At 39.0% G+C, this 60,948-nt stretch overlaps 1 protein-coding gene and 1 long non-coding RNA gene across 3 annotated transcripts; one reads left to right on the forward strand and one right to left on the reverse strand.

The window, feature by feature from the left end:
* Positions 1-18,995: 18,995 nt before the first annotated feature.
* Positions 18,996-38,302, reverse strand: LOC133512601 (uncharacterized). Of its 2 annotated transcripts, none has more exons than XR_009798220.1 (3): positions 38,243-38,302; positions 35,024-35,159; positions 18,996-19,124 (listed from the first exon to the last, which is right to left on the reverse strand). It is a non-coding gene; the product is annotated as an uncharacterized LOC133512601 (long non-coding RNA). The 2 variants fall into 2 exon arrangements; XR_009798219.1 differs by lacking the exon at positions 18,996-19,124 and adding an exon at positions 28,000-28,444.
* A 5,368-nt stretch (positions 38,303-43,670) lies between these two features.
* Positions 43,671-60,389, forward strand: LOC133512526 (tomoregulin-2-like). The gene is made up of 3 exons (XM_061842259.1): positions 43,671-44,102; positions 58,510-58,619; positions 60,312-60,389. Exons 1-3 carry the CDS (start codon positions 43,922-43,924, stop codon positions 60,387-60,389), a joined length of 369 nt encoding a protein of 122 aa, XP_061698243.1. The 5' UTR covers positions 43,671-43,921.
* Positions 60,390-60,948: the final 559 nt, after the last annotated feature.

Below are 60,948 nucleotides of genomic sequence, written 5' to 3' on the forward strand. Positions count from 1 at the left end.
AGACTTTCATCCAGCGTCTATCTAAGCCATGGGCGGAGAAACGTAGTGTGAAACTGCTTATCATGAAAATGAGAAATTTGGGACTTCTTGCTAAAAGACACATTTTCAGATTGAAAAGATTGACTTACTTGTGGGAAAGTATTCCTGATAACTGAATAGTCTAAAAGTAAATATTAGTATTTCCCGTTTCCGTGCCATAAATTCTTCTGCTCATTGGAAAATTTCAAATTAGCGGGTGTCAAAGAGAGTCCTCAATAAGAACATCAAACAATAATTTAACAAGCCACGGTAGTTTCTTTCACACAATTTCAAATGCAGCATCATTGCCTGGACTGTATAATGAGAAGGGGAATTGGGGGGTTGGGGGGGGGGACTGCAGTGAAATGATTGGGAAAAATTTTAGCTGCAGAGCAGTGGAGATTGGGACCGGCGGGAAATTCCTGGCAGGTAACAGTCCAAGGATGCTGATTTGAGGCAAGATCGTAAGGTGCGCTGAGACATTCGGGGCCGAGGATGCAACAGGATTCATATCAGAATAAAAGTACATAGCTTGTCTTCAAGAGGAGATCAGTCTTGGTTTTAGCATCAAATGCTCCAATAATGCACAAACTGTCCATAAAATCTACCATTCAAATTTTTGTGGTCATTTGAAAAATCTCTTTTTACTTTCCAATAGGGGTCATTAAGTACAGACATTGTTTATGTGGTAAAAAAAAAAAAAAAGAAAAGTGAAAAAACAAAATAGGTACATCTTAGTGATGATGTGGAGTAAACTTTTGAATGGCCGTGTACTGTAAGTACTGTACACATTCATATTTATTCACATAAAAAGTATAATGATGCTGTCGTGTGGAATCCTAGCAAAATGAATTATTTTCAGGAAATTAAAAATAACAAATTAAAAAAAAACATCTTGCTTTCATTACCAAACAGCATCCATTAAAACTGATTGCATTATACCTTTTACATCCAACACTTTAAATTGGTTACTAATGCATAAAAATACGAGCAGGTGTGGGGAAAACAAAAAGTATCTCATGATTTGGGGGAAAAAAAGATGAATTTGAGCACATTTGGACGATTAGGATTCCTCCGGACAGTGACAACATATTTTTGTTTATTTATGTTTAATACAACATCCTGACTTCATTGAAATTAGGTTTTCACATGTGGTTTATTGCTTTGATCAGCAAACATCATCTGTAGATTTAACTTCTGAAATGTGTCATGGCTGTGGGGGGCCAGCATCACATCACATTTCACACCTTTCTATGCCTATTGGTGTTTTTTTTTTTTAATCATTTGTGGTTGCTGTTTTCCATGAGTATACAATGCTCTTTTTTTTCTTTCCAGTAAAACTTTTTACTTTTGCATAAATCACCAACGAAACATTACTGTTATCACCAACGTTCCAATAATTGAATTAAATAAATTGTCAGATAATATAGAGCATATTGTACACTTTATATTACTCATTGCAGTAATTATCTGCAAAAAAGGCTCTACTGTTAATTAAATCCTGGCAGTGACCTGCCCTTTTTTGCTCTTTTTTTTTTTGCTTTTATTAATGTTTAATGCTATGCAGCCACAGGAGACTAGCATTGGCTTTGTGGAGCTGAACCATGCAGCTCTGTATCAAAAGCCTCTTGCAACATTCTCAAGCATCATATTTCTGGTAATAGCATGTATTATTCACCACATTTCATCTTGTAGTTTTACTTCGAGACTTGTTTTTTTTTCTACACGTGAATGGTGTAAATTATTTTATCCAAAAGCACCATGGGGTGTACACAATAACTGAAGAATGAACTCTCGCAATTTAAAATGAAAACACGTGCAGTAAAAACTCTAACTTGTGCTAACAACCCACGCTAAACTTGTCTCCTCTCTGACCTACAAAGATCATAGTGGCTCATTTAAAATGTGTCATTTTGTCACACTTCCTCGATGTGATCACTACTTTCCCCATCCAGCAGGCATTTGGCACCTTGCGACATCTTCATGTGTACAAAAGAACACCAATTATTAATGCATTGAAAACCAAGAATGGGAAGGACTTATAACACTTGACGATTGACCCTCACGCACATACCAACTCGCTGCAACTGAAAAACTGCGACCCCTGCTGTTCCTATTGGAAACAATTTTTTTAATGTGCTCCATCATTTAATTCAGGTGTCCAGACTTTCTTACACCAAGAGTTACTTTCAAGTGCCCAGCCTCTCGCGATCAACTGGGGGGCGCTGACGTCTTTTCTTTATTTTTTAGAATGACCAATGATGAGATAGAATGACCAAGTCACAAAGATCTACCCACTACAAAAATGCAAAACACATTGTTTTTAAAGTATATTAGATATTAGATATATATTAGATTCTTTATGTGTAAATGTATGCCTTGCATAACCGCATGAGCCAATATTAGATAACATAATTAACTTTAAACCTTTTTTGTAACTATCTAAGTTCACGTTGATGATTACTAAACACAATGTGAATGAAAATGCACACCTGGGCTGTGTCACTCACGAAAGTGGATTCGTCTAACTGCACTGAGAAATACTCACATTCTCTGATGTCCTCCCACACATCAGCCATGGCTTCACAGCGCTGTGTAACTTTACAGTTGCAGAGATTTTATTGGAGATATGGAATATTTCCACCTTATTTTTAAAAGATCGGAACAATGTGTCAGCTATGCCTCTTTTACCATCCCTCCATCTTGGAAGGACTTCTTGTTATCAACGATGATGTGACGAACCCGGAAACGATGCTTCGGTGGCGGCTTTTACTGTTGAGTGAAAAAAGACTGCTGTGCGGCCAATTGGGATTTTAGTTCGTTCACTTTTCTCGTTCTCAGCTTGCTTTTCGGCGGAATGTCGGCGTCATATTTTCCATAAAAAGTTCGAAAATGCCGTTCCACATTTCACTCCACTGTCAGATAAGACAAACGCACTTCGAAAATGACATCGTAAAAAATAGGTCCGCCTCCCATTCTGTATAAAAGTGATATGTTTTTGTTTTCTTCTTTACGCCAGCCTCCATACTCATGTTTGATAAGATTTCTGAAGTGAGGGCTTAAAATAAGGGGGAACTCGCTGACTCGCGTGTTTTTCTGTATCAAGTGTTGTTTGCACATGCAGTTTAGGTGAGCTAAAGGTAAAAAAAGGCAGGTTTTTTTTTCGGCACGCTGTCGCGATTGACCCAAACTGCCAGTCGATCGCGATCGATGCATTGAGCAGCCCTGATTTAATTGAACCCAAAAAAACATCGCACAATTGCTAAAGTGAGAGTGTGCAGATTTCAAATATTTGCTATTTAGGAATATTCATATATTGCACTCCTGTTAAATTCCCACTGTAACCTAAAAAAAAATAAACAAAATGTGCATATTTGTAAATAACGATGATGGACAAACTGGGAATCAACACCATGCAAAAGCGAGGAACCAAACTGTGAGTCAGGCAGTGTGCCGCGCAGAGACGAGACAGATGGGCTGAGCTGGATCGCAGCCACGGAAGGGCCCTGTAGGTGAGGGAGTCGCACAAGTGTAGTGCAAGAGGAGGGCCTCCACTAATTGACTGCTGTAGAACAAATTCGTACGGCGAGCTGCTGAAGCTGGAGATGCTCACATCAGGGACGTGATGAGCAGAAGCAAAAGAATTGTATTCCTTCTCTTCTCTGTCAAGCATTACAGTAGTTTCAGAAATGTTCGGTCCGTTGCTCAAACTAAACAGTTTTCTGTCGCACTTGTTCTCTTTGGAGTTGTGGGGCAAGGTGCTATCGCAGCTGACATTTGGTGAGCGTGACACACACCTTGGACTGATGGCCGGCCAATCATAGGGCACATGCTGTATAGACAACTACTCACACTGAAGTTCACAGTTATAACTAATTTCCTGAAGAACTTGTCCTCATTAGTGTTGTGTTAGGGTTCAACCAGAGCCTATTGGAGCTGACTCATGGTGAGAGAAGCGAGGTCAGTAGTGATTGTCGTTATAGTCTAAAAATAGTGAATTTGTCACAGCTTGTAGAAACGAGTGCGAGTGTGACAATTTTCACCCAGTGTTAAAATTAACTGCACACTGAAATGTTAAAAAAAACGAAAGGTTTTGATTGACCCAGCAGGGGGTTGCCCTGAAGCACGGCTTTTTACTGTCTTCAAGGAATGCAGTGTTCTCAAGTAATCCAAATGTAGATTTAAACAAGACAAACATATCTTAAAATAAGCCTTCAAAAGCATCGACATAATTCTGCAAAGAATTTTATGACAACAAACTCTGAGCATCAGATTTTTTTTTCTCCCCAGATCCATTTCAAAGTACTCTAAATGTTGGTTTACAAGAACACCATCCATCCATTTTCTTAGCCACTTATCCTCACAAGGGTCGCAGGAGTGCTGGAGCCTATCCCAGCTATCAACGAGCAGGAGGCGGGGTACACCTTGAACTGGTTGCCAGCCAATCGCAGGGCACATGGAGACAGACAACAGTTGCACTCACAATCACACCGAGGGACAATTTAGAGTGTCCAATTAATGTTGCATGTTTTGGGGATGTGGGAGGAAACCAGAGTGCCCGGAGGAAACCCACGCAGGCACGGGGAGATGCAAACTCCACACAGGTGGGGCTGGCATCGAACCCGGGTCCTCAGAACTTTGAGGCCAACACTTTCCAGCTGATCCACCGTGCCGCCTTACAATAAAAAAAAAAAAAACATATAACTTAATTTTTCCCACTAGAAGTCCATGTAAAGTGACAATAATAGGCAAAATAATTTGAGAAGCGGGTTGTAAACGATTCTCTCAAATTTGAATGACTGGAAAAAAACAAGAGCTCAAAATCATGAAAAATTAAGGGGTTATCTGCTCTCTTAAATATTGGTTGGTCCCCTGAATAGACCTTGCCCCACTCAACCGTCAACTGTCAATCAAAATGCACTTCTGAGACCTGGAAAAATTGATGCTAGATTGTCTTGCATATTTCTTACACCTCCATATAGGTATGTACATGCTTGAGGCATGAAAGTATATCAGCTTAATGCTCGCAGTGGTTAGAATATATCCCATGGGGTAGCCGTTTGCCTTCTCCACATCGCAACAACGAGGCACTCCAAAAGCAGCCATGAGCGCACAATGCCCTGGTCATGTTGTCAGTCATATTGTACTTGTTTTCCTCTCTTCCACTTTCTCTGCATGACCTCCATTCACCCATAGCCGACAACAAGGTGTTTTAAAACAGCCATGTTAACCCAAACCCCCGGTCGCCATGTCTAGTAAGTCATTAGTTTTGTTTTGTTGTGTTTTTTTTTTTTTTTTTATCCCGCATTGTTTTCCCCTCTTCATGCTTCTGCCTTTCTGCTTTGTAATGTGGGAACTCACAGCCAACAATGAAGTGGCACCATAATTAATTACTTTATTTGAAGGTGAAATGCATTTTCAGTGCTATTTCTAGCTAGCTAGCCAACTGCACGTTGCAATTACATCAGATAAGCCCTGATACGAGCAAACTGGGGCCCGAGTGTCTTATTTGGTGTTGTTTTAGACGTGCCCCACCTAAAAAAAAAAAAAAAAAAAAAATCAAGGAAAAACAAAACATTCACTTTGGGGGATGTTAGTGACGCCAAGGTCACGAGAGACAGAACAAGCGTGATGTTCTCATGTTGTGGTTGTGGCTTTTTACGCTCCAACGGAGGGTGTGGAATCCTGCCACACAGCTCACATCTATCATTCTCACCTCCATCATCCTCCATGCTGTCGCCCAAAGGGGAGCCCCACTTCCAGCCTATTTTCGATGCAATTTTACGTGTCTGTCAACACACCCTTGGCTGAGATGCGTTCTACAGACTTGATGTAGACTGCATCCGCTCACAATGCCGCTTATCCTATTCAGGGTTGCAGTGTGTTGGAGCCTATCCCGGGTGACTTCGTATGAAAGGCGGACTACACCCTGAAATGGTCCCCAGTCACTCGCAGAGCACACAGATACAGACCACCATTTGCACTCGCATTCACCAGTCAGACTAATGCACCGCTAGACCATCAGTGACTCCTGTATATACCTCATTGTTATATTTAAAAATTAAATCATCAGATGACAGATTTCAACTAAAGTATTTATCCGATGTTTCTACCACCAGTAATGTTATGTACCTATTAGATAAAGGTTCTCGTAGACCTCTAGAGACCTCATATAGAAGGAAAAATGTTTGCAAGGATTCTGTCATTATCCTAATGCCAGTTAATCATAACTACCCGTGTGTAATCCTTATTTTCAAAAAGATATTTTGGGGGCCTATTCTCAAGGGGAAAAAATCCGATTTGCAACAACAAATGATTTTTTTTTTTCCAAGAGAAAATTGACTTTATAATGATAAAGAATTAGTTTTCCAAGTCAACATTTACAAAGGCAATTTCAATTTTTATTTCATCATCATTATATTATGCCTTTTATTTGGGAAAAGAAACAAGTAAAACATATTACGTAATGCTCGATATAAGATTTAAAGTACGTGATGAGTACGTGTATGTCCCAATCATATCAGAGCTTTTAGTGGGCCCAAAGATATGCAAGGAGGAGGACTTGGTTAATTGTTTGTTTTACTATTGTGGTGGTCCACATATGGAGGTATATCTGTTGTGAAATTACATCAGATAATCACTTATCTCAAATTATTTTGCGACCCCAATGCTATATGGTCTGTGGACCGACAGAGGTTTGGGAACCCTAGTTTGAGAACCGTTGTCTTGGAAGCTTTACAAAAAAAATAAAGACGATACTAAAGCACAAACGCTAAAACATTATATTACTGTCTATTCTGTAACACCCATACAGGATGTCTCTTATAGACAGTTCAGACAATTTCTATTCAGTACAGTTGACCGTAGCTCTCTTATAATATATATTCTTATGTATTTGTTTCTTTTGTAAACCTTTTTAGAAAAAAGATTCTTTGCACTTACAAATTGTATGTTTCTGTCTATTATAACATCATATCACCTGTGCTCTTGTATGAGGACAAGTAAGTCACCTTGCTCCTGTTCCTCACTCTCATATAATGCAGGATATATAAAGAAAGACAGTACAGCAGCACAAAAACAGAGAAACAAGCCATTTGTGTCAAGGTAGAAGACAGCTCTTTGTTCGTGTTTCTATATGTGAACCTATTTAAGAAAAATAGTTGGACACTTCTTAGCCAGCGCTAACCTGGTTGGATTCCAAATTAATCCTTGCATGCACATTTTCATTAAACTGCATCTCTTGTTCCTCACAAAGTACAAGTCATGTCTCTTCACGACTAAGAGTTGACATCTTTCTCGTGCTAACTAAGAATGTTCACAGGCCATTTTGAGCTGCAGTTATCCCAAATTGAAACTTTGAAATGATCATCAAATTTTGATTTAATCTCGTGGTAAAAGCAAATAAGGGACAGAATCAGGTCACTTGATGTGTAGCGGTACACTCGGTTGACTTTGGTGCGGGCAACGTGGGTTCAGTTCCAACTCAGTGACATTGTGAATGTGAGTGCAAATGGTTACTCGCGTGTACTGTACAGTATACTGTATGTGCCCTGAGAATGACTGGCGACCAGTTCAGACCTTTACCCAAATCAGCTGGGATCGATTCCAGCGACTCCTGAGACTAATCAGGACAAGTGGTGTTGAAAATGGATGGATGGAACAGAATCATATTTATTGGCCTCGTCCAGTAAGTTAAAACACAAAACGATTTTGTCTGAGGTAGTTTGGGCTACTCTAGTATTACAAGAAGCAAGCTACTTTAAACAGACATAAACCCATAGGAACAATTTGTTTTTACACCTTCCACAGAATCAGAATCAGCTTTAATGGGCAAGTGTGTAAAAACACTTACACAATTTTTCTCCAGCAGTCGGTGCTGCGCTGGTACGACATTCAGAACATAGAACAAGGAACAATATAGCAACAAATACAAAGAACAAGAAACATTTCTGTTTATAGGAACTACTCCTTATAAGACGAGCAAGGTGTAATTCCCTGGTCATATTGGTGTAATAAGGGGGATATGGGATAGGTGCTGTGTGCTCAAGTGATACCAGAAGAGTGTCTCCACCCCTAGAATGCTGATTGACAATGAACCGAGAACTGCACCGAAGTGCAGAACCGTACTTATTTTGACATAACTCGGCAAATGTTAGTCTTAAGCATACGAGGGCAGTGCAGCTGTATTTAAAAAAACACAGCAAAGATTCCTATTGAACTACACAGGCTGTTCCCATGAATCCCATTTCACTTCGGTCCATGCTCCTATAATGCGTCTCGGTGAAAAACCACAGACATATCAGGAGTAATTAAATGGATATTAGCAATAGAAATTGATTACATTTCCCCCCCGAGACAAGGGTTATCGTCTCTACAACTGATCAATAGGCAATTTATTTAAAAAAAAAAAAGTTCCAGCAGAGAAGATGGAAAGTGGGGAGCTAAGTAGTTCAGTAGATGTAAATTCGAACGAGAAAAGAATGAGAAGGTGGAAATTTGGTGGGGATTTTCTCAGAGCCTGAGCCTGGAGCGCTCCGAAAGGAGGGCAACAATAATGTATTGGCTCCCTGAGAAACAAGCCGCCTTGAAAGCTTGCGTAAAAAGGCCCGTCAGATGAGAGAGTGGAGGGCTGATCATAACCACATATCCACACCTGAGCCTCCCCCGAGCCTGATATGTTCGGTGTGGGTAGATGTATTGACACATGCAATCGCACAAATCTTAAATATAAGCAAGGAACAGTTCACAAATGATCTTGCCGCGTTGTTCCTTATCATTACCGTGAGCACCAATGGCATTGCCTTGAAGTGGACATAGTTAGGAAAACACACATCTGAATTCCCCAAACTAATGCCCTCAAAACCTAAAAATAGGTTGGGCCATTGTGATCAGCAAATCAAGCATTTTCTGGAACTATTTCTGATTTATTTCACATCTCTCTGGGGATAATTTGACCCACTCTTCCTTGCAGAATTGTTTGAATTCAGCAAAATTTGAAGGTTTCTGAGCATGCATTTTAATTGGATTCAAGTCTGGACATTGACTAGGCCACTTCAAACCCTTCATCCCTTTTTCTTTTTTTTTTTTTTTTAAAGCCATACAGAAATGTACTTGCTGCTGTGTTTTCGGATTGTTGTCCTGCTTCAGAAACCAAGTTCAGTCCAGGGTGAAGTCACAAACTGATGGCTGAACATTTTTTATTCAGGTATTTCAGTTAAAGAGTAGAATTTATGGTTTCATCAATCACAGCAAGTTCAAGGAGCAAAACAGCCCATGACCGTCACATGACCGCCGCCATGTTTGAGACGGGGACCATTAATTTTTCACTGAACTGAAATATGTCCTTAAAGGCCCTGTAAAATAAATCATGAAATATGTTTCCAAATACATTTTACGTTTGAAGATAAGTGCTTAAATGTGCATGCACTGATAATTATGCACTGTAGTACTCAATTGCGGATTGTTAAACTGTTTTTCACCATTTCAGTTTTGGTGATTTTTTTTTTTCCTTCCTTTTTTTGTAGTTAAAAACATGCTATGTGGTCTTGGAGTCCTGCCCTAGGGTTAGGGTGAGTCGGCCCTTCCCACTTTAAAAAAAGTCAGCGGCAGTTATGGCCAGTTAGCTAGGAAGGTATTATGTCATGTCATTATCCAAGCCGCTTATCCTCACAAGGGTTGCGGGAAAGCTGGAGCCTATCCCAGCTGGCTTCGGGCGAAAGGTGGACTACACCCTGAACTGGTCGCCAGTCAGTCGGAGGGCTAGGTAGGTATTATATATCTTGAAATTGTATCTTCTTTTATGGCTACATTGTCTTTTCACAAACCGCTGGAAATATTGGTGAACTTAATTTTTCCATATGACGGGGGCTTATCTGTGATTTTGATGATAAAACTGTAGCGTAGCATCCACCTCGTCACTCCAAAGTGTCAAAGAGGTCTTGGAATGAACGGAAAAAGACGCCATAGACATACACCGTTTTATTGGTACGCCCACACTGGCTCCTGTTGCTGCATATTTATTTCACCTTTCATCATTTCCTTCACCCACTTTTCAGCTGATGTGAATTAAACTTTAATGATGCAAAAACCTCCAGCCTGACAAGATACTGTATGCAGTCACACATCCGCATACGCACACAAACATATTCACTATCTTTTCCAGAGTGGAAACATTTTCTGAAGTCTGTTTTCCTGAAAAGCAAATATATCAACAGAAAATTAGAACGAGAGGCCATTTTGAAACTCGTGGTTGATAATAGTGCGATGTTATTTCACAGATATCCACAGTCAATTCCTTATGACCTCAGCAGATATTGTCTTAAATAATGAGTGTGTGTATTTTTTTTTAAAAAGTTATATTTTAACTTTACATTGTGCCATGTACTACACACGAAATGTTAAAAGGAAACATTATGTAACTATCGCTTATATTTGGCAGCTGGAATGCAATCATTTTTTTGTCTCCAATGTACTAATCAAGTGCATTTTTTAGTAGGTATGCACAGAAGAGTGTCTCGCCCAGCTTGTCTGTGGAATCCATATTTGCGAACCACCATTATGACCAACAGACCCTTGTGGATGGTGGCTTGGCATTTGGAATTTAAGATCAGCAAAACTTTTGAGAAGAAGATAAAGATTAGGTGGTGAATCTTGGAATCGTGTCGATTATGGAGGAGAGAAATTTAAAATAACCTTTATGTTTAACTTCAAACAGGGTAGCTCACACCATATTTGTTCATTGGATATCTATCTGTAAATAAATTCTTTTGCCATCAAAAGCCCTTTCTCTGTCTTGTTTTTGTTGTTTTGTATTTGTCACAAAAGCTGAACATATTAGTGTCAAAGTCACTACTTCATTAAACGCTATTTTAATCTGCTTTTTGGTCAGAAACTGGTGCTTCTGGTGAAATGTGTTGCACTTTTGAGTCTAGCATAAGTTGCCCCACCCCCAACATACTGGATAAGAACTGAACGCCTTATTCACAGCAGTTGTGATCCAGTGCAAATTGGACGTGCTAGCTTCACCAAAAAAATTTATCTTGTTGTGGCTGCTTTCAAGTGACTGATTGTTGGCTGAGAGTGCAGACACATCAGAGAGCAAGACAGAAGAGCACGGGAACCAGAAAAAAGTCCGACATGGCAGTCAGTGTATGGACCGCGGCTTCACGCTGGCATGTCCTCTTTTAAAACGCCTTACTGTCGGCATTGATTATGATCATTGATTATGCGCACGTCCCTGAGAGAAGGTGAATATGCTAGAGAGGAAAAAACAAATCAGACATGACAGCCAACGTGTGGACTGCGGCTTTGTCGCGTCATTTCCACAATACAGCACGTGGACAACCCAAGCATAAAAAAGATGCTCACCGTTGAGGCATCCATTTTCCAGGGTGCATTTGATTGACATTTGACAGTTGAGCAGGGTTGTTAACGACACTCCACAGGGTTGTTAATAACTCTTCCCTCTGTGGTGTGTTAACTATTATACCATATACTGCGGTATTGTTCAGTGGTGCTGCATGGTGGACGGCTGATTACCACATTTGACTCACAGTTCCGAGGACCAACATTCAAATCCTGCCCCGCCTGTGTAGGGTTTGCATGTTCTCCCCATGCCTGTGTACTCTGTACTCTGGTTCCCTCCCAAAAACATGCATGTTGGATTAATTGAAAACTCTAAATTTCCTTTACATGTGAATGGTTGTTTACATGTTCCCTGTGATTGTCTGTCGACCAGTTCAGGACGTACTCTGCCTCTCCCTGAAGAAACCATGCCTGTGACTCTAGGAGGATAAGCGATATGGAAAATGGATGGATGGATATTTCTGTAACCCTTTTCTGGAATTGTAATTACTTAAAGGGTATTATAAATGCAAGAATAGAAGCCCATTTGAAGTTTTGAGCAAATTGAACAAAATAATTTGATCAATGAAAATGTACGGCTACTTTTAGTTCACCTTTTACCTGTATAATTCTCTTGGATTCGCCAATAAAGAAATATTTCCTTGGGTGGTTGAAAAGCTTGGGACTTTGGAACAAAGATTAAAAATCATAAAAATGTAGCCATGAAGAAAGTTTGTTATATTAGATTCAAAGGTTACCAGATTATAGCATTTAACGATCTTATAAAGTATTCCATGTAGCAACAAAAAAGAACTTCAATTTTTGCTCTTCTCTTGTGCCATTTTTATATACAGATGGGACTGCATCAGGGATCAGCCCTGAGCCCCATTCTGTTTGCAGTGGTGATGGATAGGCTGACAGATGAAGTTAGACTGGAATCCCCTTGGACCATGATGTTTGCAGATGACATTGTGATTTGCACTGAAAGCAGGGAGCAGGTGGATAAAGAGTTAGAAAGATGGAGGCATGCACTGGAAAGGGGAGGAATGAAGATTAGCCAAAGTAAAACATAATATATGTGCATATATGAGAGGAGTGGAAGGGAAGAATGAGGCTACAGGGAGATTTGATAGCGAGGTTGGAGGACTTAAAATACTTGGGCTCAACAATCCGGAGGATTGGTGAGTGTGGTATGGAAATGAAGAAATTGGTCCAAGCAGGTTGGAAAAGTTCGATGAAGGTGTCAAATGTCTGAATGGTGGCTTTTCATTGAATGAATGGCAACCTGGTGATAATATTAAAATGTGTTTTGCTCTTCTCAAAGAACTTGTTTAAAATTTATTTCATGGGAAAAACTAAGGTGAGTGATCCTTAAACCATTCATTCATCTAGCCATCCATTTTTTTTATACCACTTGTCCTCACTAGGATTGCATATTGGAGCCCATCCCTCTTGAATGTGCCCAAGAGACATGGTACATTCTGAACTGGTCGACAGCTCGCTGCAGGGCACATAAAAACATTCAAACTCACATTTAAACCACTATTCTCATTTTGTAACAAGTGCTTGTTGGAAAGAGATGTATAGGACTCGCTGTTGCGTTCAACATCTTGACATTAATTAGTCACGGATCTTGTGTTTTATCCATTCCATTCGATTTTTCAAACCACTTATCCTCACAAGGGTCATGGGAGTGCTGGACCTTATCCCAACTAACTTCGGGTGAGAGCTGGACTATATCCTGAACTGGTCGCCAGTCTTCAGGACAAAAAGGTAGGATGTGCTTTTATTGAAACATCACAAGGGACATAAAAGCCAGCAACCTCCTTGCAACATGCCTGTTCACAAATTCACATGTATACATTTTTCTGCGGAACCCATCCTCAAATATTTGCTGGCTGTTGTGAAGTAAGTATGTTGAAGTGAACCATCTCGATTGAGAGACGAGCTTTATTGATCAGTAAGGAGCTAAATTTAGCCCGTGTTGTACACAGAAGAAGTTAGAGAATCTTCATAGCATCTTGTTAATCTATGGAGTGGCTATGAAAAGCTCACTCTAATAATAAAAAAAAAATGTCTCATTATTGTTTGAAATTTACTATTTCTATGCTGTGTGAAAGGAACACGCGCATATCCACTTCCCTTATGTTTATTCAAAATCAAATAATCTGTCAACCATGAAATATGAGTTTGAACTCAAGTTTAAGTGTTTTGAGATCATTCTTTATGGTTTGTTTATGGTTTAAGCTAATAAAAACAGACAATTATATCACTTGTGTTTTTCCACTATTCACAGGAGGACGTTGTTCATATTACCTGAGAATAACTGAATTTTACTGTCTGGTATACTACACATGCTGCTGAAATGAGCCACTTTTGAGGGTATAGCCCTATCTCATGCAAGTTTTCAACTGTATACCTCACCCCATAAAAAGTATTGCGGAGCCTAAGGGTAGTCTCACTTTTAGTATCTTGATGTACGTACCGTATTGCACCTAGGCAAGTGGCTTCCTTAATTAATTTTGTTAGGGGGAATTAAGTACTATCCATCAACGTTTGGATACAGAGCACAGAGCATAAGTGAGGGAAAAAAAAGTTTTTGCCCATCCATAAAAAAATACAGTTGCACAGTAAAACTCTTCAGGCATTAAAGGGATATGGATTCTTCATTCTACTTGACCTTGACCCGATGTAGAATATTTTTTTTCATTTCAGGTGCTGCGAGAATCCAAAAGTTCACTGGGTACAATTTATTCAGAACTAAACATTGTCACAACTGTCACATCCTTGATGTCAAAACTGTACAGCATCTCAGATTCTCACAGTTAACTATGTGGCCTCATCATCGTGAAACATTAGGCGAAATCAACGCAATGACTAGAATGACTAAAGAGGATTTTAAATAATAAAATAACTCATACAATTCCTGTTCCTGCAAAGGTCTCTCACATGTGATGATGAAAACATGAAAGTTACTCTTTCAACAAAAGAAAAAGACACTGAAGTAATGATGATCATCTCAAAATGGCTACCTGTGGAAAAAATAAAATAATCGGTTTTGACTTTGTAACCCTGGCTACCAGCCAGAAGAAAACAGCCTAAATCTCATGCACTGCAGTTATTTTTCAGGGGAAAATAATAAAATGTGAGGCACACCAATCGATATTGTTGCCTCTTCTCTTTTTCACGGATCTTTTTTTTCTGTCTCCCCTTTGAGGCACTTTTAAATGTAGGCGAAGTCTCACATAAACAGTTGCTTGAAAGTAAGTCAAACCTTGCTAGAGGCATAGAAGGTATCTGACTGTTCTGAAAAAGTGAATACCTATTACATTCCTCTCTCAAAAAAAAAAAAAAAAACCCTGAAAAAAACAATATATGTTTACCAAAAGTTGTTCAAGGCTTCAAGTGTCTCCAGTGAATACTAATGCGGTAGCATCTGATCACGGTCATCTGCCAATTTTTACTTAGATGCTGTTTTGAATATTTGGTTGTGATTACCACCCCCGTCCTTCTTGATCATGGAATAACATGATTCAACGAAACTGTTGGAGAGTTTTGAACAAAGTGGATCATTGTGTGCATGATGCACAAAGATGTAAGGAAACCACAGCTGGGCCTAAAAAAAACGGAACAGGCAAACTAAGTCAGTTTATTAGTAATTCAGAAGGATACAGAGGGATTTTTTTTCTTCTATTTATACACTATACAGTATGTACTGTGCGGACCACAAGGGCTTAGTTGTAAGTAGGAAGCTCGTAGCGCAGCCAAATATAGAAGACGCATACTAAACTAGTGCTGCTACAAATGGTTATTTTTGAGTTTTATTATTACTACTCGTTGATTATTTATGTGATTCGTCAACTAATTGGATCATCTTGTTGGTGTCGGGCCATAACCTCCTGTGTCCAAATATGCTTAACGTCATAATTTTTCAAGGGCTGAAAATAGCTCTCCTTGACGATGCAATGTTAATAGCTTAGGATAAAAACAATGTTTGGGGGATTTCACAGGAAGCGGTGGTTTTGGACGGATGAGGATTCTACCCAACACCAGGGACATTTAAACAGAAGTTTTTCGCACAAGTTAAGTAAGCAGTTGATGTTGTCCAACCATTATTAGCTTCTAGCTTGAAGAGTGCTATGTGCACAAGATCTTGAAGATAATTCCTAACCTTTATTCAGAAAAAAAAAAAAAAAAACATCAAGAACAGTTTCTTATCTACAATGTGGTTCTGGTAATGGTATGTTAAACGTTTTTTTTTTTTTTTCTACAGTCTGGATGTGGTAATGGTATGTTAAACGTTTTTGTTTTTTAATGTTTAGTGCACTTTCAAGTTGTATACTGACATGTACATGTACAATTAGGACAATGGAACTGGGAATCACATTTCATATGCAAGGTTTTTAGAGGGATCTTTTTTTAAATGTTATTTATTAATTGCTCATGGTTTGACATTGACAAAAATAATAAACCTCATGAAATTCAATGGAAAAATGAGGATACATTTTTGATGTACGTACGTTGCGAGTGATGAGAAAGTGGCCTCAATTTAGGGTTGTCGCTAATGATTTGCTAGTACAGCATATCACCGTTCAATTCATGTAGCTCGTTATAACGTTAAATATATCAAATACATAACCTTTGTGATAAGGCCAATAAAATCTTTAATCCTAGTCTTGAGATAATGTTAACATTGACATCTTCATGCAAGTAGCTCACGGTGATTAATGCTAATATTAGCAGCTAACAAAACAAATTGCAGCTTACCAAAATGACGGCCCATCGACAGAAAGTAAATAACCCAAAATATGGTTCATTTGTAGACTGTAATTCTGCCATTAAAGTCATTTTCTGTCTTGTAAGCTATTCCTTCACATTTCTCTTTGGTATTTTCGTGAAATACTTAGGCTACGTTACCAACGCCGATTAGTTGTATGTCTTCCAAGTACATCATATGCCTAAGCGGATGGATACTTCAATGGATGCGCATCATCAGAAAGACCGTGGATAATGACTACTGGTCAGGAGGCGATGACAAGCAAGCGTCCCAAGCTGCGGGATGATTCAGACACTTATGAGAAAAAAAAAGAAGCTTAAAGCTTAATAAAGACCACCTCAATTATTAAACAAATCACTAATGATTTTAATAGTCGACATACTATAATTTAATAATAATATAAAATAAGTTCACTAATCACGGCAACCCTATACTGTACTATATATATATATATATATATATATATTTTTTTTTTTTTTTTTTGGTCACAATTAACAGAGTTCCCAGGTTTCAGGTCATGTGACTGGAGTCCAATATTAAATAGCCAATAAGGAAAACAATTTGTAACCGTTATCAAACTACAGGTACTGTATATCACTGCAACTCGGTCAGGGTCTCTCTCTACACTTTAGCCAATGACATGCACTTATGTGGTGCATGCAGCAGAGACATTGCCACCTCCACTCCTCCGAGTATGTACCACTTGTCAGAAGCTAATACTATCAGCTAACACGTGGTCACAGATAACACTTCGCTTACATTTAGCTTAATACCATAATACCCTCCATCGTCTAAGAATAATCTGACGAACAGAAAATGCCACAGAGCCTTGAACAACAAAGTCAAGTATTCATATGCACAACACAGTGAAGTGAAACTGCAGCTGGGCCTGAATAACAGGAAAACAGGAAAAACAACAAGGCACAGACAACAAAGGCTTCATAGTTAGTAGCTCCAAGCCAACTTTAAGAAAAAAATGAAAAAGAATCCCGCGGTAGACCCACCACCTGCAGGGGCAGCCATAGGGGTCAATGTGAATTGGGTGGCAGTCTGGCGGTACTCTCCAAATTGCTCATGCACAGTCCCAATCACACTTGGAACTAGTAACACAGAGGCCGTTTCACTGCATGTTTTTTTTTTATTTACACATTTCTAATTTCTGTCTTTTGCTCTCAACCGAGACAAGTCAGATGCGTTACGGTAGGTTAAATTGGGGGGAAAAAAACACGTTGAATTAAATATCCTCAGATCGGAATCAGGCCTCTTCCAAATGTAGATAAAAATGTCGCACGTGTCGGATATCAGGCAATGTGATTACAGTGTTATCACTGCAAAAAATAAAATCTTCTCAAGATGACATTCACTACATCAAAGCAAAATATGCTTGTTCTTTGTCCAAATAGTTTTCATACCAGACGGTTTTTGTGGAGGAGCTCAGAATGTTTGCTACCACTTGTCTTTCAGACACATACCAGTACCATTGATCATTCTTGAGTACTCACCTATTCCAAGTGGGATACCACAACTACTTTTGATACATAAACTCTCAACTAACACAATGAGGGATAGTTGTGGAAAAAATATCTTTCTTTTTTATAAAGAAAGATATGATTGATATGATTCCTCAATGTATCAAACAGGAAGGGAACTGGCAAGTTTTTATTGCATCATGTATTGGTGGCTGAGCTCAACAGTCTTCACAAGTTCCGTACCTTGGTATTGGTACTTGGCGATCCTTATTAAGAGCATTTCTCTTGGTTCAAGCATTTTTCTTTAAAAATCTTAGTCGGGCATTGTAACTTGTCATTTACATTTAATTACTGGTTGTGACTAAGTGTAGCTCATCATAAGTGACGGTGACTCGGGGCGACTATGGATTAGGACAAATTAAGATTTTCAATGGGCAATCTGAGATCTCTGTGACAGGTCAAATTAAGGCCAACTTTTTTAATATTGTTGTTGAAAATTTCAGTCTTACCAGATAAGTGCTTTTTTTGTGTGGAGGGGATTTCCTCCATAGTCTGACCACAGTTGTTTCGAACTGCTGAGCTGCTTCATGGTTCCCTTGTGACGTTAAGAGTGATCTCTTTCCTCTCAAAACCAGGAGAGTGACTTGGCCTTGATATACTTACAGTCACACCTAGGGGTAATTTAGAGTGTCCAATAATGTTGCATGTTTTTGGGATGTGGGAGGAAACCAGAGTGCCCGGAACAAACCCACACAGGCATGGGGATAACATGCGAACTTCACGCAGGTGATCGAACCCGGGACCCCAGAATTGTGAGGCCAACAAGTTACCAGCTGACCCACAGTGCCGCCAATTAACAGTATCATCAATACATTTGTACCATTAGACATCACACATTATTTTGGGAATAAAAGTACTGTGGTGATGGGTTGACATAAAGCTTTTATGGAACTGATTAATAGTTTCCCCATGTTAATTTTTGGTACCTTGGACTATATATTAATTTGTAACATCCGATATTACATATCGTGTTTGAAAGAGAATACACCTTATTCACAACCCCAAGCTACCTGTATAGACCTAACCCATGCAACTATTTTCTTTAAATTTCTTTATACCTGTGTATACTACATACTATCAATGTACACATTTATAGGAAGAAAAATGTCTTATACCTGAGAAGTAACAATAAATACTATGTAGTATTTAATAATTATAGTTAGGCAGCAATGGTTGACATTTGTGTACTTATAAACGTGAAATTAGGTGTCTGTACGTGTGTGTGTGTGTGTGTGTGTGTGTGTGTGTTGTTTTTTTCTGGTCTGTCAATATAAATGCAGCTATAATGGTGTGGAAATGAAAGTGATTAGGCACTGTTTTCTTACCACCTTCTGTGTCACTTGGTTGAGAAGAAAATGAATCTCCTGATCCCTCTCCAGTGGTTCCAGTATTTTTTAAAAGTCTTCTTTAACAACGCTAATTCTGGATGCCACTGCAGTCTGTCCAAAGGCGAAGGACTGGAATTAATAAAAGTATAACAGGACTTTAGTTTGTTCGTGGTTGGTATTTTCCTGCCTCTCAAAGGTAGAGTACATTGTGTTCCATTTGATTTTTGTGCCGGAGGGAATAATTTCATCTTTTAAGTTGAACAGGCACACTGTGTGTACTTGTGACCAACATAGGTCAGGAGTTATTTTCTTCTTCTGGAAGCTTCCTTCATCAACTCACAGATATGAACTGAAATAAATACAACTAAGTAGTCTTAGCCCTCATGTATGTGCTATATTTAAGAATTAGGGGTTTGATTTGTTTATTACAAATCCAAATCATACAGCAAATTACTTTTGCAGAGGAATTTGATAGTTGTTTCTCAAAAGCCAGTTTGCGGATATTCTTTTTTGCAAAAAAATCTTTTTCTGAAACCTCAGAGACAGAAAATAGTGTCTTATACTCCCTATTTTGTGATTGTAATGCATGAACATGAGGAAGGTATAGCAATAGTCACAGACATATTCTTTATCCTAGCCGATGAATGACAAATGTTACGGCTGAGGAATTGTGATCTCCCCTCTATCTCAAATACTGTATATCAATCCATATCTACATTATACAACCCCCAAGATGCAACATAAGTAAATTCTTCACAATCCATTTAATTAGGTCATAAGTGTTTTTCAAAAAGCACAAGATTTTAGAGTGCTCAGTGCTTTTCAGTAAAAGATTTTAAAAACATTTGTTTTTGGTTTAATGCATTTCCATCCATTTCAATGGCGAAAGATGATTTGAGTTATGAGTCTGAGATACGATTGTGGTCACACAACGAATTCATCACATATCTCGATGTGAAGTAAGAGGGCCGTTTGACATCCTTCACATTCAGCCTCGAATCACATGCTGTTTAGCACAGAAAAAAAAACTAATTACATTTGGAATCCAATTATAGAAGTTGTAATGAAATTTCCAAATGGGGAAACTTGTAATCTGCTCATTGAGGTATTTAATTACGAGTGGGCCTGTGCATTGTAGATACGTTGCACCTTTTTGAATGGGTGGACCCACCATGTGTGGTGTCCCGTTGAGCTAAGATTAAACATGCTCTGTTTTTGTTGGTTTTGTTTTGACTTACTCACTTTTGTGTCTATTTATGTAATCTTAGGCATACTTGCTTATTATTTATTAGATATACAGTATTTCTATTACAAATAAAATGAGGAGAAAAAAATAAATGTGAATTATGCCTGATTGTCTGTGTCCCTTGGAAATAAATTGCCTCACATAACATCTTTTCGACTGACACGCTGGACGAATACACTACAGCTGTAGAGAAGGAGGCGAAAATAATCATTCAAGCCACTTATCCTGTTTTGTGAATTGCTCTTGCTCTTCTGTGGTCAATTTACACAATAGAAGGGTTTGTGTACTAGTGATGCCATGGAAGATCACCCCGATTTGCTCCAATTCTTTTGGCATCCAAAAGTGCAATGTCATGGTCAAAAAAAAGAAAAATTTCCATCCATAAATCTTTTGAGCCACTTATCCTATATGTGTATGTCACGAACCTCTGGTGCAGGGGCGGAGCCAAATGCAGGACTTCGAGGCAGAGGCATAATGTTCAATGTAGTTTATTCCGGAAACTGGATCATACACGGTGGAGGACTCGCTAGGCTAGGCGGGATCCAAAAGACATACAGCAAGGCTTTGATGACTCTGAAGCAAACTAACTAACTCAACAGAACAGGATCAAACAAAATGGCACAGAATCACTGTGACTAGGGTTACTCTAACTTACACGTAGAGTGGAGAGTCCCACAGGCAGTGAATGCAACCCACTAACGCAAGGGAATGAACTGGCAAATGCCAGTGACAAAAACTCCAACGTAAATGGCCATCTAATTACAGTCCGAATGTGAGGCAGCTGTGACCGGTGACAGGTGTCACCGTCCAGAGCAGTGGCCTGGCCACGCTCCTTTTGGCCGTGACCAAGCCTTGCTCATGACGTGTGTGTGCGCAGTAGTGAGAAAAAGGGTTTGCGCCCTTTCATATGTCTTTTTTCCCCCATGTTCATCATGCTTAAGTGTAAGTAAAAAAATTAGTCAAAGCCAACACACACAAACACAAAAAGCATTTTTTAACTTTCTGATGGGCCACACTTCAGCAATAACTTCAAACAAGCCTTTGTGATAACTGGTGATGAGTCTCTTACAGTGCTGTGGAGGAATTTTGGCCTACTACCACGACTTGCAATTCAGCCATGCTGAAGGGCTTTCGAGCATCATTTTAAGTCATGTCACAACATCTTCATAGGATTTAGGACAGGATTCTTCCTTTTGTTTTCCTATATCCATTCATAGGTGGGAACGAAACAGTTCTTGGATATTAATCTTATCTAAAGAACTCCATGTTGTTGCAGTATATAAGATCATGTGTGCTACTTAGAATGATCGCTTTTCTAAAGAATCAGTCATGAACCTCTGAAGAACCCCAGTGCTGTACATACTGTAGAACCAGGTGTGCTATACTGACTCTCTGAAGAGTCTTTATTTATTTTTTTTTTAAGTGTGTGAGGTGAAAGTGTAATTACATCGATATGGAGCACCCCCTGACTTAGTTTACCTTAAGGGCCCCAAATTCTTTTCCATGTGATGGGTGAATACCGAGGTACACGTCATATTAACCCGCCTATTGTACGCCAAAGGTGTGCATGGATCAAGGTGACCTGCTGTTTAGTCATTTTAAATCTTTACAAATTTTAAAATAATTAAAAAAAACAACAAAAGGTTGGGTTTTAGTTTAATAAGAAAGCCATTAAATAAAATAAAGTTATAAACTTTAGATTTTAATGTGGCTCAATTAGAATGGTCATTAACCACTCAACTTTGTATATTTGGACATCAAACAGTGAGCTGAAAGACTACACTCATTCTCCTTTTGAGCATTCTGCAAAAGAGAGTCAGTTCCAGTTTTTAATTACTGTCCTTTTCCCCACTGGCTAGCCAAATCATGGCAGGAACCGAGTGAGCTCAGCCTAGCCAATTAGCCGGCCAGGCTGCTCGAGCAAACGCCATTAGGAGCTGCTTCATTGCGACAGGAGGCCTCAAGGTCTGCAGAATCCCTCCCTCACAGATGAGAAGATTTAAGAACCATTTCAGGTCCTGAGCTAACCGATACAATAATTACTTTAAAGGGGCCTAGGAAAATTATGTAGCCTCCCGGTCCTTCGGGGCCGCAGTTGAATTGCTTCAACTGAGACGTTGCCGGAAATTTAAATCAAGCTGACAAGACCGGTACCGTGTTAGTCTGCTTACGGGCAGAAATGATTGGGAAGCTTTTGTTTATTGTCACATAATGATGAAATTCACTTTTAACTTTTTCATTTTCTTTCAACTTGCTATCAAATATCCAAAAAGTTTTTTTTGATTGCTTTGATTAAATATTGTAGCAATGAATGGATTAAAACTACTACTACTACTTTGAAGTATAAATACCTTAATCTAAACGTGTTTAATTCTTTACAAATTGAATTAACACTCCCAGTCCTCTGGCATGTGTAAATTTACATTTATTAACTGTCAAAATATTTAATTCAGAAGAGAAGACTAAACCGAGAGGGCGAGTGATTGTCTGGGAGTGAGGCAATAAATTCAAGCTACAGAACCTTTCAATATGTCAGCATTTTCAAGTATATAAATGGAAAGAAATTGTGTAAAAAAATAAAAACAAAACAAAAGTGCTGGACCGTGATGACAAAGTAAAGAGTGCTGGAGCTTCTTGCAGCTATCTTCGGTCAGCGGGTGGGGTACACCCTGTACTGGTTTCCAGCCAGTGGCAGGGCACACATTAGATATCTTTTCAATTTAATTTAGGTTGAAAAGTATTTGTGAGTCATTGTGAGGGTAAGCGGCTTGGAAAATGGATGGATGAATTCAGTTTTGTGTTATTGATGGCGTAGTGTTACACTCGCCTTACTTTGGTCTGGACAGTGTAGTTTCAGTCCCCACTCAGTGAGTGGAAATGGTTGACTGCGTCTATATGTGCCCTGTGACTGACCGCTAACCAGTTCAGGGTGTAGTCTGCCTTTTACCCGAAATCATCTGCCATCGGCTCCATCGGCCCTCAAACCCAACCAGGATAAGCAGTGTTGAAAATGGACGTATTCTGTTTTATATACATTTCACACAATGTCATTGCAATTGGGGATCGTTAAAGGGGAAATCAAGTGGTTTGCATTAACAATGTATCCAATAGGTCATGTAATATGTACTCGATCTTGACAATGTGATGTTAAATCCTCTCTCATTTAATAGTGTTTTGAGAAGATTTTATCGACAATTACAAATTTTCAGGGGCGCTGACATTCTCGCAAGTCACGTCATACGTGATGGGCGTATGTGACGTGTTACGTGCCATTCCAAACGCTCAATTACATGGGACGGTATTACGCACAGCACTGATTTCACGGCTTTATCGTCATCTGATGAAGAAATAGCAGTATCGGTTGATTGGGAAGACAGTGGAATACTTCCATACAGAGCGGCAGAGCCGTGAGCTAGCTACCTGGCTGAGCGAGCTTCTGGCTCGGCGGGGAGCGAGCTCACGGCTCCTTCAGACTCCGCGTCATTCTGCCTGAAGAAATAATATTCAACAATATTTACAGCCACAGGTTCAAATCTGTATGGAAGTATTCCACCGTCTTCCCGATGAATCGAGCAGCTGAGCCGCTCCCGACCGTGCCGCTCACGGCTGTGTATGGAAGTATTCCGCAGTCTTTCCGATCAACCAATACTGCTATTTCTTCATCAGAGGTTAAATCTGAGAAATCAGCGCTGGGCATAATGGTGTCCCATGTAATCAAGCATTTGGAATGGCACGTAACACATCACATACGCCCATGTTGGTCATGTGACTCATGAAAATGGCAGCGCCCCTGAAAATTCAGAATTGTCGATAAAAATCTTATCAAAACACTATTAAATGAGAGAGGATTTAACATCACATTGTCAAGATAGAGTACATATTACATCACCTATTGGATATATTGTTAATGCAAACCACTGGATTTCCCCTTTAAAAAGAACATTTCTGTCCATGGGAAAAATGTCCTCAACTGTGCCTGTAGTTATTGAAAGGAAACTGTAAGGTCTTTCTGGTTGAAACACCCAAAGCAAAATGGTTTTGGAGGCGAGCGTAGTTTAACCCTGTGATTCCCAAACAGTGTGCTGGGGTGCACTAGTGTGCCGTGAGAGCTCTTCAGATGTGCCGTGGGAAGTTATCCAATTATATGTAATTGCTACAAAAAAATGTATTCCAAGTAATAATGTATCTTTATTCATCTATTTATGCCAGTGAGGCACAATGACAGACAGAACAAAAAAATCCTCTTCTATTAGATGGCAGGATGTACATACAGTAATTAATCCATCTATTTTTGGTGACATTTACTTTTGTTGGTGTGCCGTGGGATTTTTCAATTTTAAAATATTTGCCTTGGCTCTATAAAGGTTTGAAATCACTGATTTAACCAAATATGGTATTGAACTCAATGCATCTAAACTGAGACTTGGTATAATGATTTGAAAAGTGGAAAGGCCAAAGTCAGTAACTTGATTTAATTTGTGTTTGTAGTCACAGCAACTGACTTCTGGAAGTGTAAAACAAATGACAAATGAAAAGCACAGCGCCTAAATTGTGAATGTTGGTGATTCATTGCAGTGTTTACATTTACTTATTTATGATCTGTGTAAAAATAAACGTGTACATCAGACATCGTTTCCTTTTCTAATTCCACTGCATCCTAACCCAATCTAAGATCTTTGTGATCAACATGTTAGGCAACCATTAAAGCATTGAGTGAGGAAATTTTGTTGGGAGGAAGCCATGAATCTCTCCAGAAGGGTCTCACAGATTTAAACTCTAAGCCAAGCTGTTCAGACGCCTTGACATGAGTCATAATTTTTTTCCCCCCTCGCCTTTAATCATTTATTCAGGTTCGGTTTTCTGATCCCATGCAGTGATATTTATAGTCCTCAACTGGCATCTCTGGATTGGATTCAAAGATATCACTACCCTGAAATATCAAATCCGCCAGAATGTATTTCAGTGATGGCATCAGAAAAAAAAAAAAAAAGGAGGCACAAACCTGAAGTGTCCTGAAATAATTCCTGTTTACATCTTTACCAAACATTTTGCATTACATGCTTGTCAAGCAGTGAGTTTGGACACAGCTACATCGAAAACTGTGTATTTATAGCCCCACTTTTATTGCATAAAGGCTATGGAGGGAGGGGGGCACCCTATTAATTGGCTCCAGAAATGTCAGAGGAAGAACAAGCTATCCCAACCTTTGAACCAGAAAAAGGCCACAGACTCGTCATTTCTTCTGAATGCAGCAATTACTTGAAAACATTTAGGAATCAAGTCTTTAATCCCTGTGGATTGGTTCAATTGGTGACACGCATTCTTTGTCCATACATAAAATAAGTTTCCTTCATATATTTCACAATTATGATTTTTGCATTTTTAACATGGAACTTTTCAGTTCTGAGGATATCTGCAACATCACATAAAAAGGGGTAAATTGTGATCTGGATTTCTCGCACATGCACTCAGTTGTGCCTCATGGAATGTTAGAGCAAACCCCCCCCCCCCCAATCTACTATTACCTTTTAACATGAAATTGAGTATCTGTCTATATTAGTAGAATGCTTGGGCCTATGCATACAGTGAAAAGGAAATCACCCGTACTGGTTTGAAGAAGCCATTTCAATTGATTTCCAGTTCGTACTATGCTGAACTGTAAAATATGCTGAAATGAGTCCAAATCCGAAGTACGTATCCAAGACAGAGGGTTGACCATAACTTGTGCAGCTTTTTTATTTTTTCCCTATGCCATCCAACGAGATCATTTTGAGGATTCTCTGAAAGAAAAAGAAATCCTTGACAGTTTCACCAATCGACAACAAATCGGGTGGATCGGCCTGTCACTGTATGACCTGTGTAATGATGTCAAAGACCCATGTCTGAAATTTAACAAGAACTCTACTGTTTGGATTTTAAACTGAGCTTTCAAGAAACACCAGTCACTCACTTTGCCTAGCACGCGCTTTAGTTTAAAACTTACTCAAGAGATACCTTGAACACTCACACTGCCGTTGTCATTTGGCTCCTTGATTTTAGCTAGCTAACTAGAAAAAAATATATAATTTACTCTTATTTACTTGTTTGTCTTTAATGTTTTGAATGCCAATTCTGGCAGATACAGGGAGTCAAAATGTGCAAGTCGTGTTCTAAATCTCAACTTTGAAGTTGAAAAGGTCTCAAATATACTGTAGAAAATCAGGCTAGTCACGGTGAAATCATTACTTTGCTAAGCAAGTCATATAATCGTCCTTGCTCATAAACTATATTACGCATAAGCCACCATGCACTCAGTACCTTATCTGTACTTATATTAGCCATACAAACAGATTTGTTATCCATTTTTGTTGTTTTTTTTCTGATCAGGTAAATGCATAAGCGACATGAAGACTCCTTGATGTTTGAGCAGCTATCGGTGAGCTAAACTGTGAAGTTTACAGTACATAGCTTATCTGTCTTTGTGGGTTTTACCGTGACAGATGAAGTTCAATGTCATAGTTGTTGTTCGCCTTATCGTTGAGCTGCAAACCTTCTTTGTTGTCACTCTTTTTCTTGATTTTATCAAAAGCAATCTTCAGGGCTCCCTTTATTTATGATACTTGATGAGGTGGCCTCTGCCCTGGGCATCCTGGTGGGTTGCCAGATTTGTGTGGACTAAACAAACCCCCAAAAAAAAGAATAGAAAAAGCTATTCTTTTAAAAATAAAACTTCCCTAATGTGACGTGGTCACGTCTGCTCTGCTTTGGCATATCGTACCTGAGACAGTGATGACAAAGAAAATGACAAATGAATGAGTGTCGAGGTTGTGTTATCCGATGTACCCAGGAGGTGCATGGCAAACAGATTTGATTAATTTGTGTGCTTAACCGTTTGGTTTTACAACAATGCAACAATGACTTGACTCAATAAATTGCCTTGTTTTTACCGTTTAATCAGAGAACAGCCATGCTTACAAAAGGAGACAGAACAACAAAGAAAGTAAAAAAAAAAAAGTACTATTATACAGAAGAAATTAAAATTCTAGCATGAATATAGAGAAGAATACCTGAATATTTTTTTTTTGTTTTGTCAAATAGAAGGTACTGGAGATTGGAGGGAGACACTGCAGACCTCTTTTCATTACAGTCAACCTTTTGGACTTTGGGACTCGAGCAGTTGCATAGTGCGGCTGATTATGTGGACCTCTTCTGGCCTTTTGGGATGGTGACGAACGACAAAGATATGGCTTGATGGGTGAGACCTTTTGCCACCTCATCCATTTGCTTTTTTTTTTTTTTTATCAAATGCTAAATGCTGGAAGCGCCCAACCTTGTCCACAGCTCTGGCAATATGCTCTAAATAGCCTTAACATAGCACCCCAAATCCATTACAAGGACATGGTAATCCTTTTTCACAAAGACAAGCGGAAAAAAGGGGAACTTTCATACTTTAAAAGGATCATTTGTTATGGGCGATGATTCGTCCGTTGCAAAAAAAAAGAAAATCATTGTGGTATACTTCCCAAGATGCTACACATAAAATAGTATAAAAAAAAAATAAATAAATAAATAAATAAATAAACGCAAACAAATCAGCAATCAATGTGACTTGTCTTTCCATTTAAAGGTTTAACATTAAGCCTTAATTTCAGGTAAAGTGTTTGTAACTGTAGTACCCTGAACCTTTATTATTTGTTTTTTACACAGAATACGTATTATTTAGCATTCCAGTTTCATTTAATAACTATGTTTCTGAATATTTCAAACTTGTCTGTGTTTTGAAAAAATAGATATTTTCTTGTAAGACCTTTTCGATGAAAGCTGGATTTTTAAAAAGTGTCCCCTTAACTGCCTAATATATCCATCCATTTTCTTTTGCCGCTTATTCTCACGAGGGTCGCGGGGAGTGCTGCAGCCAATCCCAATTGTCAACGGGCAGGAGGCGGGGTACACCCTGAACTGGTTTCCAATCGCAGAGCACATGAAGACAGACGACAGTCACACTCGCAATCACACTTAGGGGCAATTTAGAGAGTCCAATTAATGTTGCATGTCTTTGAGATGTGGGAGGAAACCGGAGTGCTCGGAGGAAACCCATACAGGCACAGGGTGAACATGCAAACTTCACACAGGCAGGTCTGGGATCAAACCCAGGACCTCAGAAGTTTGAGGTCATTGCTTTACCAGCTGAGTCATCGTGCCGCTGGCTTAATATATACTGACCCTAAAAAAAAAAAAAAAAAAATGTATTTAACCTCAAACCGTAAAGCAGAAACTCAATTGACACACACACACACAAAAAGGAGATTTCTGCTTTGGCACTTGTACTGTCCACCCTGTAACTGATGTTGGCAAAAGTGTCCCCTCCACGACATATTCTAGGATCTTGGAAAAAAAAAATACTAGGTTGCGTTTATTTCATTGGAACAATGCACAGTATCTTCCAGTTACTTATGCCCATCCTTTTTTTTTTTAACATCCCATTAAATATGTTACATCTCCTGTAGCAACTTTGAAAGTGTGATAAAATGACCCAAATTGACTTATATTTTTTATTTGGTGGGAAGATTTAGGAGTTAGGGTTAACCTAAGTTTAGGTAACCCACTTGAAAATTGCTTAGTTTTGTTTGTCATTATTAAGATTATTTTTGCCGAATTAGTAAAGCTATTCAGGGCTATCTTATACAGTACTTAAAAACTACTGTTAATGAAAATAAAATTGGTATATTTTTTTTAATAAGTTTTTTTTTACCCTGTTTTACTACGTAGCAGGAATTTCATCAAGCAGGTCCAACATCAATAGCTCCACAATAAAGTCTCGAGAACCCCCCAAGAAGTCTCCCATTTTGCAGTTGATTTGCTTATTTCCTGCTGTCCAGATTTTGGCCGATTTTTGAAGATGGCAGTACATGTTTAAATACATATACAACATGGATAAAAGATGCTAAATTGGAGAGCAATTTAATTTTAGTCTTTGTGGACAGAGCATCGCAGCAAAGATTGACGGCTTACCCAAAAAAAAAACAAACAAACTAACAAAAAAAAAAAGAAAAATCACTTAAGCTGTGTCCTGGTTTGAATATGTATATTTATACTGCATATTTCTATTCAGTCTTCAAACATATCATCTCTTCCTCTCACTCCGCCACTGTCAACCACACATTCACTACGTCCCTTTTATGCTTATTTTGGTGTCATCCAGCACACAATTCTTGCGGCTGCCCCTGATGACCGCCCTGGCATTTCTGGTGATATTTTATTATGACTCGTGTCCACTTTGAGCAATAATGCATGACATTTTTCTCATCGCTCAGTTTTGTTGCTTGATGCCGTATACTATTGATTCATCCTATAGCCGATCCATCAAGGGCTTGACATTTACAAATATATGTCTGCACAATGCCGCAGTGTAGAAGTGGTTGACAGAAAGTTTATAGGAAAAAAACAACATTGTTCTGCATAAGGATCAGGGAGGAGATAACAGCCTGGATGCAGTCCGTTGCACTGACTCTGAGTACTCGTACTGTTTGTGTTTATGTCTTAAACGTACTGTATATTTTCTCATCGATCTCACGGTGTGCTTCTTAGTTGTAAAACTTTAATTGATTTTTTTAAACAATCAGAATCATCTTTAGTCACTCTTTTTCACTTTTGTTTTCTTTCTTTTTTTTATAGTTCAAGGTATCAAAAAAGCAAATCCAAAACCTTAAATCATTTAGAGCCCTGCGATTGGCTGGCAACCACATGAGGCTGTAGCCCACCTCCTGCCCGAAGATAGCTGGGATAGGCTGCAGCGCTCCCGAGACCTTTGTAAAGATAAGGGTCTCAGATAATGGATGAAGACAGTGATTTATTTAGACATAAAGGAAAGTTTTTTTCCCCAAAAAAACATTTGCATCAAAGTCAGTGTTGTGTTTAACATTTAATTTCATCAGTCGATTTTCTGCGTCGTTTATGCACACAAGGGTCGTCAGAGCACAAGAGCTAATCCGGCTATAGTTGGGCAGGAAGCGGGGTACACTCAGAACTGATTGGATTTATATACCAATAAAAGTGAAAAAAAAAAAAAAAAAACAGTCACACTCACAATCACCCCATTGGGCAATCTAGAGTATCTAGTTAATGCATGTTGAAACCGGAGTGCCTGGAGAACATATAAACTCCACACAGGCGGGGCTGTGATTTGAACCCCAGTCCCCAGACGCTGTATCCAGTTGCGCCACCATGCTGCCCCATTTCGTTTCAGAAAAAGCTACCGGGTAATTTTCCCTGCTGTGTGGTCAGAAATCAGTAGTTTTTGGTGAAACCAACCGATGTGCTATTGCTGATTATTAAAGAATGGCATAAAAGCTAGACATAACCTTTTTATTTGGAAAAAGAAAGAAGAAAGTCTAGGTAGGATTTCTTTTTCTGGGCTCAGTGCTTTTAATGTCACAGAACACGCTATTCTGTGTGCCTTCGAACGTCAGTCAAAATGCTTTAAGACGTTTCATAATCTGGATGGAAAACCTTTGGCAGTCGGTGAGTTAATTGTCAAAATATTTTTATTAGAAGGTTATTGTCATTTCTTTAAAAAATATATATAGGATATTAGTAAGTGACCCTAATTTTGATGGGTAGTGTATACCAGGTACTGAAGGTCTACTTTTTGTGTGTGATTTATTTTGTATTCTTATAATTTGCATGGATGGCATCTTTAGGCTAATCAGCACCAATCAATGAAACAACAGCAATGTGGGAGTGCATTGCCTCCGAGGAATAAAACGAATAATGCAAGTAAGTGGCAGCTTCAAGTTGATACCGGGGCTGCCACGGAGGTCCTCGGAGGTCTGCTTCTCATTAACGCAAGCTTTTCATTTTTGATTGCTCGCTGCCTCTTAATGACAGATTGAGTAAATGTTGCCATTTGAGTCCTTGTGAATATGAAGGCAGACAGCTTTATTGGAGCGGGTGCCGTTTTTGCCCCCTTGTTTGTAAAATAATGTGGTCAAATATTGGTGCGGTGAATATGCGTGCATTTAATGCTAAAATGTAAATTCAGGACATTACATACAGAAGCTATATGAGACAGAATGTGTGCGAGACTAGTTGTTGTGGGTGGTTTGATGACACACTCGTTTACATTCAGGCGCACACTTGATTGTTTTCACATGGTATCCATAGTTACAATAATCACTTTTCATACAGGCACCAAGTAATCAAACAGGATGTGAAAGTCCTATTGCAGAAATCTAAGGGAGTGGATTCCATTGTTGTGTATTCCAATATGACGAAAGCATGCTTTTTGATTTAAATGTTATGTCTGAGTATCATGTTAATTTATGTCATAGACCTGATTGGATGTTTCGATAGCAATATTGCTGTGATGTCACATACTCATATGATGCAAGGCTTTCATTAATATGGGCCATACTTATAAAGCAAAATGGTTGTTTTTTTTTTATCTCAAATCTGAATTAAAAAGTAGGAGGCTGATTTTGATTCTTTGTTTTCTGGATGGAGCGGCTTAGTTCAGTGGGATGATATTTATTTTGAAAAGGTGGTACATTTAAAAACTGACAGAGAATGCAAATTTTAAACGGCCAACAACATCATCATTTACCCCTTGAAGCAGCATTTAAATTCTCATTTCACAGAGGAAGATGTCATAAGGAAATTAAATGACAGCCACTCTTTTTTTGAGGACAATCTTGCTCCTGCCTTTTAACAAATTAAAAAAATCAACAGGGCCAAGGAAATAAAATAGCCTTTTTCCAACTCAAGGGTTGTGAGTTTGATCTGTAGCCCCTTCACCATGCCAAAGTGTCCTTGAGCAAGATATTAAATCCCCAGTTGCTCATCATCAGTAGATGAATGAAGGATGATTTTGTCTGAATAATTTTGTTTGCAATATATTTAACGACATTTCCTAGAAAGACAGATGATCTGAAATTGCGGGTATTTTGAGTTTTCCTCTTTGCTCGTCGATAGAGCATTTCAAGGTGTACTCTAAAGACTCCCTGTGGTGGTTTTGGCTGATTGTGATCAAATTTTAACAACTCCGACCGTAGGCGCAGCGGCTTTTGAATATTTTTAGATTCCAGTTATCCCATTAATTATTTGAGTCATTGGATTATAGATTTTGCATTTTTTTTAAAAAAAAAAACAATATCAATAGATAATATGCTTGTGGGTTGAGCCTCAAAGATGAAGCATTCTTTAAATTCTTGTCTGATTGCTCTCTTTTTTTTAAATTTATACTATTGTATGGATACTAAAGGTTGTGGCACAGTTTTATTTTCTACTTGTTATTCATGCTTGGAATAAACATGACTAGATGCCTGGATTTGAATGAAAGAGTTTGAAACCATAACATTTTGCATAAAGATTATGATTGGACTTTTTTTCCCCCCTGGAAACATGATAAAATGTACTTTTTTTTTAGGTTGTAGCACCAAGAAATAATTGTGCTCAATGAGGTTTAAGCTTTCAGAGCTTGATATTCATTTTAAATGCCCTGATCAAGATCAACCACTTGCGTGAGGAACATAAATATTTGACGCTGACTCTCATTTTGGTATGTTTGACTGAGTACTGCCCCCAAAGTAGTGTTTCCTTCTACTGCATGATCTACTGCAATTTTAAACACAGGGATCATTCTTCTGTGTTTTTCACAGCATAAGTGGGATGGCTTGCCTGTAAGTGCCGCCTTGCAAGCTGACTTATGCTTTTACCGCAGGCGATTGCCCTCTGGGTAAATCTATTAGTTCCCGTGGGTTAGCTGGAAGCCATTTTTTTTTTTTTTTTTGTCATTTTCATGGACTTGCGTGGCTTGTGTAACATATATATGAAACAAGATTTTTTTTTTTTTTTTTTGGGCTGCCTTGTGAGGGTACAAACTGGCAAGGAGATATCAATTCAATTATTTACCAGAAAATTTCTTTTAACATGCATAATCATTGCATGCACCTTTTGGAAAGTCTGAGGAAAAACTTGAATGACTAAATTGCCAAGAAGACCATGTGTACATATTGCAGCTTAAATATAAATGTATTTTTGTGATGATTCATTTTTTGAATCCTAACTACAGAATGTCATTAAAGGAGGAGTACTGGTGTCAGTTTTGGTATGTGCGGCCCGACAGTGATGGCATTTTTTGCAGTTTGTATGGGAAATGTGGGCCTGCATTTAAAGATTATATTGTATCTCCAATTCTATCAATGGCAAGAAATGTACAAAGTATGACCTCTTCAATATTCTCTTTACTTGGGGGAGGAGCTTATTATAACTCATTACTGGTAGAAAGTAACTGAAACAGTTATGACAGCATGTGTACATTACATACCAGTACTTGTTTTTCTGAATTTGTTTTTAATAGTCAACAAATGCAAGTTGTGATTCTCTCTACTTGTTTCTGTTCAAATGATATGACGTCAAATCAAAGAAGGAGTAAATTATTATTCTTAAAAGAAAGTCAGCCGTATTGCGTACGGAAAGTTTAACAAGAAAAGCCCTCAATGTGCTTTTAAATGCGCCCTCTTTGTTTACAGTTTATTTATACAACTCCTGTAGTTGTAACGCATAAAAACAAACTCATTTAGGTGTGTGTTGGGGAGGTGTGTGTGTGGGGAGATAACAGGGTGCTCTTGCACACGTCAATTGCAAGCTTGGACTGCCACTGCTGATGAAACATTTGAAGACTTCTTTTCCAAAATGTTGCAGTCAAGCCGTTTGGATTATTCTCGGGAAATTGACATTTAGTTTAATTCATCTGACAATTCAAAACAACATTTGATTAGTTAAAACAATGAATTGGCTCAACGTGAACTTGTTCATTCATCTATCCACTTTCATGCCTGTCTTCATTAGGGTTGCAGGTGAGCTGGAACCTATCCCAGTTGATTTAGTGTGAGAGGTCGGACTCCTGATAAAGGATTTGAAGAGTTCTTTTCCAAAGTAAATCAATTCAGTTTATTGCGAAGGAGAAGGACATTTAAAACTCAAACGTTCAAATAATTCAGTTGGGTCAGTTTAAACATGCTTAACAAAAGTAGTCTGAGCAATGAGTGGCACGGTAGGGTCTAATGTGTTCAAATTTGGTTTTTATCTCATTTTGGGAAATGAACCATTTACTTCCATTGGTTTTTGCTGTTTGTAGTGGCAAATGAAAATAGTAATGCAATATTTGGGGCCCCTTCTCATCTGGAGCCAGTACAGGATCCAAATCCTGATGTTTTTGAACGGATTCAACGGATCCCCTTGTCTGCCCGCATCCTATTATTTTAAGGCACGGCATCACCGCATGATTAACTTGATTGATTTTGTTTCCGGGCACGGTTTTTAGCACGAGGGCATGACTTTGAAGTTACACAACCGCATCAGATGAGAAATAAGCATTTGCAAACTACAGCAGCTACTCCTCCAGACATCAGGCAGGAATCTTATCAGTGCTTTGACAAGTCCCTTTGAGTGATTACACACACACAGAAAATTTTCTGATGAAACGACTATATAATATAAGACTATAACGATCATGATGATATGGAAAGTGAAAATGTGTGCAGCCAGATAAGGCTTATTTTCTGTGAAACGCTATAAAAATCATGATCCATATTTTTTAAGTACAGTACGGCTGTCGTTACCGTGATGAACTAGGCAAGCAACTTCTACATTTAAAAGTATTTTTTTTTTCTTTTGGAAAGAAACTAAGCGTGAGCAAAGGTACTCTAAATATTGAAAAAAAAAAAATACACTACAGTTCATGCACTTGTCAATCAGTTCACCATTCTGTGCACCCAACAAAATTCCATGCAGCTCTGTTTACCTTTTGGCTGAGATAGTGTTACCATGTCACTGAAAGGGATAGAAGTGGTTGTCCTCAGAAATGTATTGGTCCATTCATGGTTCCGACACTTGTTGAGAATTTCACCATTCACCTCTTTTGAAGAAAACAGAAAGATCTGCAAATTGAAACAGTGACCAGTTGGACGAGCGTCCAAAGGTTTTGAAAAGTTAAATCAGGTCCATTTAGAACAGTTGTAGTGCATTTGAGGGTTATCTTTGAAATTAACCTGAAAGATGATTGTCTCGAACCTTTTGTGAGTAGTGTAATGTTTATATTAAATTGGATATTTTACGATTTAAACTGTGTGGCAAGGTCACTCAGCTGGAAACCGTTGGCCTCACAGTTCTGAGGTCCCCAGGTTCAATCTCAGACCAACCTGTGTGGGGTTTGCATGTTTTCCCCCTGCCTGGGTGGGTTTTCTCTGGGTGCTCCAGTTTCCTCCCACATCCCAAAAACATGCAACTTTAATTGGAGACTCGAAATAGCTAAAGTGTGACTGGTTGTTTGTTTCTGGCAATCAGTTCAGGGTGTACTCTGCCTCCTGCCTCGTGAGGATAAGCCGCTAAGAAAATGGATGGATAGATGATTTTTACTTTACCTGCCTAGCACAATAATTCCCACAGCATAGTTGCAGATTCACCAATCTTTGTTTATTTCCCCGCGGATCCAATCCAGAGCTTTTGTTATTATTTATTTAATTATTATTGCTAAACGGTGGTCATTAACACTCATTGGTATGCCTTCTTCTTTGGTGAGTGTCTCGATCCTTCTTTTCAAGTACATGTTGGCTAGCAAACCAGTTAATTCATCAACAGCTAGCCTAAATTATCAAGCGGAACTTTGTCAAAAAACAAAAGCATTATTTTTATTTTTTTTTTAAATGTAAAATTTACTTGTCACATATTTCATGGGAAAAATGTGACCACTTCTGGGCAGTATAGTGCTCTGTATTAAACTGTTTTTGGTTTCATTGTTTGTGGTATATCTAAAATGTAAACTATCACTCTTGACAAATACTGTATAAACATTTTACAGGGATGTCAATCATTCCCAACTTTTGGCTGTTTGATATACTTGGAAAAGCTCGACTCCCACTTTATAATTGTAGGTCTTTACGACATTCAGGAGCTTTGTTGGAGGGTAATGCCCTGGTCTAAATGAGTTGGAGATGGTCCATAAATTATTAAAGATAAAAAGTTATGCGGCAGGTCAAACATCTGAACATATGGTCAAGCTCCAGCCCGCAGACCTGGACTGTAACATTTTGTGTTTTCTGCATCCCTGGCCATCAAATCATATTATCCGGACATGGACACACACATGTTCTATGTGCACTCTAACCTTTCAACTTCTAGCATTAGTGATAAGATCCAGGAACCAATTCCTGTGACACTCCCAGGCCAGAGATTTACAAAAAAAAAAAAAAAAAAAAAAAAAAAGAGAAGATTTATTAATGCATTAGCAAAATTATGAGGTAGAAAAATCAATCTGATATCTGATAGGGTCTTGAGTGTTACGGCAAAATACTCTCTCAGGAGACAGTGTAGATTTCAGCAAGTCAGAAATGTAATTAGCCTTTAGCCTGGGGCGAGGCTGTTTGGGGCAACCTCTGCCCACAGTTTGCGTGCTTGTCCTTGATGCTACACAAGGTTTTTAGTCATATACGTGTTGTATAAGTCACAAACATGAAGGAATGAGGGTGAAATTACTGTTGCTCAAAAATGTTCATATTTTGTTGTTGTTGTTCACACTTTTTTTTTAAACATTCCTACGTAGCGTGCAAAGTGATAGCATCCAGATGGTGCAGCATACTGGCAGGAAAGCAATCTTGTAAAGTTTGCAAAAACATACGAACGAAAAGTAATAGGTCCACGTGGGACTGGTATCTTGGTGACTTTATACTTCAAGGATTGTGTTACCAGAAAAAATGCTACAACAAAATACGGCTTGTGGAAAAGCCGTGTGGTTAATGAAAACAAGATGTTATTTTACTACTTCGCAGTTGGCGGGTTCAAGCTTAGGATACTTGTCAGTGACACTAATGGCTACATACCCAAAGGTCAGTTGTCAAATACACCAAAAGGGAACTCGAAAATATCACTCTGCCTGTCATGATACAGGATTTCTTGTGCAAGTTATCCCGCATAACATGGGACTTTTCTCGCCCTAAAACTCTTTTAATAAGAAGAAATATTATTAATTTTCCCTACTTGTCTGCCATATGCTTTTGTCAAAAATACCCAAACTGGAAAGAATCTTAATACATTTTACACATCTTTCTTGTCCTGCTGAAAATAAGTAGTTTTGAGGGGTTGGCACAATTTCATGCAATTTACTCACTGGTTACCTCATCTTACAAACCTCTGGATCACTAGCTAGTCAGTAGAAACAATAAAGTAATGCGACCCCCCGCCCCCAGCCCACCCAACTCTCTCCTACAAACAAAGCAGGGATTGAATTTTCCCTCGTGGGGAAAGCAGTCCATCGCCTAGCTACCAAACTACACACGTGAACTACACGATGCAATTTCTACTCCTGGGCCCGATTTATTGGTCCTAAATCTGACTGGAGTCAAAGCCGATTCCACAATGAGAAGCTACGAGTGGCAGAACCTTGAGTCAAAAAAAACAAAAAAGCAAAAAATCAAGACTGATTAAAGGTTCTTTAGTTGCCTTCAAGAACTTCAAAGACTATAGACCACATAAACTTGGCTGTATTTAAAACATTTTGCAGGAATTGATAGATTAATGTGGACCACTAATTAGGAAACTGATCATTTTGCTTTTTTTGTAAAAAAAAAAAAAAAAATGGTGATGATTCGAGCAAACAGCTGCAGACTTGTCTTATGGATGATAAGAAAATAGGTCACAAGCACAAACACAGTTGTCTGTGAGCCAATGAAAGAATGTGTGCATAACTTTGATGACAAACATCCTTGGTACAAAGTTAGAGATGATGTGAAGGGATATGGAATTTGCAGATGGAGTTCTAAAGCAAAGGGTAACTGACAAAGGAGTTTGAATACTTTAAAGACATCCGAATAGTATGTGCAGACTGTAGAAGTTTAAAGGAAAACAGATTTTTGGTTGCACTGTGAGTAGGATGCTGTGATTATTTTATATGCAAGGATATGCTTTCAAGCAATAAACAAGGTCAAATGGTTAACTGGCTGGAGATAACAACAATAATGCACCATACCTGTATTTCTATTTGTTTGTCCATCTGTTAACTAGCCAACAGGCTACTTCCTGGTTCAGGTTGAGTGCCAGTCATATGGGCGGCGCCTTTACAAGTCTTAAAGGGGGTGGACTGACCCATTGATATCAATCACCTACTTTTACGCTATTTTAAGCGTCAACATTTATTTTCCCATGCGATTCAGAGAGAACTCAGCAGACCTGGATATTGTCACGTTGGCAGTGAGTGATCGCACGGCTGCTGCAGCTCTGCGCTTTCGAAAAACTAGATGTGCGGCAACAGTGACAACTCGTTTCACAGCAAAGTATTAGACATCATTCAAAACACTTCCTATGCTGTACTCACATCTATTTTACTGAAGCAAAGGTCCCTAGACGCACCCAAATTCTAAGGATTCTACCTCAGTTTGTATGGCACTTGTCTGTATTTACGCTTTTACAGTGTCAAGATGGCTGCTGTGAAAAAGCTAGTCATTTTTAAAACAATAATCATAATAGCTCAGAGGTTTCCACAATGCCTTAAAGGAAAATAATGTCCACTCATTGTGTTCGATACCAATAACAACAAACAATAAGAGAAATGTTCAATATTTGAACCCAAAAAAGGAGGATTAGCATGTTGTCTTCTTGTGTGATTTATGCAGGTATCAAGCTCTCAGCTGTGCCTGCAAGTAAGCAGCATGACTTACTTTATTTGTGTGAAGTGCATCACAACGTTTCAACTACTTCACAAACTTGTTTCAGGGAAGCAGCAACTGCCTTTCCTTGAGTGCCCTGGGTCAGGTCTTGTGGCGATAATTATCACGTTTGGGTTTGTATCGTATTTTAGATTTCAAGGTGTGTGTTGGCAAACTGGACTTGAGTAGGCGATGGGTTACTGGAAATGCAGACAGAATGAGATTATTTAACCAATAATTTGGCCATGTTTATTTTGACCTGGCAGCAGGAAAACTGAAAAACACTACTTAACACTCTGCGGTTGGTTAACACATCATGATCCATCCATGAATCAGTTTTTGAGAAGTTATCCTGTAAAAGAAAGCTGGCTACTCTCTCAACTAGTTAAAGCAAGTTTGTACTGATGTGTTTTTTTACACTAGTATGCTGTAGCTAATACAGTAAAGCCTCGGTTCGCGAACATCCCCATTTTCGAACAAATCCGTTTTTGAACGAAAATGTCAAGATTGTTTTGCTCCTGTTTTCGAGCGAAAATTGGGACTCGAAAGCCCCCAACAAAATCCAGAAATAACATTTTGCGCGCGGCCAGACCAGTTGACCCACGACATGCTTTGTTGTGAATTCCCATGCCGCCGAAAAAACCTGGAAATAACATATTGCACGCAGCCAGACCAGCTGACCCACGACGCGCTTTGTTGTGAATTCCCACGCCACCAAAAAAACACGTAAATAACATAATGCGTGCGGCCCAAGCAGCTCACCCACCCACAGGTTTTGTTACTGTCAATTCGAACGCCCCCTGAAAAAAAAAAACGGAAATGACCAACCAGCACACTTTTGTTATTCTGTATAAAGCAGCCTCTGTATACAGACGTGTCCCAGTAGTGACTGTTGTTTTTCTTCTTATCGAGGACTACCATATTAACCCCCAATCATGGCTCCAAAGAAGGCAAGTTGCTTGTTTAAAGTTATTCTGCACTTTTGTTAATAAAAAATGTTTACAAAGCTGGGGGACGAGTTGCTACAAATACGGCAATGCACTCCCGGCCAAGCATACTCTACTACTAAAGCATACATTTTAAACAGAAATAAATATATTTCTTAAATTATGTTATTATATAAACTATTTAAACTATACATGTATTTCTATTATGGAGTTTATTATCAGGAAATGCTAAAAAAAATGCTTTAAAAACCCCATTTTTTTAGGCTTGGTACGCATTATTAATTTTCAATTTATTGTAATAGGAAACATTGACTCGATTTTTGAACAAATCACTTCTTGAACCATTTTCTGGAACGGATTGTGGTTGAGAACTATGCGGGAGCCTCATGTGAAGGTGGTTTTCTTTGGTTGAATAACTGATGTTCTGAATACAGTTTTTGGCTGGCCAGGGGATGCATCGAGAACCCCCCGGGAAAAGCTGGATGAAGTGGCTGGGGAAAGAGAAGTCTGGGCGTTCCTGCTAAAGCTACTGCCAGCGTGACCCAACTTCAGATAAGCGTTAGAAGATGGATGGATAAATAGAGTTATGTAACATGGGTTCATGATTGTGTACATGGGTTATTGTTATATTTTGCCACCATTTGGGAGCATCTTGAACGGATTTTCAAATCCATTTTAGGGGACGCTGCAAAAGGTGGATTTCCACTGCTCGTGTTCTATTCCCGGGCAATAGAAGTAGACTCTGCATAACTTTCACAAACAACCCAGGCTACATTTAGCTCTTCTGTGCCAAAAAAAAAAAAAAAAAATCATGTTAGTCTCTCAGTCATGATACTGTATCTCAATTCCCTGTTTTACAATATATACCCAGTTTACTACATGATGGGCATTTCTTTTGTGGAAAGAGAAAACGATTCAACAACTTTTTCAAACTGATCTATTTTCCATTTTTCCATCCACTTTCTATACCGCCTATCCTCAGTAGAGTCATGGGCATTTTGGCACCTGTCCCAGCTAGCTCTGGGCAAGAGCTGGGGTACGCCCTGAACTGGTCGCTATCCAATTGCGGGGCACATGTAGACATATAATCACGCACCCTCATATCTATGGGCCATCTACAGTCTTCAATTAATTTACCATGCATGTTTTGGACATGTGGAAGGAAACTGAAGCACCTGGAGAAAACCCACACAGGGACAAGGACCACATGCAAACTCCACACAGGAAGAATTTGTACTGGGGTCCTCAGAACTGTGAAACAAATGTGCTTATCAGTCATCTACCGTTCCAGCCATAATCAAATTTGTTATTAATATTATTTTACCACTTTCAAATGCTTGACACTCCTTGTCACTTTAAAATGTTTACGCTCAAATTCCAATATGGAATAAATTTCGTTTATTATTAGGTTTACAATTTAAAAAAGACATTTCACTTTTATGGATATATAAATCCAACCAGTTCAGTGTGTACCCTGCCTTTTGCCCAATGATTGCTGCGATAAGCTCCAGCACTCCCATGACCCTTGTGAGGATGAGCTGCTCAGAAAATGGATGGATGGATATATAAGTCTCACCAAAAATAACCTACACATTTTTTGAATTAATATATAAGCGTAGAAATGAGATTCTCACAGATTGCAACATGTAATGCTACACGGTATGATAAACACATCCCACGACAACGGGCTGAAGCATTGTGCATTAGACGTGAGTGTATACGTGTGCATGTGTGCATGTGTGCATGTGTGCATGTGTGTATTGATAATTGGCTGCCCAATAGGATTGAAGGGAGACGGAGGGAACCCTGCGTCACAAATTTCCCATAGCCGAGACAAATTATGACAGCGTTTTCTGTGAAATGATCTGCTCGGAGTGAATATCAGGCAAAAGGCTCATTTGTTTATGGTAGACTTTGACTTCTCTCAGTTGGTATCATGAGGTTAAATGTCTTTTTAGCTGTGACGGGCCCAAACAGACAGTCCTTTGTTTCCTTTATGTAAGAGCTGTTCCATGCACATGACTTCTAATTTCCTCAGTTCAAAAAAAAAAAAAAAAAAAAAACATTCACAGCCTGATTTTGGACTTGACGTATTTTATTTCCGCAAAAGCTGTAAGTTGTTATTTGAATGTTTATGGTCAAAAGCATGTCAATAAGCCACATTCTGACTCTTGTGGTAGCAGTCGTTTTGCCCCCGAACCTCAAAATATAAAACAAAATGAAGGTTTCTTATGGGCTGCCTCAGAGAAATAGAAACAGGAATGGCATAAGTGTTGTTTCAAAGTAAGCCAATTATACTAGGCTACGCTGGATGAATCGATTTTTACAGACTTTTTTTGTTTTTGTTCTTTTTCAGAAAATGCTCCCGGCCAGTTATAAAGGCAGGACATTCTTTTCTACAGTGGTCATCTCTTGACATAAACATCTGCCACCGATGATGGCCTGAAGCTTCAAGAATCCCTCAAGGGATTGTCAAAACTCAAAGTGATTTTTTTACAAATACCCAGTACCTAAAATGAATTCAAAATCCCACTAACATTGCGCATCCATTCATTCGTTTTCCATACCGCTTATTTGGCTCATGATGGTCTCTGGCATGCCGCAGCCTACCCCAGCTAACTCTGGGCGAGAGGTGGGGGTACACCCTGAACTGGTCGCCAGCCAATCGCAGAGTAATTAACATTATCTCTGCTCTATGGTTGACAAACAGCTGAAGATTTTGTCAAAATTATTGAACTTCAAGGGTGGAAATAATGGTAGAAGTATATTTTATGCAGATTCTTTTTCACCTGACAACGTTTCATGTTACATTTTCTCAAAAAGCAGTTTGTGATTACTTATCGAGTGGGAGATGAAGCCAATGAGAGCCAATAAAACCTTATTTTTGCGGGTGAATCCAGAGTGAGGAATCAACTGCAAAGTCTGGCATCCTTTTGAAATGAAAAGCTAATAACCACTTAAAGATTTGAGAAACGTTTTTTTAATTTCTGTCAACTTTCCAGGATGTAACCATTGAATGAATTTAAACAGGGATCATGTTCTGGACCCCTAAAGTTCATACATTTTGAATGTGAACTTTCCAGGAGGTGCTGAATGAGTTGTTTTTTTTTTTTTTTGGGTGGGTGGTGGGTGTGTACCGTTAAAATACATGTATACCAGTTACACAAACTTGGCGAAATTGGAAAATATTTGGGTTTGGTTTAATTAACATGAAAACCAGCGAGACACCACATATAATGAGTCGTTTTCAGAATTTTAAATGGGGCGCTACTTTTTTTTTGTTTGTTTTTGTCTGTGCCATTTTTTTTGGAACCCATAATATGCATTCATATCCATATAGACACGTACGGGCAAAAAAAAAAAATGTTGCATTTTCAGGCTTGGTGTAACCAGCATAAAAAACACAGAATTGTCTGTGGGTAGTTTTCTCGAATTTTCATATCCGTCTTTCTAAAAAAAATATTTGCGAGAGAGAGAGAGAGAGAGAGAGAGAGAGAGAGAGAGAGAGAGAGAGAGAGAGAGAGAGAGAGAGAGAGAAAGAGAGAGAGAGAGAGAGAGAGAGAGAAAGAGAGAGAGAGATGCATTGTGCAGTCAAACTCAGAGCGCAGCCACCATCCACCCAGGACAGCGGCGTGCATCTTCCACCCGTGGATATAATTATGGTTATTGTAGCTATTATTGTTATTAGTGCCTTGGAATTCGTATCACATCTTTAGCACGTGTACAATTTTGTCGCCTTTTTTTTGTGGGATCACCCTGCCCGCGTCTTCGTCTTCCCTTCCCTCCTTGCCCGTGAGCATCATCCTTCCTCGGATAACTTTTCCACCGTGAACCGACCCCCCACGGTCTCTTCCCCCGGCTGCAGGTGGTTGATCTCTGGCCCAAAGAAACGCGGGGGGGCTCTTACATGGGGCGCGCGGTGTCATTTGGAAAATGCTCCGCAGTCGGCGTGTGAGCGCCCCGCGGAAGCAACCGGGATCGGAGTTGCTGTCGTCGGCGCGCGTCTCTCGGTGGTGCCGCCGCCGGAGCAGCAGCAGCAGGCAGTGAGCGGCGGCGATGGTTTTCCCCGCAACGGCGGCTCGGCGGCTCGGGCGTCCGCGTCGCTGGAGCGTCGCGAGCGGAGGCTGGCTCCGGATCACGCTGCTCTCGTTCCTCGCCACTTTGCCCGTGGAGCAATTGCGCGCGTTCCCGTCTTCCCTCAGCGACTGCCAGACGCCCACCGGCTGGAACTGCTCGGGTGAGGATCCCTTGCATACATTACAAGTTAGGGATAAACAAACATGCGCGTAGACGGACAAAAGATGCACGCGCGGTTGTCCACACTTTGGGTGGCTGACTGGTAAATGGAACACAAGGTTTATCTCGGCATGCGGGGACTTTGTTCCTGTCATCTATCGATCTATCTATCTATCTATCTATCTATCTATCTATCTATCTATCTATCTATCTATCTATCTATCTATCTATCTATCTATCTATCTAATCTATCTATCTATCTATCTATCTATCTATCTATCTATCTATCTATCTATCTATCTATCTATCTATCTATCTATCTATCTATCTATCTATCTATCTATCTATCTATCTATCTATCTATCTATCTATCTATCTATCTATATCTATCTATCTATCTATCTATCTATCTATCTATCTATCTATCTATCTATCTATCTATCTATCTATACTTGTCTGTTTGTCTTGCGACTACGCTTTACTTAACCCTGCAATTTGGTTGGGGGTCAAATAGAACTGTAAAATGTCATGTAAAATATTTTACTTTCAGGATCTTCTGGGTTTGTTCTAACGAGGGAACTATTGGTTGAATACTTTGTAATAATTTTTTTTTGCGGCTGTAAAAATGCACCTGCTTGGCGTGACCCGTGATCTTTATTTGGTGCACAAAATAAACAAATTAACAGTGGGTCATAGTGACCCGTTAGCATTTTTGGTGTACGATATAAAACAATTAACAGGGTGTCAAAGCGACCCGCGAGTATTTTTTGGTGGACAAAATAAACAAAATAACAGCAGGTCACATTGACCCGTGAGCATTTTTGGTGTCCAAAATAAATTAACACCACATCAAATTGACCCATGTACATTTTTAGTGGACCAAAGGGGGAAAAAAATAATATCTGGTCATGCTGCTGTATTTTGGTGTGTGAAAGAAACAAATGAGCAGCGGTTCCCGTGAGCGTTTTTGGTGTACCACTATTCCACTGTGTTTCTATAGTTATGTGTTGGAGATTGGAGACTGAGCACAGGAACCAACCACAGGAAAAAAAAAAAAAAAAGAAAGTGGGAAGGAGTGGGGTGGGGTAGGGGGTTACCAGAGCTCCCTGTTTAAATCAGCCTACAGCCAGTTTCCCCTGTCCCCCGGTCGAGTCTGTCCGAACCCTTAAAATAGCCCCGGGCCAATTACACGCCACGCCACTATTGATAATATAGCTCATAAGTGCCACACATCAATATGACTGGAAGACTTGCAGCCAGAATCTTCACGTATCCTACTCCCCTGTGGACTGATTGTTATCCCAGTGTATGCAGGGGGTGAACATACACGTGCAGAAGCTTGTAATGGGATCTGTAAAGTGAGGATGCTATGAGATAAAATGGTCCTGTGTCCATTTGAGAAACAGGAATGCACTTCCTTTTTTTTTTTCATGTATTCATTTCCATTACAGAAAGTTTCCTCACTTACTCTGCTCGTCTTTATCACCACGCCGATAATCAATTTTTTTTCTTTCGCTGATTGTGATCAGTGGTAATGATTTGTTGATAATGACTGAGGATAATGGCGCGCATCCTGCCCAAATGCACGCTTGCCACCCTCCTCACTTCCTTTCACACTCTCATGTGCATTTAGACAAAAGCTTTTATCCGACACGCCTTGTGGAGGCTTAAGTGCATACGCCGGGAACAATGCACGCACATGCCTGCTCCCTTGCATGGAGTAGAATTAGAAGATTTCATTAAAACATGAATTCAACTGATTGTGGTGCTTTTCAAATGGTAGTTATTTTCAATGATATTTCAAAAAAAGGAACCTTTTTTGGTGGAAAAAAATATGACTGGACAAGCATTGGCAAAAAAAAAAAAAAAAAAACTTTCAGTCACCCATCCGTCTTGGATACTTGCTTCTGATTGGAATTTCCCCAAAATGAACAAATCAAATCAAAATAGCGAACTTCCTGTTCAATTTTAGACAAGGGTCCTAGGAACTGTTTCCATACATGTCCATTTTCAAGTTGATCAGTGGAACTGTGGTGACATTGTTTTTTCTAGAGTGGGAGATTTTGACCTTCGGCCTTCCAAAAAAAAAGCTTGGCAATTCAGCGTTGCCCGTCTTTGGGTTTCTGCTTCTGGTTGGCGCTCATTTGAGCAAGTTCCCTTGTCTGAATTTGTTTGAGTCCTCATCTTATTTTGTGTGGATCCCTGATACTGGTGTCGGTGTCTTATATTTTTTTAGAGGGGTTCCGCTGGTAAAGTGTTGGCCTCACAGTTCTGAGAACCCGGGTTCGATCCCAGTCCCGCCTGTGTGGAGTTTGCATGTTCTCCCCGTGCCTGCGTGTGTTTTCTCCGGGCACTCCGGTTTCCTCACACATCCCAAAAACATGCAACATTAATTGGACACTCTAAACTGCCCCTAGGTCTGATTGTGAGTGTGGCTGTTTGTCTCGACGTGCCCTGCAATTGGCTGGCAACCAGTTCAGGGGGTACCCTGCCTCGTGCCCGTTGACAGCTGGGATAGGCTCCAGCACGCCCCGCGACCCTCGTGAGGATAACCGACTGAGAAAATGGATGGATGGATGATTGTTGTTAATAATGATCATTTGATATTTTAATTCTTTAAAAAAAACTATAACACTGTCAATAATGAAGGAATATGCCACAAATGCAAATTTATACTAAAATCACCGTCAGTTCTTAGTTCTCAAATAAATCATACAGTGTACCGCTTATTGTCACTCATCCGCTCAAATTATTAAATACATTTTTCAAGGTTGTCAACCATTGTTCAGTAAAGGAGGCATATTATGTAAAAATTCCCCGGTGTCTTAATAAAAGTTCTCTGACATTCTTATGTCAAAATATGCTAAGAATTAACAAAATAAATTTAACATTCCAATTTTAATCAATTTGAAGCGGATGACCTGTCTCATGCGAATAAGCCATTGACTACCACAGTTACCTCTACTGTGGGGCCAATGCCGACAAGGCTCTATGGAGTGTTTTGTTTTGTAAGAGTTCCCTAGCTGCAAATGTAAGCAGCTGTAAGTGTTAGTGAGACTTTCTCTCAGAAGACGATGAAGGGAGATTGAAATGTGACTTGAGGAATATTTCCACGGTTTGGTTTGTGTCCAGGTGGCACGCTGGAAGAACGGGTTAGAGCATTGTCCTCACAGTTCTGGGGACCGGGGTTTAAATCCCAGCCCCGCCTGTGTGGAGTTTGCATGTTCTCCCCATGCCTGTGTGGGTTTTCTCCGGCCATTCCGGTTTCCTCCCACATCCCAAAACCATGCAACATTAATTGGACACTCTAAATTACCCCTAGGTGTGACTGTGAGTGCGACTGTTATCTGTGCCCTTGTACCCTGTGAGTGGCCAGCAACCAGTTCATGTTGTCCCCAGCTTCGTGCCCGTTGATAGCTGGGATCGGCTCCAGCACTCCCGTGACCATCGTGAGGATAAACGGCTCAGAAAATGAATGAATGAATGAATGAATGAATGGTTTGTGTCCAATTCCAATATTGACACACAACGGTGGGAATACTTAGCAAAGCAAAATATGTCAATTACTCTTGACACATTTTATTCTCTGGAGAGATCAAGCGGTGACTGTGTTGTGATTGATATTCAACGTAAAGGCACTTGAAATGTCAGCGTAACATAAAAGAGCATTTCGCACATACACTTTTGTGGCAATGTGTGCTTTATGAATGGCGAGGCTGGAGAAAACATGTACAGGAATAGTTGGGTTTCTCCAAGCGCCTGCACACAGAGCAAGTGTGAAATTACACAGTCGAGTACAGTTGATGGAAGTTGTTGGTGGAAATTATGTAAAGTCTTGGCTAAGCTTTTGTTCTGAGTGCCTCTTAAAAAGTGAACTAAGATTACAAAAAGGCATAATAAAAACAACAACAATGTGGTTTGGGATTATAAATTTTGAACCATCGATATAGACATACATAGTACAGATGAACAAGGAAGGGTTGTCAGAGTCTATATAACTCTCTAATAACACCACAAAAGTCGCTAGTTGCTTAGAAAATAGTACGTTTGTTGCTGTATTTAGTGACTAAGTTTGCATCACCGGATCACTGTCACTTCATCTCAACGTGCTCGTTCTGCCTCAGTCATCATGGAACTGACAGCTACCCTCAGAATTTGCTTGTAGTAGGGCCACCCCCACAAAAATCGAGTGATTTCGAAAACTTGAATATTAAATGTACGGATGTTTGAGTCCCAAGAATATTAATGAGTATTGGGTCTATACCAAAATATTTCAATGTATGGAGTATTTGCGAAGCCGGGCAATATCAGTCACTGATACGTGAAGGAAAATTCTGGTGGTTTGGAGTAACCATGTATCCAATATGTCATGTAATATGTACTCTATCTTGATAATGTAATGTTAAATCCGCTCTCATTTAATAGTGTTTTGAGAAGATTTTTATCGACAATTACGAATTTTCAGGTGCGCCGCCATTTTCGCTAACCGCTAACCCTAACACCAGAAAATTTGAAATAAAAATATTCTCAAAACTATTAAATGAGAAAAGATTTAAGATCACATTATCAAGATAGAGTACATATTACATGACCCATTGGATACATTGTTACTCCAAACCACCGGAATTTTCCTTTTATGGGGGGAAAAAAATCTGACATTGGGTCTTCCTGGCCATAGTTGGCTGCTGCAATTTGAAACATTGGGAAATAATTGTGTGTCAGAAAGAAAGAAAGGTCTTTGTTGACAGTTTTCTGTCATTGTGCGAATTGAAATTTTATGCATCAAAAGTACTAGTGGTATCGGAAGTGGTATTCATATCAATTGCTACTCAAATGTAACTGGCACAGGTCTGAAAAAGGAGGACCTGGGTTCAAATCCGGCCTCATCCATGTGAAGTTTACATGTCCTTTGTGGGTTTTCTCCAGGTACTCCGTATCCCTCCAACATCCCTAAAGGATAAATTGTAGGTTAGTAGAAGACTCTAATTTGCCTTTAGCAATGAATACAAGCACAAATGTTTATTGGTTTATGTGTGTCCCGTGATTGGCTGGCGACCAGTTCAAAGTGTACCTTCCCTCTTGCGCAGAGTTAACTGGGATAGGCTTAAGCACACCCCGCAACCCTAAAAAGGATAAGCGGTTTGGGAAATGGATGGGTGGATGAATGGTGCAGTAATTCTTTATTTTAACCAACAAATGTTTGATATTTGCAATTAGGGTGTAAAGCTTTAAGATGTGAAAAAATGCACAGTGTCTATTTGAAGGATATTTCCTGTATAAATGAACTTTGTCCACTTGACAGCAGAAACAACCCAACACAAACCATCTTGTAAACATTTCTGTTGGTTGTCAAACTGTGTCTCTTTAGTCAAAATCTTGCTCGGAGCAAGGGCAAAGAGCCGAGAAGTGCTTTTTGAAGTGTACGCATTCCAACTCCAATTACGCTCGATTCTGCTCTCCTTTTGGATCCAGCTCTGGAGATGTTGTCTGACTTTTTGCAGCAAAATGCTCCAATATGTCTACAAGCTGGTCATTAACTGTGGACCAGTGCACGGTGCTGGTCATTTAGCGCATGGATTCATTAGAGCCGTCTCACAAAACAGCTGCCTTCTGCTGCTACAATCAATGCTAATGAGTGTGGTGAGTCCAGGCAAAAATATGAAAAGTTGTTGCTTGGTTTCACTGAGTTGTTTGATTAAGAAATGGCGGCTCAGGCCTCATTATGGAGGACGGTAATGAATCGACATGGAAACGCGAGTACTTCACACAGTTTATTGACTTTTCAGGGCTTTGCTGCATTATTCTCAACATATGAAATTCAACAAATGAAAGAGCTGTAACAATAAACCAAGGTTACATTCTGATACATATCATGATTTCTGACGCACGATTAGATTTTTTTCTTTCTTCTTTCTTTTGTGGTGGGAACAAAATAGAAAGAAGAGATTGTGATTTAAAAAAACAAGTCTATTTATTTATTATACATGACTGGAACAAAATAAAATATTTTTTCCAATCAGTACTGTAATATCCTCGAAGGAAACGTGAAAAGTAAAAATAGCTCACTACAGCTGGGATTGTGAGGATAAGCAGCTGGGAAAATAGATGGATGGATGATGGGATACTGTGATTTTCTGTAGAAGTGCTCATTTTATCTATAGAAATATAGTGACGATTATTGATATTCTTAGTAATTTAGTAGTTAGCTTATAATTATTGTGGGAAATTTCAGTATCTTCACATAAACGAATATCATTCTTAAAAATTACAATATACAATTAACTCATTCACCGCCGTGGAGGTTAATAATTCGTCGACTCGAATTCAACCATTTACTGCCAAGGGAAAAAAAACAAATACATTTTTCAACAGGAGGGTGAGGAGAGAGTTGCGGCCAGCTTGTCTGTGAACCTCAAGTTTTTCCAACCACTGTAATGATGAACCGATCCCTGTAGATGCCGACATTGCATTGCTTGGGAGTTGAGATCAGCACAGCTTTTGAGAAGATAAAGATTAGGCCCGGTTTGTCACGTTGATTACGAAGGAGAGAAATGCCAACACTCTTGGAAGTTGGACAAGTTTAGGTCCCGCACACTCCAACAGAGTGTAAACACAGCATGCGTCGCGGTGTGTGTGTGTATTGTGATCATGAGAAAAGATGACTCACTTCACGGAGTGAATGGCGGACAGAAAACAATATTCTCTTGGTCTTTAAAGATGAGTCAAAATTCTTTGAAACAGCCGCCGATATGAAGAACTTTGCTTTGAAAATGATTGGCGTAATAACACATACTGTAATTAAAGGTGATTAAGGCTTTTTTTTTTTTTTTTAGATTCGAGAAGTGTGTATCAAGCTGATAGCCCTTCCCATTCATCAGTAACCAAGAAGTGGCTCGCAGTTTCAACCCCTGATATTGACGAAGCGACTTTTGAAAAGAGAGGTTGAATCGGCCATCTGCTTCCAAGGTCTTTCGCTTCCACGCATTCCGGCTCGCAGCGCTTGGCAGGGAACTGTTTAAGAATAAAGACAAGGCAATGGGTCAGAGGTATAATTAAAAGAGACTGTATCTGTCATGAAGGCTGGATTTACACTCCAGCTTCAATTGCCCACTGTTTTTCTATTGCCATGTATATTTGTTGTCAAACATCTTGGTAATTTCTATTTATATTCTAACAGTAACTTAAAAATCATTATTTGGCTAAGAATATATCTCCTCTTTTAGAAGCACGTTTTTATGTACTTCTCTACTTTGTATCCGTGGTGAGACACAAAACGATCAAAGATATTTTACTTTGCCTGCGAGCGAGGGGTGCACCCCGGACTGGTCGTCAGCCAATCGCAGGGCACATCTAGACAAATAAGTATTTAGCATCTATGGACAAATTAGAGTCCAGATTCAAACCCAAAACTTCAGCGCTGCGAGGCAGATGTACTAACCACTTGGAGAGGTCAAAAAGGGATGCCTCGCCTCAGTGGTTGTTCAGCTTTAATGATTAATTTACTCCACTTAATAATTCATCCGTGCAATGCTGAGAAGGGAATTGCGAAATTCCAGGTAGGTCGGAGAAAGACACATTTGGCTGACAAGTGCTCTCTTTTAGACAAGTAAGTGCTTCTCTTGCCATCTTAATCGTCGGCATATAACATCGCCGTTTTAATATTTGATGTTTGTCGGCTTGTTTGCTTTAATTATTCAGTTTACGGTAACATCCTCCTGGCAGGGCAGGTCAGGAGGAGGCGAGTGAAAATTTGCCGGCCTTGTGACACACCAACCGCTAGCGCATTCAAAAAGAAGAATGATTTTGGCTCCCGTTGAAGTGATCCTAAAAATGGACACCCGCTGTTCGACAAGCACGACTGGCTACTCGCTGACAATGCTCTCATTTGCGTCACCGCTAGAGTTGCTCGTACTTGACAAATGAACACATAAAACTTTATAACTTGGCCAATTGAAGACGTATGTGCATGCACAGTACGCATGAAGTAATATAGTCATTCGCCTGAGTAGAAATGGCCACTTTATTTAGAGCTAAACTGTCTCATTGCATGCAAGTTTTTATTCAAATGTATCCCTTACCATTCTCAAAGTGCTTGCCCTGTCTTTGATCTAAAAAAGGGTTAAATATTTGTATCCTGACAATGATTGCCTTAATTCCCTTGTAGCAGTTTGTCAAAGCACGAACGAGGCCTCAAACCATAATTTCTGAGTTCCTGTTCAATTTCCTGTATGGGTCCTCGAGACTTTTTGTGCCTCCTGTTAGGATACATTTTCCAAATTCTCAAAATGAGTATCACATTTAGCGCCATCATCCGCCCACATTTGATGCTGAAGGCTAAAATCTTTTTCACTTTAACATCACCCATCTGTTTAGGTTAGGTACATTCATATCGGTGAATTCTTCAGTCAGAGATTGTCAAAACAATCCCTGAATTCACCAGGCATGACAGCTTCAATCCAAACAGGCTGACTTTTGTTCAGTTCAGGGCATGGGTCGTCGAGACTTTTTCGAGCGTCATGTTATGATAGACATTTCCCCCTAATTTCACGTCGTTTGGTGGAATTGATGTCGATGGCTTATTTTGTCTAACTTTCCGGGGCCGCTACTGAAGGCATTTTTCTCGGGGGTGGGTGAATGGAACCCTGAAAATCTGCACACAGATATGTAACATTTTGGGTATTTTGAGGCCTTTACAAAGTCTGATTTGGTTTCTGTTTTGGATTCGATTCCCATTTCCATGTACACTGATGGATATTACAGGAATAGTCTGTTACGATTCCTGCAACAGCTGATTCCGCTTCCTGTAAGGCCATCATTGAGTTCAAGGTCCAAGGTTCGGTGTCGCTCATATGTCTTTGTCTTCATAGTCTTCATCTTCGTGTATTCTGCTGAAACACAAACCATGTAAATTGACTCCTATTCTGTTGTTTTAGTTTCTACAAAAGTTGTATGTTACCAACATGACGCTCACAATGTTTTAGTCATCATCATTTTCGACTCAGAATATTAACCCAGCAAAACATTTTACATATCGTCGTGAAACGAATGCAATTGCTGGAACACATTTTGGATTTACGTGTGCGCTCTGCGGCCCAGTCGTTGCTCCCTAACTGTGTTGATAAATCACATTTGATTATGAATTGAATGCGCTTGCCAGGCAATGTATAATCATGTAAGGGAAGGCCTGGGCGGCAGCAGGCTGCAGTGCTGTGCGTGAGAACATCAAATCCTATGACAGGTACAATAACTAAATGGCAGACTGCACCATTATGCAAGAAGACTGATGGTTGTTTATATCACAATAATGCATCATATATTTTGTGGCCGCTTGCGCAAGCACAGCATATAGACTGGTTTTCCCAACTGTTGTTGAGCTGAAGCGTAAACGAAAATGAAGATGAAAATATTCAAACGAAAATGTCACCAAAAATGAGCCGGTGTTCATTGCGGGAGTTCTGGTATTGAAAATCTGGAAAATAGAGAAATATTTATACTGTATGTATAAGTTCGAGCATCACTTACATGGTTTAGATGCATTTAAGATTATAATAAAAACATGTTTTAAACACATTAACATATTTGAACACAAAAACACTTGTAAGCATAAATAATATAAATAAATAAACAGACAAGGATAGATAGATAGATAGATAGATAGATAGATAGATAGATAGATAGATAGATAGATAGATAGATAGATAGATAGATAGATAGATAGATAGATAGATAGATAGATAGATAGATAGATAGATAGATAGATAGATAGATAGATAGATAGATAGATAGATAGATAGAATTGCACAAAAATTAAATTAAAAAATTCATTTAAAATTAAAAATGAACAGGTGAAGTGCATTTAATTTTTTTTAAGCGACTTACCTTTGAATGACAACAAAACAGAATTTCAGGTTTTATTTTATTGCATTTGGTTTGCTCGTATACGGCAGTTATGAATGGGTAAACCAGTGACGGAGGTAGTAAAGTATAAATATTTCATTACTCTTCATAAGTATTTTTTGTTTTTAAAATTTTAGACATATTTAGTTTTTTTTTCCAGTTATCTCTACTTGCAGGAATCATTTTAGTAGGAAAAAAAATATGTAAGTACATATCACACTTTTGTTACTTTTACAAAGTTTTGTAAAGATGTTGACTCAGTAATTCTACATATGCAGCAGTATTTTTTCTTCAATACAAACGAATGGACTTAGGTAAAGCAAGAGTTGTGTGAAATGCGAATAGGTTTGCCTCCGCTGGTTAAATATGAAATGTGGTTTGCAATCTAATATCAATGCTGACAACTCCCCTGTGGATCAGATTTCCATATAGTCAATCAGTCGATGGCCCTTAAAAGTGGACGTCGTCTGTCTGCTTTTTTACATTCCCTTCTTTGGCCCTCCAAGAGCTAAGAGCTTTGCACATCCCAGACACTCCAAGCACCTCTTACGTGTGCGCTCTTGACTCAGCGACTGTATATTTGCTCGGAGAGCTCACACTTTTATGGTCATTTATGGCCCTGGCAAATTGCAGGTTGATTTCACCATCGCTCTACCCGGCTGCGTGTTTATGACTCCTTGGTTGTCATGAGGAGGAGTTCTTTTTTTTTTTTTTTTTTGGAAGTGGTTTGAGCCTGTGGTTATAGTAGAAGTAGGCACCGAGGACTGTTAATATCTATTGTCTGAAGAAATCTATAAAAAGAAAATGGTGAATCACCATATTACTCGTTAGATGGGTCCCGTATGCTTGGACGGATCACAAGGAGCTGCAGTAATGAATCTTAGATCATCACATATATCTTGGTGGGTGTTATTTAGATCATTAGAGTTGAAGCTAGAACAAAAACGTTCAGTAAAAAAAATAACCCAATTATAAATAATGGAAATGGAACAGTGAGGCCAATTTATATTATTTAGTGTCAAAGTAATAACTTCATTTGGATATTTATTTCCAAGTATTTGCATGTTGTATGTGTCTAAATGTACAACTTAAATCATTCACTATATTGCCAAAACTATTCACTCCCCTACCTTGTCCTGGATATGAATTTAAGTGATATCTTTTGGGACATTCACCTTCTGCACATCTTAAAGTGTTCTGGAAAGGCTTTCCACAGGGTTTAGGAGTGTGTTTAATTTATGACCATTTTTCCAGAAGCCTGAGAAGTCCTGAGTCTCAGTTTCTGCTCTAATTCATCCTAAACTGTTCTATAGGGTTGACATCGAGATTATGCAGGCCAGTCCAGTTCATCCACATTACACTCTGTCATCCGTGTCTTTGTAAACCTTGATTCGTGCACTGATGCACAGTCATATCGGAACAAGAAGCAACCATGTCAAAAATGTTCCCGCAGAGTTGAAAAAGTCCACAATTTTAGCCCCTGACCGCCAGCATACCAGGAGAGTTTTGACAGTCAAAATGTTTTGGGATCACCCCTTTCTTTTTCAACAAGTCTGTGCAAAACTGCACAAAGCAAGGTCCATAAAGACTCGGATGAAAGTATTTGGTATGAATGAACGACTGGCCTACACAGAGTCTTGACTTCAACCTGATGGAACATGTTTGGGTTGATTTGGACTTGACAGTGAGCCAGGCCTCCCAACATCAGTGTGTGACCTCACCAATATGCTCCTTGAAGAATGGGCAAACAAAAAACAATCTTCTAACCTCACTCCGAAAGCTTGTCGAAAACCTTCCCACAGGAGTGGAAGCCATTTCAACTGCCAAGGGTTGACTAACATCATATTAAACCATATGGATTTAAAACAGAACATCATCTAAAAGCATATGTGAGTCAAGGTAGGCGAGCAAATACTTTTGAAAATACTGTACTGTATATGTTTTAAGGAGACTTTTAGGTGATCAAAAATACTGAGATTCATAAAACCCCCTGTGAAGTGAACATAAAAATGGGTTGTAAATGTGCTTTGCAGCGCTGATGTGTTTCTGCTGCAGTTACCTTCATTGGTTTTTGTCTTCTTTTGGACATTTCAAATGGTCACTCAGTCAATGTTTGTGCATTGGCCTATTGTGGATGCCTCATAGTGTGCAAAAAAAGACAGCACTGCTCCACTAACTCAATAAGTGATAAAGTCCAAACCTTCTCTGGCACAAAAATTTGCTTTTGGCATCCTGTGTAATGAGTTTCTTGTCATAAAAGCTCTTGGAAGTGTTCTGTGTTACTGGCCCACTGTTGCAAATGTATGCATTTTCCAGTGTTACCTAGCATTTGGTACAATATTGGTACCATTATTCAAACTGCAAGTACTGAAACCTCCTGCTGTATCGCAATTCTCCTTTTGCAGTCCTGCTGGATCGCAACTTTTTTTTAGTGTTCAAATATCTTTAAAAGTCCATGTAAATCAGTTTCAACGTGATTACAGTGTTTTTTAGGCATTAACGATACATTTTTATTTATGTAGTAAAATAACCAATATGTTTTAGAACACATTATTTTTAAAAACATAAAGTATATCCTTACATATATTCTTTTTCAAATATACATATTCAAAAAGTGATTTTCTATGTATAATAAAAATAATAATTAAAACGTATTTATTGTATCATGTGATGACATATATTAGTCATGTTTTTCTTCACACACTCAAATGTATTTATATTTTCCACAAACTAATATCCACACTTAAATACAAGTGGCTTCAGATAGCTCATCTGTGTTCCATGTATTTTGTAACTCGACATTCGTTTGCATGTTCTTTTCTATTTTTTTTTTTTTTCATTATACATCAATTTAAGGCAGTCAAACTCGTTTGCTGTCTTGTAGTGTAATTGAAACCCTCAGACATGCACAGAGTGTCAGATTATTCCCACGATATCTCCCAAAACGCGCAGCACAAACAAACACGGTTTCATCTCTTTCTACCGGGACGACACAACATCTCAACAGGATTGCTAGAATCCCTTTAGGTTATCATCAAGCGATTAGTAATCAGGCAAACTCTGACAATATAGATAATGGATTTGGTTTTGAAGTACAAATGCAAAAATAATTACAAGGTGGCTTTTATAAATTACCACCAAGAAGGATTTTCTCATGAGATTCTGTCAACAAGCACTACTCCATATCTTGTATCTATTGTAACCATTATTTATTTATTTATTTTGTGTGTTTGTGCTTTAACAATAATGATTGTGTGAGCACGATCAGTTCAGGTAGTCTAATAGCCTCAAGTTCTGTCTGCAGACTCAGACTCGTGTTGCTCTTTGATTTGACTCGGAACTCTTTGAAGGAGTCTTTGGAGATTTCCATGGGCCGTGTGAATCACACCCCCCCCCCCCCCCCCAAGCCTGCTGCCACAAGAGTGAGGCTCGTTGTTTACAAACACAAATTATCAAACATGTAGTATAGTGTCTGAAAAAATCTGACAAGATACTTTGCACATGTACATTGGGGCGCAATTAATTTTCCTGTGCATTGATATTTAACTGTGCACTGCACTTGTTTTTAAATGCAATGGTCGTAATTTACACGACTGGTCAGCGTGTCTGATTCTGCTGATATCTGCTTTTTCTCCATCTTTTTCAATGTGCAGTACATTTCAAGAGACACCTATTGCATTTGACTCTGTATACATAACAACACCTGGCAGTAGCAACACAGAGAATAATAACTAAAGGTTACATGAAATGGAAGTAAGTTCACATTAATCCATTTGCTACTAGTGGCAATTATTTGGGAAAAAGTCACAAGTGCAATTCATAAGGGAGTCTCAAGTCTTAACGTTCCCAATCACTGGGGCAAAAATCAAGCAAGTCAGATCAGATCATTATTTAGGGCAAGGTTGTCAAACTAATTTTTCTCAGACTGTGAAAGAAACATATTGAATTGTCTCATCATATTTACATCATCAATTTATGAACTAGTTGGGGAATCAGAAATCAGGGGTAGTTTTTTTTCCAACTATTCATGTTTGGTAACACAAAAGTGCTTCTAATATCTCAACTTTACCATGTATGATACACGATAATTTGAAATTTTGGTCCCGATTTTTAAAAGAATCATGGAAATTGACTCTGTAGACTTGGCTTCACGGGCCACATAAAATCGTGCAGCCAGCCAGATCTGGCCCCCGGGCCTTGAGTTTGACATCTGTGACTTAGGGTAAACAAGTCATGTGTCAAGTCATCTTGGATTTCGCTTAGTCATGCTACCGTATTTATTTACAGATTAGTATCAGATTTTGGAAGGTGCCTGATTGTGATTTTAGGGAAATGTGATTCCATGTGTTGTTGTGTCCTTGGCCGCCATGATGCATCTATCAATTGTAACACAAAATCAAAATCGTCTGACTGGTACCATGCAGTGTAAACCCAGCCCTAGGAAATTTGTAGAACCTAATTGTGAAGGAAGTTGTCTTACATTTGTTCCCTGTTGAATATCGTTCTCCCAGGTTTTGATGACCGAGACACGGACCTATTTTTGTGCGACACCAACACGTGCAAGTTTGATGGCGAGTGCCTAAGAATTGGAAACATGGTGACTTGCATTTGTGACTTCAAGGTAAGAACCCTAAAAAGTCTGGTACTTACTTTTTGGATCAGCAACATTTTTTGCCATTTTGTTTTCCACACTCCATTCAACTTCCAAGTGAGATGCAAAACATTTCTGTTGCCATGATCCCATACTTCAAAATCAAATATACAGTATTCTTTGCTTGTTTTTTTTTCCCACCCAAGTGTGATTCACACAACCGCTCTATTAAAAGCTCAATTTACGCATCATATAATGAGTTGGATCTCATGAGGAAAAGAGAACTTTACACTGTGTCACCGGTCTGTTGAAGTCATCTTCCGAGAGAACCAACTGTTCCAAGCAAAAAAGATTTGATGACTTCTGTTAAAGTGTAGGGTGACAAGTGATATAATAAGAAAGTAGAATATACACATTGCAGTCATTTATTTCTCGGTCCTGTAGTCTATGATTTTGGGGAATTAAGTCGTGAGAAGGGATTTAAGGTTTTTTTTTCTATAAAGGTTAATATTGGAGACAGGTGGAACAGTGGATAACTGTTAAGCACGTCTGCCTCAGAGTTCCTGGGTTCAAATCCTGCCTTGCATGTTCTCCCCGTTTTTGCGGGGGTTTTAATAATGATATGTACTCCAAATAGGATATTATTTTTGAAGCCAAACTCTTCTTAAAAAATGTCATATAGTATGAAGCTCAGTGGTCTTTTAGAGAGACAAAGATAAAGAAAACTAAAGTCCTTAATTTCAAAGCAATTTAGATAATAGATTAAATATAAACATTCTTCAAACCCGATGTAATTGTATTTGTCCTATATATGTTGTATGTGCTGTATGTACAGTATGTATGTATTCTGCATAAATCTTCCATCTTTCAGTCATTTCAATCTTTGAATGTTACCTAAAGAAAGAACCTGAGATCTTGATATATTGAAGAATTGAAGTATTAGCGCCAAACTATTGAAATACGTATTCCATCAGCCCAAATTATGACACTTTAAATGACTAAGGTTTTTTTTTTCAGTCAGATGACGTCCCAGTTGTTTGAAACATGTCGGCAACCCATACCCTTACGCCACCTGACCTTGTCACCAGAAATGCTTAATGTGGTGCCGGGCACAAGGTCCATTGAATCCAGTGCATGTAAAATGGAACTTTGCAGCCAAGTGTGGGAAAAATTTGAGAGACCCAACAATGTCAGCAATCCACCCAATCCATTTTTGCATTTAAACATAGTGAATATCCACTCAAATGGAGATGAAGAATTCACTTTACAATTCACAACCCCAATGACTTATCTTTAGAATATATGTTGGGGGTGCAGCAGTAATGACTCACTCTGTTCTTTATTGTAGCCCGCAGACCATCTACATTACATATTTTATATCCACATACTAACATTTTTCCCCACATTATCGAACCTGGCCCATTAGTCTGTTTTAAAACTCTAATGTAGCACTAGACTTAAGCACAAAGGTTTACCCACATGTGAGTTACAGCATCACAATACTCTGAGGCTGCCGCTATATGAAACAAAAAAATCCTCTAGGTTGAAACAGGAATAATAAAAAAAAAAAAAAAATCAGTCTTTGACAGCCGAGCCTGTGAGCTACGTATCTTTATACTGAAATCAGTTGGATCGAAAGCCATCGTCTTGATTGGAGCTAATCACCCCTCTGAAAATGAGGTGATGGTATAAAACAAGCCAAGTTTATGGCTTCTTGTGAAGCTCCGTGTCACCGCCACGGACCGCTGTATTCTTAGTGCAGTCGTAAACAACCCTGACGCTGATGAGACCGAAGACTGAAAAGAGCTCGTTAATAAGATAAATCCTGGAAACTATGCTATTCTTGATAATGGCTCATGCTTAACTTTATGACCAGACCTATAATAAAAATAAAAGAAATACCGAGCCACACTGGTGACTTGATTGGCACAACGTTTGCAAAGCCTTGAAGATAGATCTGCAATGTTAAGATCTGTCAGCGTGACACATTTTCTCATCTTGTTTTTTTAATTTTATCGGCACATCAGCACAGCAAAGCCTGCCAACGCCCCATTGGTCACCGTTGTTGTATCTCACTTTCGTACTTCACTAAGATCAACATTAAGCTAGTGCTGCTGTTAAATGACATTACAGCGCCATTTGTCTTAAGGAGATCTTAAAGAGATATTGCTATCAGGAAGTCTCAGGCAGAGAGAAAAGCAAATCATTTGAGAATGTAGAACTTTTTACCATGGGGTTAATGTCTTTTGCTGTGGAAGACTGAAACTGGTGTCTTTTTCTGTATATTCCATCGTGTGGGGCTTTTTTTTTTTTTTTTGTTGCTAGCCTCTCTTAAAGATTACTAGCATACCAGGTAAAT

Source organism: Syngnathoides biaculeatus, chromosome 14, assembly GCF_019802595.1.
Source record: "Syngnathoides biaculeatus isolate LvHL_M chromosome 14, ASM1980259v1, whole genome shotgun sequence".
Lineage (NCBI taxonomy): Eukaryota > Metazoa > Chordata > Actinopteri > Syngnathiformes > Syngnathidae > Syngnathoides > Syngnathoides biaculeatus.

Bases quoted from the DNA above. Each gene is read 5' to 3' on its own strand.
- LOC133512526 (XM_061842259.1), top strand. From the start codon at position 43,922: ATGGTTTTCCCCGCAACGGCGGCTCGGCGGCTCGGGCGTCCGCGTCGC. The intron at 44,103-58,509 runs GTGAGGATCCCT...TCGTTCTCCCAG, and splicing joins CACCGGCTGGAACTGCTCGG to GTTTTGATGACCGAGACACG. The intron at 58,620-60,311 runs GTAAGAACCCTA...CTTCTTGTGAAG, and splicing joins CTTGCATTTGTGACTTCAAG to CTCCGTGTCACCGCCACGGA.